Source organism: Cryptomeria japonica, chromosome 10 (assembly GCF_030272615.1).
Source record: "Cryptomeria japonica chromosome 10, Sugi_1.0, whole genome shotgun sequence".
NCBI lineage: Eukaryota > Viridiplantae > Streptophyta > Pinopsida > Cupressales > Cupressaceae > Cryptomeria > Cryptomeria japonica.
Genome location: NC_081414.1, coordinates 426,108,154 through 426,180,242, shown reverse-complemented (window position 1 = coordinate 426,180,242; position 72,089 = coordinate 426,108,154). Strand labels below are relative to the sequence as shown.

General features: G+C 37.7%; 3 protein-coding genes across 8 annotated transcripts; 1 reads left to right on the top strand and 2 right to left on the bottom strand.

Moving 5' to 3' along the window:
• Window positions 1–21,166: 21,166 nt before the first annotated feature.
• Window positions 21,167–64,636, bottom strand: LOC131034108 (thylakoid lumenal 17.9 kDa protein, chloroplastic). 4 transcript variants are annotated; one of them, XM_057965493.2, is made up of 4 exons: window positions 64,295–64,622; window positions 63,916–64,072; window positions 63,751–63,820; window positions 21,167–21,870 (listed from the first exon to the last, which is right to left on the bottom strand). In XM_057965493.2, exons 1-4 carry the CDS (start codon window positions 64,525–64,527, stop codon window positions 21,650–21,652), a joined length of 681 nt encoding a protein of 226 aa, XP_057821476.1. In that variant the 5' UTR covers window positions 64,528–64,622; the 3' UTR covers window positions 21,167–21,649. The 4 variants fall into 4 exon arrangements, with proteins under 4 accessions (XP_057821476.1, XP_057821479.1, XP_057821475.2 ...); XM_057965496.2 differs by having other exon boundaries at window positions 63,916–64,030; window positions 64,295–64,617; XM_057965492.2 differs by lacking the exon at window positions 21,167–21,870 and adding an exon at window positions 53,043–53,293 and having other exon boundaries at window positions 64,295–64,636.
• On the top strand, window positions 35,125–37,081 carry LOC131859407 (uncharacterized). The gene is made up of 2 exons (XM_059213110.1): window positions 35,125–35,255; window positions 35,379–37,081. The coding sequence occupies exon 2, from the start codon at window positions 35,387–35,389 to the stop codon at window positions 36,545–36,547; it is 1,161 nt and encodes a 386-aa protein (XP_059069093.1). The 5' UTR covers window positions 35,125–35,255; window positions 35,379–35,386; the 3' UTR covers window positions 36,548–37,081.
• On the bottom strand, window positions 38,640–41,486 carry LOC131859406 (uncharacterized). Of its 3 annotated transcripts, XR_009359125.1 has the most exons (3): window positions 41,356–41,486; window positions 39,241–41,232; window positions 38,640–39,110 (listed from the first exon to the last, which is right to left on the bottom strand). XR_009359125.1 is itself a non-coding variant. In XM_059213109.1 (2 exons), the coding sequence occupies exons 1-2, from the start codon at window positions 39,862–39,864 to the stop codon at window positions 38,742–38,744; spliced, it is 993 nt and encodes a 330-aa protein (XP_059069092.1). In that variant the 5' UTR covers window positions 39,865–41,356; the 3' UTR covers window positions 38,640–38,741. The 3 variants fall into 2 exon arrangements, 1 of the variants encoding a protein (XP_059069092.1); XR_009359124.1 differs by having other exon boundaries at window positions 39,241–41,356.
• Window positions 64,637–72,089: the final 7,453 nt, after the last annotated feature.

Sequence of the window (72,089 nt, the reverse complement as noted above, 5' to 3'; positions counted from 1 at the left end):
CATTCATCCACTTAGGGCTTGGAAGACATTGAAGAGCAATAGGGGATCACCGACTGAAGATTGGCTTGTACCCCTCCCTTGGGGTTGGGTATGATTTCATATTGTTTTCATGTCTTTGCATAAGCTTCATTATATCACTTGCGTACATGCTTTAGATCACTTTGCATCTTGATTTGGAGCATTTACATTATCATTTACAAGCAATTAGGGTTTACTTTCTAGGTTGCTCTAGTTTGCTTACTTGCATTTTAGGATCTTGCAAACACACAAGATCTGCACACACATTACTTTTACAATACAACTTGGCTATTCGTGGAGGTGGAAATCACCAAAGTGGGGGTTTGACTAAGGCAAAACCCTATATAGCCGCCCAAAACACCTTTTCAGATATAAGTGCAGATTTCGGGATTCAGACGACGCCGCAAGTTGCAGATCCGGGAGAAGCAGACGGAGACCGAACCATACACCAAGTTTCAGAACAGAAGACCAAGACAGGGGCGTGAGGTGCCCTGGTCCTACCAGGACAGGGACGATGAGTGCCCTGGTCCCTGGGACAAAGGCGCTGGGCGCCCTGGTCCCCCTGTCAGACAGCAAGTTTTTGGCAGTTCGGACGGCTTTCCAGGTTGCAAAACAGCAATTTCAGGAGCAGTTTCAGGGGCAGAATCAGGACAGTGGCGCCCGCACCCCCGTCCCAAACATTCTCACTCATATTTTGACTCCGGGTACGCATTTGCATTCTTGTCTTGTCCCTGTGTTTACAGCTTTCCATAGTTTAAGTTCAATTCTGCAATCTTGTTATTAGTTCATACTTGCACTTTGGGGTTAGGGATTGAACTTGCATCATTTTATCTTTCAATTACAACAAAGGAATAGAAATCCTAATAGGTAGCCCATGGCTCTCTCTTCCACAAAAAGAAGTAGCCAATTGTGTGATACCTCTAGGCTCTTTCGTATTCCACAATGTGTGTCAAAAGGTAGGATTAGGACATGTTAGCCTAGTCTCGCTTTTTCCCCTACACATTTTGGTGAACCCGACGTGAATCTTATTATTGCTTTCTCTTGCATTGCATTTGTTAGATCTAGATCTAGATTTAGGGTGTTTCATTTAAGTTTCATTTTCAAAAAAAAAAAGAAAGAAAAAAAAAAAGGAAAGGTGTGTTTCTTCGTTTCTTTGCATTGTATGTTTAAGTTTTATGCATTCGTTATTTCAAAATGTCAAATTTCTATTTACAAGATGTTCATATCCATGATGATGTATGCAATTATTTTGATTATGAGTATAGCCAAGATGAAATAGATGAAGCTTTAGATGAGTTTTTGAACCCTAAAGATACCAAACCTTCATTTTACCAAAGACTCATAAACCTTGTTACTATGCCATTTCGTTGTGATGAGAAAGATAAGTTGAATGATTCCTCTCAAGGGTACATTCCTATCAACTCTTCCACTGAATCTAGTAACATGGTTGTTTTCAATGAACCCCTCTATGAAGAGATGTCTCCTTTTGAATCAAAAGATAAACCTTTTAATCGATATGATCATGCTTTGTTGGATGATGCTCTTGATGACTTTGTGGCTTTATCGAATTCTTTAAACAAGAACAAAACTTCTAAATTAGTTAACATGATAAACCTGAATGAGCATAATAAGCCTCTCCTTGAAGTCCAAGGTGCTTATCCTTCTCCTAAATCACCTCTCCTTACTGTCCAAGGAGGGTATGGTCATGATTCCTTTCTTACTCCAAATAAACCTATCATCACTGTGCAAGAAGGAAACCTAAAGTCCTTATAGTTATGCCAAGCAATTAACCAGAGAGAGTTATCATGCGGTTGCCCATACTTATCATACTAGAAATAATAGGCAGCCTAATCCTCCTCATGTAACTCTGGTTTCTCTTCCTAATCCTCAACCAACCCTTCCGCAAGCTCCACGTATTTCACAAGTTCTTGGCAAGGAATATGATCTCATAGAACAACTTAAAGCTACCCCTGCTAAGATTTCCCTTTGGGATTTGATCCAAACTTCCTCTGCTTATCATGGAATGTTACAAGATGCCTTGAAAGATTTGAATGTTCCTCCACCTAATGCATCTAGTAATATAGTATCTTTAGTTAACTCTGTGATGAATCCTAAAGCTCAAATTGTGTTTACTCAAGACGAGTTGCCTACTAGTGAAATTCAACATCAATATGATCCCTTGATGATTGTGGTTATCATAAAAGACACTGCTATAAGACGAGCACTGGTAGATAATGGCTCTGGCCTTAATGTGTGTAGCATTAATCTATTGCATAAGATGAATGTGGATACATCCCTTATTGAGCCTGACTCTCGTCCCATTCGAGGCTTTGATAATGTGGCTAAGTCTTCATTAGGTATTATCACCTTACCCATCACGGTGGGACCTGTTACTTTGCCTACTCCTATCCATGTTATGTCGGGAAATCTAACATACAACTTGTTATTAGGGAGACCTTGGATTCACAGTATGCAAGTTGTCCCCTCTACATTGCATAGACAAGTTAAATTTATCTATAACAACAAGACATATACCTTGATAGGTGATACTAAGTTTCAAGTTGTTTGCAAACATCTACTTCCAAAGGGAGTTCTTCTAAGCCTTCCTCTTTTGGTGATGACTCTTTACCTATGGACGAATCATCACCCTCTGATAATCAAAGTTCTTTGGATGAGCCTGAAGTTCCTGAAAAAGATTCTTCTCAACTTGAATCGACACATGAAAAGGCTCTTGATCCTGAAAAGGTTCTCGTAGAAGACGACTGGGGATCTCTTGATTTTAATCCCACCTTTGTAGGTGAGTATAGGGTCCCTTCTAGAGAGCTTAAAGTTGAAAAGAAGGAATAGGCTAAAAATCAATCAATCTTACCTGAACCTATGAGCAATAATTTTGTGGCCGCCTCTCAAACTTCTTCTCCTCACACCTCTAATTCTGAAGGATTTGATTCTTTGTCTTATGAAAAACCACCTTCTCTTTCTAAAATGGCTGATCGTTATGGCTATGGTTTTCATATTCTAGCTAAGCATGGGTATCATGGAAATGGTTGTGGTGCTCACGAACAAGGGATAAAGGTTCCTCTAGAGAATAATCTTTATGATGTGACCTTTGGACTTGGTTTTAATCCTTACAAGTGCACTAAAGCTTCTAAGAGACCATGTATTAGTGTTAATACTATTTCTACATCTCTACCAATGAGACACCCTGAGTATATTGATGGGGATCCTTCATGTGCCTACGCTTTGGATGTCTTTCCTACCGACGATGCTTTAGCTGAGTTTTTAGGAGCATATGATACTCTCCCTCGTTATCATCACAATAGGGGACTTCCTTATTGTTTGAACACTGAAGCTTATTTTGGAAAAGAGATTGATAATGATGAGATTGTGAAAGAATTCCCTCAGTTAAAGGATACTCCTCAACAAAGTAATCTTCTTATAAGTGACACCATTGATGTTAAGATGGATCCTTGCAATGAAGAAAAAGTTATTAGAATTGGGAAATGTTTGGATGAAGAAGAACAAAAACAATATGCAGATTTATTGCATGAATTCCCTGAGATCTTTGCTTGGACATATTCTGACATGCCTGGTATAGATCCTAAGATTGTTACTCATAATATTGTCTTAGTTCCCGATGCTAAGCCTGTGAAACAAAAGATTCAAAAAATGAATCCTAAGGTAGCTTTGCTTGTTAAGGCTGAGATTGAAAAATTATTGGAGGCTGGATTTATCCGCCCTATTGATTATTCCCCGTGGATTTCGAATATTGTCGCTGTGGCTAAATCAGATAATAAGATAAGAATGTGTACCGACTTTCGAGATTTAAATAAGGCTTCTTTAAAAGATGATTTCCCTCTCCCAAATATTGACATGATAGTTGATTCTACAGCAGGACATGCTTTGTTATCCTTCATGGACGGTTTTTCAAGATACAATCAAATTTTCATTAATCCTCAAGATCAATTCAAAACTGCTTTCACCACTCCTTGGGGTACGTTTTGTTGGGTGATGATGCCTTTTGGACTTAAAAACGCAGGCGCAACTTATCACTGAGTGATGACCCTTATCTTTCATGATTATATGCATAAGATTTTAGAAGATTATGTTGATGATGTTTTAGCCAAATCCATTCTCCGTATAGACCATATTAAGATCCTTCGTCAAATCTTTGAAAGAATTAGTAAATATCACATGTGCTTGAATCCCCAAAAATGTGTTTTTGGTGTGGATAGTGGAAAACTATTAGGATTCATAGTTTCACATCGTGGGATTGAGGTGGACACTAAGAAAATAGATGCTATTGTCAACATGCCACCTCCTAGAAATGTTTCTCAACTCAAAAGCTTACAAGGAAAGATTCAGGCTATTTGTAGGTTCGTATCTCAACTTGCGGATCGTACTTTTCCTTTTACTCAACTTCTCAAAAAGAATATCACTTTTCAATGGAACGAAGATTGTCAGCAAGCATTTGAAGATTTAAAAGTATATTTGGCTAATCCTCCTATCCTTCAACCTGCCGAACCTTCTAAACCCTTCCTTCTTTATACAGTTGCTTCCTCTCATGCTCTCGCAGCATTATTGGCACAACATGATAAAGATGGTAAAGAATGTCCGGTTTATTATATAAGTCGAACCTTACTCGATTATGAGACTCGATATTCTATGATAGAAAGACAATGCTTGGCCTTGGTGTTTGCGACTCAGAAATTGAGACATTATCTTTTGAATTAAGAAGTCCACGTCATGGTAAAGTTTGATCCTCTGAAGCATCTTTTCTCTAAAACTGATTTATCAGGTTGCCTAGCTAAGTGGGTTATGATGTTAACTGAATTTGACCTTAAATTTGTTTCACAAAAAGCAATTAAAGGCCAAGCGTTGACCGATCACTTAGTTGAGGCCCCTTCACCTTTCTCCTTCCCTAACCCTGAGTCTTTTCCTGACGACTTCATTCTGTGTACAGAGAAAGATGAAACTTGGGAGCTGTACTTTGATGGCTCTAAGTGTCGTATGGGATCGGGGGCAGGTGTTGTTCTGATTTCTCCTACAAAGAAATCCATTCCCTTATCTTATCGTCTCAATTTCCTATGTACCAATAACATTGTCGAGTATGAGGCTCTTATAGCAGGAATAAAGGCAGCCTTGGCTCTGAATGTAAAGCACATACATATTTATGGAGATTCTCAATTAATTATAAGACAAGTAACAGGACTGTATCAAGCAAGACAAGACAAACTATCACAATATAAAGACCTTGCTATCTCTTTGTTACAAAAATTCGATTCTTATACCATGGAACCTGTTCCTCAAAAAGATAATCGACATGCGGACGCAATGGCGTGTGTGGCTTCTCTTGTATCTTTAGAGGACCCTATGGTGGATCTTAAATTTGTTATTCACAACCTTATTTCTCCAGCTATTGTAGATGATTCTAGCCTGGTGACATGTTGTGACTTTATAGACTCAGATGAATGGTATTCGCATATCGTAAGATACTTGACCGATGGTACCTTTCCTGATTCCGCCAATAGAAACACTAGGGCTAGAATCCGCAAGTTGTCTTCTAGATATATCATTCTTTCTAATGTTCTTTACCGAAGGGGTTATAACGGTCTTCTCCTTCGTTGTCTTAACAAATCGGAAATCCCTGTTGCTCTTGAAGAGGCACATTCAGGTGCCTGTGGGGGGCATTTTGGAGGCAAATTCTTGGTTCAAAGATTGCTTCGTATGGGATATTATTGGCAAACTATGCAGAAGGATTCTTTTTCATTTGTTAAGAAATGTCATCAATGTCAACAACACAATAATCTGATTCATGCTCCTGCCCAAGAACTCCGTTCTCAGGTAGCCTCTTGGCCTTTCTCTGCATGGGGGCTGGATCTCATCGGTAAAATCTCTCCTCCTTCATCTCAAGGACATACTTTCATTATAACCGCAACAGATTACTTTACAAAGTGGGTAGAAGTTGTTCCTCTTCGCTCTACTACTGCTGACGTGATTTGTCGATTTCTTCTAGAAAACATTATTTCTCGATTCGGGATACCTTCCACTATAATCTCAGATAATGGGAAATCATTTAAGAACAAAGACGTGAAGAAATTCCTCGAGAAATATCATATCAAACATCGATTTTCTACACCATACTATCCTCAATCAAATGGTCAAGCCGAATCATCCAATAAGATAATTGAACAAATTCTTCGCAAAATCGTGAATAAGCATGGTAAGGATTGGAGTACTCAGCTAATCTACGCTCTTTGGGCCTACCGAACGAGTGTACGAATTGCTACCGGAACTACCCCTTATAATCTTGTTTATGGTGCTGATGCTATTATGCCTTTAGAATTAGAGATTCCATCACTTAGAATTTCTCTCAAAGGTATAGTAGATGATGACTCTTATAGAGAGCAAAGACTTCAATAGCTTGAGATGCTTGATGAGCAACGTATAAATGCTCTTAAGCATATTCAAGCGTATCACAAAACTCTACAACGAAGCTATAATGATAAGGTTATTCAACGTTCCTTCTCGGTAGGTGACTTAGTTCTCTATGAGAATCAGCGCAATGTGAATGCCTTACTTGAAGAAAAGGGAAAATTTAGTCCTAATTGGCTCGGACCGTATATTGTTATTGAAGATTATGGATCAGGTGCTTACAAAATAGCGGATGTAGACGGTACGCTTCTTAAGGAACCTATAAACGCTATGCACTTACGTAGATACTATGCTTAATTCCTCATTCCTTATCATTCATCTATTTCCTTTTCACTTCTTCAAAATTGGATAATATGTTAGCATATCTTTGTTAGAGCAATTAGAATTAAATGATATGTTGTTTAATCTATATTGCTTTGTTCTTGACAAGCGTGTTTCTTTACTCTCTAGTTTGTCTTGAATTCATTTATGTAAATTGTAAAAGATTTACATTTTCATTATGTTGGCATATTATACAATGTCTTTATGTGTTAAGTAGAATTGTATCATGTTGTGTTTAAATTAAATCACATTACTTATATGATTCTTAGGCTTAACACATATTTCTTCTCTATCATCAATATAGTACTTGATCAAATATTTTATTTTAATTAAGTCACACATGTATCAATTTAATCATGGAGCATTGAGAAATCAATCACATGGAAATTAAATTCAGAACATACATGTACATCTACCAAATGTATTAACTTTAAGCAAAACATATGTTGTTTTAGGCATTAAAAGATAACACGTTTGAGACAAAGAGAAGCATGTGTGTGTATATATATATATATGTGTGTGTGTGTGTGTGTGTGTGTGTGTGTGTGTGTGTGACTCGTATGATACAAAAGTAGGTCACTATACATCCAAAATGTGACCTATCCTACATCATGAGATCATCTCCTATCCCTAGGGCTAGTGGCTGGAGAGTGACGACTAGACACTTCCTCCTGATCCGGCCGTGAAGGTGGACCCATAGGTGTATCGCGTGATATAGACCGTGAATGACTCCGAGAGGAACTCCTACGATCCCTATCCATAAGGATCGCGCGATACGAGGTAGTTTCGGCTTGAGCTGCTGCTAGGTCACGCTGTGCCTACTGAAGGTTCTCTGATAGAACTCTCTCTCTCTCTCCCTCCATATTTCCACCTGTACTCGAAATGGGGAAAATAAGTCCTCATGCCGACCCGCGTTCCCTTGAGGCCTATAAGCAACCTGTGAGGAACTAGGGATCTGTGCCCTCGTGGAAATATCTGTCACTGCTTGCTGGATCAAGGAGCGCCACTCCTGCACATTAGTTGTAGCAGTAGAAAAGATTTTGTATTAGTACCATTCTATATCATCAAAACATTAATCAATCAATATAAACCTACTATACCTGGATCTCCCTTGCGCCAGTAGGGATCGTGATATGGTAGCATCTGCGACTGGGAACTACTAGGCTCCCCGCGCTCGAATGATTTGTGCACGATGGGTGCAGGTCTTTGTATCGCCTCGTGAGGAATATGACAAGGATCCAAGGCTATGGTATCATCCCCTGAATGGTGGGGAGCTGCATCTGATTCCTCCTCGTCATCTCTATCCTCCTCCTCCTCGTCATCCTCCTCCTCATCTGCATCCTCGCTCACATCCTTGTCATCATCTCTATCTATGTCATCCTCCTCTCCTTCCTCCTCCTCCTCGGCACTGGGTTGATCTCCTATGGGTGGATCAGGATCTCCTGCCTCCTCATGGCCCTCCCCCTCCTCTGGCTCCTCCGATCTGGATCCCGGATTCTCATCTCGGTCTCCATGTCTCCATGGACCTGGATGGCCTGTCGGGTGATCCGGTGGAAAATAGGCCCTGGATATGTCCTCACAAACCATGATAGATACCTGCGCTGTGCTCTGGGATCTGCGGCATAATCAGTGACCACATCCTGATCGGACCCCTCTATATCTGTGATCTCGATATCATCTATCGTAGGTCTTGCTACTGCTCTGGGTCTGGGAAGTACTCGCGAGTGTCGAGTGTAGATGGGTACATCGGCTGGAACACACTGCTCTAGCCCAAACTGCCTCCGTACTCGGTCAAAGTAGAATGGGACTATGATATGTGGGTACCGTCCTCTCAATAGGCGATTCCTCTGTAAGCATGCTAGCTGCCTCTCCATCCCATCCCATCCCATCTGTGCATCCGCAGATATGGTCTCCATACTGTCACCTTAGCTGTCAATCTGTCAAATGTCACTCTCCAATGTAATAGATCCCCAAATCTCCACTCGCTGGTAAGTGGATAGGCAAACACCCTGGGTCGCTCACTAGCCGCACTCATCGGATAGCCGACGGGTCTGGTGCATGTGAAGTGCTCAAATATCCACACCTGAAGGAGTGTGCATGTCATCAAGCTGCAAACCTGTCTAAAAACACACTCCTCGAGGTCGTGATAGAGATGTGCAAGCATACTCCGACCCCAGGCGTATACTCTCCTATGTCTCTCCATAGCCCTAATGCACCATGTGAGACCCCCATGCATGTGCGTACCTCGCCCATTAGGGCAGACAGCTAGTGCAATGATGGCAATCATAAGACGTCTCATGAGGGGCACCTCTCCGGTAGGATGTAAGAGCTAGCTGACCATGATGCGACCTCTCGTCTCACTCGGCATGACTCTCCCTATACAGTATACCTGCTCCCTCTGATGATCCTCTGCTGACCGATCGATCGCATATGTCACGGTAGCTCCTCTGATCGGTAGGCGAAATATGCGGTACACATCGTCAAGTGTCACTGTCATCTCCCCTACTGGGAGCTGGAATGTACATGTGTCAGGATCCCATCACTCCATAAGCGACATCAGCATCGCAAGATGGAATCAAATGGCTGGCATAGGGATCATAGACCACAAACCTACTATAGACAATGTATCTCTCTCTGCCTGAGTCAGCCGGGGAATCTGATCTCACAGACTGCGAAGAATCTGCCCCGCAGTGTGCTCTCTCATGTACGGGAGACCCTGCGATACAAAAACATCAGTGTAATCAGTACTCAATCATCACAATCATCTATGCCAAAAACGAAAGCTGTCGAACATCGAAAGCTAACCCTAGCATCCCTCGCCAAGTCCTGATTGGGACCATGGCGCCCTGAGAGGACCATGGCGCCCCACAGGGACCATGGCGCCCTGATAGGACCATGGCGCCCTGGGTGGGACCCAGGGTCAGAATCTAGGGCCCGCATTCGATCACATAAACTCAAAGTCAATAGAAATGCAGAAAGTCAAAGTCAAAGTTCAGTCAACTCACCTCGTTTAGTGGCTCGTCACTGATCACGGCCTCTCGCATGATCTCCATCGTCGTGGGACACTCCGGTTGTCGTGAAGGCATGATGATGGCTATGTGGGCTCAGCTGCAATGAACAATACTCAGAAATCAACAAAGTGACAAATGCAATAGTCACTTTCAAGGTATATACTTTCATTCCTTTACCTTTACTTTCAAAACCCTAATTCTCCTCTATCACTCGTTTCATCATAACTTGAGTTTGGGAAATGCGATTTTCGAACCGCTTTTTGTGTAGGAATCATATTTTCGTTCCCTTACTCCCTTGATGTTCCAAAATGTGCTCTGATGAAGCCTCTTCAGTGAACATCTATCATCAATAATCTCTCACACAATTTGTCATCTGTAAACATGCTACCCTGTTTCACCTCCCTAATAAGCAAGCCGAAACAGGGGGGGCATATAGCTACTCGCAAATTTCATCACTTTCCTTAGTAAGCATTAGGTGATTTTGTGATCTAACGTGTGTTTTGTAGGGTGCGGTTTCTAACTGTGTACTGCAGATACCGCTGGGGGCTTCGTTCGACGGACTTATGGATATATCTTTTTTTTCAAATAATGTTTACTTTCCTGTACTTTAGCTTGCATATGCACGTAGTACTCATATGACCGCTAAAGTGGGGGCTAAATGTAACGTCATAAATTGTATGCACTTGCTAAAGCAGTACAATTTCACACCTAGTTTAGCACCCGCCTTGGCGCATTTGGCATTTTGCATTGCATTTCCCCTTTAGCACTTAATTAATCAAATTAATTAGGTCTGAGGTTCTATTTCATCATCTTCCACATCATAAAGTCGGGCCCTTTTCATTAAAGTGTGCCCCTTTCATTTTATTCCTCCAATACATCATTTAATCAAAAACCCTAATTAGGTCCTATTTTGAGCTTGGGGGCTTGATTTCAGGGGTCAAAACATCTCGAAATCACCTGTAACTTCGGGATTCGCTCTAAAATCATCATATCCGATGGCCCTGAAAGTTTGGTAAAAAGTTGTCGGGACCATAGCGCCCAGAGTGCACACGGTCCCGGACATTTTTCCCAAAATTTTAGGAGCGCGATCCAATCATAAAATAAAGCTTAACCCCAAGAAATTGGCGGGAGATTCAATCTCTAGGTCGGCCAAAAGTTGGAATTAAGACCTAGGGTTTCATACATAAGAGCTCTCTTTCTTCATTTGAAAGGATCCGAATTTTGTTTTCAGGAACCTCATATGCAGTAAAAAAGCAGATCTTTAAAGACTTCAACAACATTCAACATTCATCCATCAAGCATTCATCAATTTCATTCATCCACTTAGGGCTTGGAAGACATTGAAGAGCAATAGGGGATCATCGACTGAAGATTAGCTTGTACCCCTCCCTTGGGGTTGGGTATGATTTCATATTGTTTTCATGTCTTTGCATAAGCTTCATTATATCACTTGCGTACATGCTTTAGATCACTTTGCATCTTGATTTGGAGCATTTACATTATCATTTACAAGCAATTAGGGTTTACTTTCTAGGTTGCTCTAGTTTGCTTACTTGCATTTTAGGATCTTGCACACACACAAGATCTGCACACACATTACTTTTACAATACAACTTGGCTATTTGTGGAGGTGGAAATCACCAAAGCGGGGGTTTGACTAAGGCAAAACCCTATATAGCCGCCCAAAACACCTTTTCAGATATAAGTGCAGATTTCGGGATTCAGACGACGCCGCAAGTTGCAGATCCGTGAGAAGCAGACGGAGACCGAACCATACACCAAGTTTCAGAACAGAAGACCAGGACAGGGGCGTGAGGTGCCATGGTCCTGCCAGGACAGGGGCGATGAGCGCCCCGGTCCCTGGGACAAAGACGCTGGGCGCCCTAGTCCCCCTGTCAGACAGCAAGTTTTCGGCAGTTCGGACAGCTTTCCAGGTTGCAAAACAGTAGTTTCAGGAGCAGTTTCAGGGGCAGAATCAGGACAGTGGCGCCCGCGCCCCCGTCCCGAACATTCTCACTCAGATTTTGACTCCGGGTACGCATTTGCATTCTTGTCTTGTCCTTGTGTTTACAGCTTTCCATAGTTTAAGTTCAATTCTGCAATCTTGTTATTAGTTCATACTTGCACTTTGGGGTTAGGGATTGAACTTGCATCATTTTATCTTTCAATTACAACAAAGGAATAGAAATCCTAATAGGTAGCCCATGGCTCTCTCTTTCACAAAAAGAAGTAGCCAATTGTGTGATACCTCTAGGCTCTTTCGTATTCCACAATGTGTGTCAAAAGGTAGGATTAGGACATGTTAGCCTAGTCTCGCTTTTTCCCCTACACAATATATATATATATAGCAAATATTAAAACTTAACCAAAATATATATATATATATATTCAAAATAACGCGCAGCGTTATCGAAAATTATATTTATGGCGGTCAATGCATGGGAGGCGGGGATACGGTAACCACCAGGACAGCGGTACCGGTAACCGTCGAGGCAGTGGTACCCTCCACTACCCCTGCGATCACTGTCACGACAGTGGCTGCAGGGGGAGGGGGGGTGGGGGCCACGGGTCCCCTCAACCTTACAGGCCTGCACCTACAGGACCGCAGGGGTGATGGGACCCGTGGCCACCATCGCCCCCTCCACCCCCCCCTCTTAACTAACAAAAAAGCAAAGTTTGCTTATCTTTTTTTTATGTATTTAGATTTATATTTTATATTTTAAATTTGAAAATTGGAATTTGTTAGTAATTACTTTAGTTTAAATTTTTAGTTTAGTTGTTAATAATTGTTAAATTGGTAAATTAAACTTAGGGAAAATTTATAAATAATTAGGATTATTGTGTAATAGATTTGTCATTTTAAATTATTGTGAATAATTGGAATCTCTCAATCCATTTGAGGATTTATTGGATTACTCGGTCGGTAATTTTAGGCTCACTTAAAACAATTAAGTCTTATTATTATGATTTGATCCAAAATTGTCAAAAGTATAAACTAATTGCTCATTTTGAACTAGTAACTCTATAATTAATTATTCTCACAATAGAAGTAAACATTGCTTAATTTTGTATGTAAATGACACTATTTTTGCATCATACGCATTACTTATATATTAATTTGCATTCATTGATGAGCGAGTTACATTTCCATCATCTTCATGCAAGTTACACATTTTAATATGTGAGTTCATAATTGTCATTATCATACCATTATATATTAATTAGTTTAGTTGTAGAAGAATGGTATTTCTTTTTATCAAATGGTACTTGAATGCCATCGAAGTAGTTGTTCAATTAATTAAACTTCGCAATGTCTAATTATGTACATTCATTTCATGATTATTTTCAAGTATGATGTTTTCATAGCTTCTTAGTTAGAAAACTAAATAAAGGAAGTCGGAAAACCAAAACCTAGCAGCGTTCAGTATATACAGTGCCTTTGGGTCACGCTTACGGGTAATGTCGTCGTGTTGAACTATTGCACTTAACGCCTAATAAAGTTGCATCAACGACGTCTGTGGCATCGTCCCTATAAATCATCGGGGAGTAATAAGGGACACTTGGAAGTTAAAATCCAAGGGGCGGGTAATACCCCTTGGATCGATAATCTAATAAGATAATCCTTAAATGACTTTTACATCCGCTGAGTTAAACCATAGCAAACCCCCTTAAGGTTGATTGAGTGAAATACTTTTATGAAATTGATTTAATCTCGAAGAGTTGTTGATGATTGACAATTGGTCAAGGGTGACGATTATGATAGGTATTAGGATCTAGTTACTTTAGGCCACAAGCAATAGGTCATCTTGAGTCTTTGCTTAAGTTCTACCACCGTGGGTAGCAACCGCAGAAAAACTGTCTGGGACATTGACCCTAGAAAGGGTTGTGTACCCACTAATCAGTTTACATCAAACCATAGAGTAGAAAATAGAACTACATACTTTACGCCTTGATCCCATGCCGAAACGGGCATGTAGGCAGTCTAGGGACGGAGTTGTCCCTAGTACTCAGGCGTTCGTGGGTGGGGTCTAGGGTTGGTAAGTAGAAGGATTGAGTAGAATCCTAATTTGAAAGATAAGTATAATAAAAAGGAAAAAGTAATTCAATGCATACTCGGAAGGAATCCGGTATGGATTCGCTTGACTTCCCGAGGCTTTGAGCCAAATTCCGAGGCGGAATTCAAGCTTGTATTATGTTATTTAATTACTCCTAAAGACGGCGACCTCGGTGCACTCCTATTAGAAGAGTGTAGTACTTAGTGAGTGGCTCAGGACCCGAATGGTCCCGATGAGTCTAAGTCTCTGGCCAGAGCATCCCTTGGGCCCTATCCTAATTGGATAGATGCCTACCCCGTATGGGCAGATGCCTATCTCGTATTGGATAGATAAAACCTTCTGCCTCGTATGGACAGATGCCTAACCTGTATGGTTAGATGCTCATCCCGGATGAATGAATGCCTAATCCTAATGGATGGATGCCCAGAGTATGTGATTGAATCAAACACAAATGATTAAATTAAAAAAAAAAAAGAAAAAAAAAAGAATGGTCAAGTTTTGTTGGGTTAAACAAGGTGGGTTATTACAATCCTGAAAGAAAGAATGTTTGAGCAATCAATTGAAGAAAAAGGCCTAGATATGAAAAGTCTACTAAATGAATGTACTATTGCTAAAAATAACTTGTCAAACTGCATAAAGGAATTGAGAGATTGTATCCGCAGTGCTAGCATAATCTATAGATATTGTATCTCTTGGCCCACAGCAGATGTAAAGCACAAAGGTAAAATTGATGCTATTGAAACCGAACTAACAAGTCTAGGTAAATCTTTTGATTTTCTGAATGATAAGGATGGTGAGCAGAGGAAAAGAGTTAATTCTCTTTAGGCTAAGTTTCTTCTATTGCAAAGGCAGGAAGAAGACTTTATGAGCATGTTTTGGAAAGTTAAGGAGATTGTGGAAGCCAAGCTAGAACACTTCTCAGTTTTGTTTGAGGAGGCAGTAGAGTATGAGCAGAATCCAACTGCTCCGGATAACCTTTCAAATTCAGTTGATTTGTTGGTTGAGTGCAGAAGCCTTTCAATAAGTATCAAATTGGCTATACATTCTTCGGAAGTTCTTCTTCTAGAACTAGAGGAAAAGTACAAGCTTATAATTCCGAAGAAGAGCAACTGAAAGTTTCGTTGTGTAAGATTCAGATTCTTGGTTGTATATCTGTTCTTTCTTTTTTCATCAGAGACATCCTTTGTCCTTGATGTCAAAAGGAGGAGAAAGGAATATGAGTTCAAGGAATGTGGTTTTGAGGAATTACATGAGAAAGAGGGAGTTGGTGCAGTCATGTTTTGAATATATTTTGCCATCAATGACAAAGGGGGAGATTGCTAGATTTGTGTGAATAATGTTGTCATTGATGTCAAACCAATCATTTGGTTCTTTACCTAACAGTGTATGCAGGCCCGAATATCAGTCTGGACGTCTTGGATGTTATGGATGTTATATGGATATAGTTATGCAAGGATTGTATGCGGTCAATATGTATGTGTAGTTCAAGTATTGCAATTTTTGGTTAGAAGTTATTATGCATCATGGATAGCTTTGGATAATGACCTTTTTGAGGTCCCATTGAGTTCTCATTGACCCTGGTATCCCGATGTTAGGAATTCTTGTTGATCCCGATATCAGTTATGTATCTCGGGTTTGCGTTTTTTATGGCTATCAGGAGTATCTCTTCGAGTTTTGTGATTGTGGTTTCCTTGGTACGTGTAGAGTCTACATTTTGGAGATATCAGGCTTGATCTTGTGACGATAGGTCCATTCTCTTGGATCTGGATGACCCTTGCACTTTTTCTAGTAATCTTGGTATATGCATTGGTAATTGGAAGTATGTAAAGGAATTATGTAGAAGTATTGTGGAAGCAGACATGAGCTTATTGATAATGTGTTGGGCTTGGCCAACACACTATTCTATAATTGTACCCTTTGGTATATGTACATGTACATGAGTGGTGAATTAGATACATCGATCAAGAGAGAGTGTGTGAGATGTGCGGAAGATAGTTGGCGGCAAAAGAAGCAATGTATGTGAGAGTTGCAGACAACGAAGGTAATCAGTGTCACAGTAGTGCAGTAGTCCTTTACCAGACCTGCTGCGGAACAGTGGTGCAGAGATATCTAGCCGGATCTTTTGTAAAGTCTAAGATTTGTAATTTAAGCTTAAACTTGGAACTGATCTCATCCATTTGGAGATGCAAACCTTCTCAGTTCAACCTTTTCAATTTCAATGAGCATTCCGACAGTTAGCCATTTCTTTTGTATCTGCAATGAGCAGTCCAGCAATGACCCATTTTTGTAATCTAGCAGTGAGCCACCTATTTGTAAACACGACTATAACTAGTTATATTTTCCTAAGAGTTAACACTCTCCGTGGTTTTTCCCATTTGGATTTTCCACATACAAAATTTCAGTGTTTATCTTGTGGTTGTGTTCTTGTTTATTCTACATTAACTATTTTACTTTAGTCAAGTTTGTTTGATATTTTTTAGGACATATTCAATTGTTAAAAAGTTTATTGTTTTAAATAAGTGGGAATACTAATTCACCCCCCCTCCCTCTCAATATTCTAGTGCTTTGAACCTGATCAACATACTTCATAGTTGATCTTCGTATCTGTAGTGGCTATCTTGAAGACATTCTAAACCTCAATATTATGATGCAAGTTAAATTTGTGGTGTTCATGTAGACATGTTTTCTTGGTGCCTCTAGATCATATATAAATATAGAAGACAAATCGCATCCACACGGGTAGGAGATTTATGTAAAGTTAGAGAAATTGGCTTAGCAAGTGTTGTTATAAGGAATTGAAATATCAAATCTTTATTTCTCTACGACTTCCCAATTTTCTTCTCTTGGAGGTCTCAACATTGATGATGACATTAGAAGAATGCAAAGGATAGTTCATCTTGTTAACTTGTTTGTTCTTTTGTCCTGTGGGCAATGTAATAATGAATGGTCTAATATGAAAACCCGAAGATCGTCGTCATTTGGTAGATCATGGGAATAGAAATCTATGATTTCTTAAAAGGTACTCATTTATATTGACATCAATGACCAAAAAGGAAGTTTGCAAGTTGAATAGAAATTATGACATTTATAAAGGGAATATTGAATGTGAGGACATAAAAATGGTATTTTGAGAAAATAATGTGGGAATGGACACCTATCATTCAAACAAAGAAAGAAATTTAATCAAATGTTATGGTTGTAACAACCTTGATAGACAAATTCATTTCTTTAGAGGCAAATGATTTCATGAAGCGACTCGCATCTATAAAATTTGAAGGATATCACTTTCAAAATCATCAAGATTGGTAATGGCTTTATCATTTCTAGTTCAAGCATGATTGAAAAGTCTTAGCAATATTACAATCACGATAAGTATAATATCTAACATAAGTGCATGGAGACTTTCAAGATCATTCTTGCCATTGGCGTTTCCAAAAACAAAAAGAATAGAATCATGTCATTGTAAGTTCATGAAAGAAAAGGATGTCTAGTAGGTGTTGTTGGAATCCATATCTTAAAAATCCATTGTGATTAATAAATTGGAAGAAAACAAAAGGGGCATACATAACAATGAAGGACTCATCATAGAGGATGGTTGAAACTAGAACAAGAGCTTTGATAAAACACAACTTAGCAAAGCAGAATACATAGACACAATCACTAACATCATTGAGAAGAGGTTTCAACGCATCTTTGAGAATGCCATGGATAGGCAAAGCATTGATAATGCAAACTCTAGTTTTAGTTCTTACATCAATCCTTCAAACCTTTGCTTAGAGACATAATGATCATTACATGAAGAAGAATATTAATATCACTTAGAATATTCTTATAGAGACATAGTTGGAGTAAGTTTCCTCAAAGACCAATTTGTTTGTGAAGGCAAGAAGATACATTGCCACTTCGACAAGGCTAATATCTTATTCTCTTCTTAATGTTATGCGTTTCAAATTATCTTTTTGTAAAAGTGACTTATATCACTTATTATAACTAAAATTAAATTTTGGGCTTAATCTTTGTAAAAATTAGGTAAATCCTTACTTTTAAAAGGTGATTATTAGATGGGATCACTTAGGTAGTTATGCTAAGTGGTTATGCTTAGTAGCCTAGGTGGTTATGCTAAGTAGCCTAGGTGGTTACCCTAGGTGGGTATACTAAGTGGTACTAGTTATTAGGGAAAGCCTATAAATACAAGGCTATTTTGTAATGTAGGGGACTCTTAGAGAGAGGAAACTCTAAAGAAATTCTCAAATAAACTTTTAATCACTTTTAGCTTTTCACTATGTACAAATAGGTTTTTGGAATTTTAACATTTCAAGAAGATAACGAAGAATGCATTTTGGTTCGTGTGATCATTTTTTATTATTGTTGATTTCTCGTATGTTAAATTGGTAATCCCTTTATGTATGTGTGCAAACCATTGGCAATCTATGTAATTGATATGATAAAATGCACCCATTTCCTGGTATCTTGATTTGGATGTGTTAATATAGCCTATTTCTTTGTATGTCGAGGTTTATTGTCCTCCTTTTATCATCATTGCATATCCCAAACATATTTGTAGGTCTATATTTGTCTTTTTCTATGTTATCATGCCTATTTTATTGTCCTCCTTTTATCATCATGTCATTTAAGTTCATGAAAGAAACATATTTGTAGGTCTATCATTGAGGTTTTCATCATTCACCTTTCTTTAGTTTATTTTTCTCTATTTTTTTGTACTTCGAGGTTAAAAGTACACAAAAATCTCAAATAACTCCATCATATGAGGAAGTTGCCCCTATCAAATGTAGAGGAAGATTGTGGCTTTCCCACAATTACTCCAACTGTTGGCACAATTGTCACTGCTCTTCAATTGAACAAGATAAGATTTGAAAAAAACAAGCATAATGACAAATTTGTTTGCCAACAAAAATAAATGTATTTAGTTTATATATAATTTTATTTATACTTAAGTGTGCAGTAGTATTTTGAGGACACCTTAAATAGATAACTGTCATAAAAAAATTACTTGACAAGCAGCTTGTCAACTGTCAAATTGAGGTCTTTAATTATGAGAAAAAACAAATTCAAAATCATTCTCGAATACATAGAAAAGTGCACACTTGTACAAGGGAAATTGAGGTCAAACAATTTGCATTGTCACACCTGCATTTTTTATACATCTTACGAATTTTCAATGGTTTGTGTGTGCACCTAGTTAAAGGGACTTTTTGTTCTGAGAAGAAAACTATGAATGCACGGAGGCGTGCACCCATGTAATGCAAGGTGTGCTTGACATTTCCAAGGCCTAGGTTTGCATGTATAGGCATGCCCCTAGCTAAAGGATTACCTATTTGAAGATCAAGTGTGAGTTTATGTATATTGGTGTGCACTACTAAAAGTAACATCTGGTCAAAGGTGCAAATATCAAACTTGATTGTTAAAATTGTTGTTCACCAAGTTATTAATTTTTTATTTAATTGTCTTGTGAATTGGATAAACTATAGTAATTACTGTAAGCTTTGTACTTAAATTGTGGCTTTATATATAGATAAACCTTTGTGTTTGTGTTCATTTCAATCTGATCAGGTTTTACTTGTAATTTCAATTTCTTATGTCTAATTGAAAGTTGCAAGCATTCATTATAGTGTTAAATGTTTTTCTACAATAGTTAATTATAAAGTATAAAATATCTAATCTAGTGCAAAAGAACATATTAGCCTTTTGCCCTAGGTGAATCCAAAGACACTTTTAATTTTGTTCAGCATGAACATGAACAATCCAATAAACACTATACAAATTGTAAATAGTAAGTACCCAGTTTTAAGATTAATTATTTTTTCATTTAGCGGTAGCTTCATCTAATTCAAAGAGTAGTTCTATCACATTGTTGTTACATTTTGTGTCGATCTGAAAATGCAAATTAAAATGCTAACAATGTGCAAGTGCTAATACAACAGCAAATGCTCACATCTGCTACTTGAATGATGCAACGAGTGATGAGTGAAACTTAAATGAATCTCTAATATCTCAACTCTAAATTATATTTCATGCTTGAAGTCAACATGTAAGGGTTAGCTGAAGAGGGGCAACCTGGGCCCAAATTGAATTTTGAATTTAAAAAGGTAGCGCTTCATTTCACAATGTGGAATTGAACTAAGATTAATTTTGAGTCTCAAATTCAAACCAAGTAAGCAAATGGGTAAAATGAGGATTGAAACCAGTTGTTGGGGATGTTTGGAGGCAGAATCAAGCTAAGTTCAAGTATATGCCAGCTCTCAATGCAGAAACATGACACGTATATACTAATTATTGCATAAAAGCTAACCCAATCAAAGTGAATCCAAAACCAAGGGGAAAAATGCAAGATATGCAGTTTTCATCAGTACACCTACTGTATCAATTACTCATCAAAGGTAATGATGACTGCACAAATCTCTTTAATAAATTAATTAAATGTAACCTTTTACTTCCTTGAATTCTTAAAATATTTCAACTTAATAATTAATCAAAATATTGCATAGAAGTTTTTTCTCAAGATCAAGATACTCTTTCTAATTTTGAAGAAGAATCGTCAGTCTTATACCAAACTTAATAACGTGGAATATCTATCTTCTCAAACTTACAAACAGAGCATAGGTGTTCCTTTACAATCTGCAAGTCAAATCCAAGATCTTGGGGTGGGTTTTGGCCAGAAATTCAACTAAAGAATTCTCAAAAGAAATCGTGAGTATCTTCTAAATCATCTACTTGGAAGTTGATTGAAGCTTTATGATTTTATGTTGTAAAATCAAGTTTTTAATGAAAATTTAACAACTGTGCTTTTACACAGGCATAATACCTTCTATTGTGAATGACAATTATAAGAATAAGGCATGTATACTAGTGATTTTATGTCTTACAACTTGGCAAAAGAAAGCCTCCAATATCACTCTGTGGGCGGATTAACATTGCAAACATAAAAATTCCATATATGTTTTTTCATAAATAAATGCTGTTACCGAACTACTTTATGGGTTTATTGAAATCAAATAAAGAAGTTGTTCATTCATTCAGCTTTGAAGTGGAAATATAGGAAGCTCTAATTTACTTAAAAGGATGTGCAAGAAGTGGAAAGCGGTTCCCCTCACATCAATCAAACAGACTGAAATGTAAGGCTGCCCTGACCAACTCAAGCAATAGCATTGTGAACTGCAATTCAAGAGCAGCTAATTTGTCTAGTTCCTAAAAGCATCAACATTCGATTAAAGTTAGTTCAAATAAACTGCTTAATCTTCTTTGAAATTAAAGAAAAACTTAATGCATGCAATGACATTTACTGAGAACATACAGGGAAGGTTCCAATGCTGAACAATAAAAAGGCATTGACCATTTATATTTAAAATGAAAGATTACATAAATACAAATTTAAATAAACAGATGTGTTAACAATGTTCTGTTTGTAAAATTTCAAACCGTTCACTGATCACTCCATAAATCAGGCAACTCTAAGCAAATGCAAAGAAACCAACGTGGTAACTGTGCACACGCATTTCCCTAAATGAATCTACTTTAATAGAGTTGGCTCACTTTCCATTTACAACATTTTCAATCATGCTAGTAAATAAGCTAAGAAATATTCTCTCATGCAATCCATGCAGTAGAATCCTCTCGTTTGTAGATACTTTCTTCAATTTTAACATACATGAACTTGAGCACATATGGACTGCAATATATGAAAGTTGCCAGGGAAAGATAGCAAACACAAAAGATCTCAAATCTTATCTATAGAATCATACCAGAAGATCTAATCCCAAGGGCTGCCTAAGATTAAAATGAAAAGGAATGGGCTTAATACATGGATTCATAACTGGGAACATACCAACCTAATTCTTCAACTATCTTCTCCATTCTTTCCTCCTGACCTTTAGAATTTCCAAAAGCAGTTGTAAATGGATAGACATATACAACCTTCTTTGCCATAGATCTGTATGTCACTAAATCACTTTTCACCAAAAATTCCAAAACATCACGGCCAAATACACCATCCACCTCTGCCTGCAGATATTGACCTGAAAAAATAACAAACAAAATTATTTTGAAAAAACCATATTTTTGGGTTATGTGACATGTACAGGTTATATTTTTTCCATTGTCAAGTGCTCAATGAATGAAAAGAGGGATCTGAGATTTACATGTTTCATTGAGAGAAAATAAATGACTTCTAAATCTATGATTTGGGATGCATGGAACAATACAATGCTACCTACCAATCACAATATTTTAACTTTTTTACTTTTCCAGATTGAAATTGCCATTTAAATTTTTCAAAACAATGCTTGTTTTTCTTACTAAACGAATGTTTCTTATATTAGATAAGCAAACAAATATGTTGCAAATGACAACCACATGGATTTTTTATTTTGAGCTGGTGAAGCCAACCCTAAGGGTTCTCCAAAACATTTTGACCTACTAAGACCAGCAAGGCTAACACTTGAGCCTTTAGTCACAAAGCAAAGTTTCTTCATTACTTTGGAATAAATTCATTCAGATTTTGAAGTGACAAAAAGTTCACAACATATCTCTTCTGATAATTTAAGTGCGTCCAATCACAAGCAAGGGATCTCCTCCTAGAAAACTATCCAACAAGATTTCCGAAGGAAGGAAATTGCCACCAATATTAATGTACAACAAAAAAGAGGGTCTAAAAAGATCACAATTGGCGTACTCCTTTCTTAAGGTATGACTTTAATTGCCTTAAAAAGTATCTTCAAAGTCTAAGAATAAATAGAGAGTGAGAGACATTAGTAATGAGATGAGCTGCATCAGTCGCCTCTATTTAAACAAATTAAAGTTGGAAGCAGACAACTAAGACCTCTGCCCCCTACTAGTGTGGGTTGGTATCAAAGATGGAAATGGGCCACTAAAATGCCATAGTTAAATGCAAGGATTTCTCCCGTAGAAATTCTTTAATGGAATATAAAACATCCAAGCTTATTTTGAGGATAACTTAGTGGAATTCCCCCTTTTTGGAATTTTGTCCAAATCTTGGGATTAATCATGTGTACTGATATACACTTTTCCCATTATCTTGTAATCTGCCCTTTTTACCTCCACATCAGCTCATCTTACATACCACCCATGAAACGGGGGGCAGTTTAAACACAAGTAACTATTATCATGATTGGGAGCACACTTGCCATTTAAACTTCATGCCATAATGTTGGACACAGCTTTTTAAGTACTTGACGAGTAGTAGCTTTAAATGATCTGTCTGTAAACTGGTTTTGAACAGTTCAAGGCCAAAATCCCTTGATAAACAGATTCTTTTCCACACCTTGCTGGCCGCAAGTTCTATGCTACAGTGTTGGATAAATATCTTTTTAAGTACTTGAAGAGTAGTAGCCTTGAATGATCTGTAAACTAGTTTTCAACAACTCACAACTGAAATCCCTTGACAAACAGATTAATTTTGATACTTAGTAGACCACAAGTCCATGCTACTCTAGACAACTTTCAGGCTGTGGAATATGATGTCTCTATTGCTCTATGGCTGGTTTCTAATACCATGCATTCAGTATCCAGGGTTAAACATGCTCACATTCATGCAACATCAATAGCATCATTATGCAAGGTTAAACATTCTCCCATTCATGCAACATTAATAGCATCATTTACATCATACTCAAAATCATGCTATTACACATATGAATATTTAACCAATCCACAAAACCATAATGATACCATGAGTGTGGTTATGTCAGATTAAATTCAACAAATATATTGTGAAGAAGAACCATGCTTGTAAATCAAACATACAGTTGCTCAACCATGTTATCGGTGCATAGTTTTTTTCCTGCATTTAGTTTGTTACACTGACATTAGTGCGCATTCCAGGTGAGCTTACTTAGGTAGGTATCTATTTAGGTGTGTTCTCTACCTTGAACATAGGTAGGCATCTCCTTAGGGACGTAATATGCATTTAATAAAGGTGGTTGTACTTTCCTAGTTTGGTGGAGACTTGTACTACGCATGTCCCATCTCCTTTATTCCAGACTGATTATACATTCACATCTCTTGGTGGCATATCCTATATATACCCACCACCTCTAGCTTACTCTTGAGCATCTCATTATATTGATTTCTCCACTTGGACAATAGTGTATATTGGAGTAATCTCTTTCTAGTTGTATCCTCTTCCTAATGGAATAGTCACATGTTGCATCTACAATCTTCAATTGTCATGTGCAATTTGGCTTTGTGACTTGTTCTTGTCATCTAGGTCTTCAATGTGCATAGACATCTTTGCAAATCTCGCATCGTATCAAAGCATTTTATACTAAATTTTACATATCAAAGCATTTTGTACTAGGTTTTACATGGTATCAAAGCAAGTTGGTGATTCAAGGCTCAGCCATCTTCATTGGGGGTCATGGGTCTCATGTGTGGTATTGTTTTGCAGGCTCGTCTAGTGAATGGTGGAGCACCTCTTGAGCATATCATTGTGTTAGAGGATCTGATATTGTCGGCTTTGCCTCATTTTGTTTGAATTGGGCTTCAAAGGAGAGATTTGCAAGGGTTTGAAGGAAGAAATTACTTGTGGGCATCAACAAAGCAATCAATTTTAGATGCATTTTGGGTTAGATCTGACCCTACCATTGCATCCATAGTGCCCCAAAACCCTAAGATACCCTATTTTTCAACAACATTGTCCAAAGGTCTCTATAAATTTTACTTTTCTACCATACAAACTAGCATAATTTAAAGGCATCTTGTAATGTCCCCTTCTCAATGATGTGCTTTCAGTGATCCATTGGCCTATTCTGGAGACCCGTAGGCTATGTGGAAAGGAGAATTAGGGTTTCCAACTTTGGTGGAGTTCTGCACGATCTTTTTAGGGTTTACCAGGAGGGAATTCTTCAATTCTGTCTATGGTTTCCTTCTGGGTTTTTTATGAACTCTTGGGTGGCATAACATGCATTGGATTCTTTGACGAAGTAAGAACTTACTATTTTTAGTAAGTTAGGGTTTGGCTGATTGGATGATGCTATCTTACTGAGCTTTCCAAGCTCTTTCTCTGGGTGCGAAGACCGTGCTTTTCGGAGGAGTATTTCAGGACTTACTATTTTTAGTAAGTGGTAGTATGGAGCATTTCTATTTTTGGCAATTTGGACAGGGTCCTGATCCTGCATCAATTCAGTGGTCTTCTTTGCTTAGCTTCATCCTAGTTTTGTTGATAATCAGTATTGGAGTCATAAGTGATTTAATTAAATATTGTTGGTGTTGGGAATAAGCCACACCCGGACCGACGATGGACTGGTCCAAAAGGGGCCAGTAGCTTAGTGGTAGAGCACTCCAACAGCGTATGGAAGGTCCTAGGTTCGAGTCCTAGCTGGTCCATGCCTCAACATGGTACCAGAGCCAGGTCCAGGCTAGGAGCCCCAAGCACACGAGACGTGTGGCTTAAGAGGGGGTGTTGGTGTTGGAAATAAGCCACACCCGGACCGATGATGGACTGGTCCAAGAGGGGCCAATAGCTCAGTGGTAGAGCACTCTAGCAGCGTATGGAAGGTCCTAGGTTCGATTCCTAGCTGGTCCATGTCTCAACAAATATTATTTCCTTGTCCTAAGGTTTAATATTTAAATATTTGTATTTACTGATTAAGTGTATTGAGGACGACTTAAGGAAAAATAATTATCTGATATCAATATTGTTATTGTCCTAAGTCAATGGCGTTAATTTGGTGACGATTGGGGATGATAAAACATCTCATGTTATATTATTTTAATGTTGCAGAATTGTCACCAAAGGTAAAGTTCGAACTTTGCCTATGAAGAAGGGAAGTGGGCGCCATGTTAGGTGAAGACATGAAATGAAATGAAAAGAGTTTGAGTTGAGTTTGGGCGCCATTTGCATTTGAATTTGGTGGAGCATGAAGTTATAAATAAGAGCCTTGGGCTCTTATTTTGAGCATCTTGAAAAAATTGCATCGTTATGCTGTCGGTTTGGCGACTGAACTTGAAGCTGCGGAGTGTGGCTCCCTAGTATTGCCAGTTTCGTACTTGAGACATAGTACCTAGCTGAGTCGTGTATTCTTGTGACATTTTCAGTACGTATTTTCAATATTTTCAAAGCGTGATGTGTTTTCTGGAGTTGCTGGTTTGGTGTGGCTGAAGCGAAGAATTGCGCGTATCTCCCTGCCTGTGCGACCCATCATTTTGGGTATCGGCTCTTTGGAAGCATACTAGGAAGGCGATCATTCTTCCAACTTGGCATGGTTTTTGGTGTGGATTCTGATTTTTAGGGGTAGATCGAACTTTCTACTGTGCCGCCCCCTTTTCTGGCCGTCTTGGGATGTGTGCAGCTGCTTCCCAGTCTCCAGTGTTGCAAGTTTGAGTTTCTATGTTGGACGCCTATGTTATATCTATCGTTTGCTTTTAATTTGATGCGATTCTGGATAGTTTTGAGAAAGTTATGAGTGTTTTGGTGTTTCCGGTAGTGGCTAGACAGTGTTTTTCTAGCTTGCAAAATTAGAACAGCAGTAGTGCTTATATTGTGTGATTTTGGAAGTATTTTTCTTGGGATCAGCATTAAACATCTTCTCTATTCTTTTTTCTCTATTTTGTAAGATTGTTTCAGTAGTACTACTGATCAATCATTCTTGCTGCAACTTATCTGTATTTCCCATTGCATAAGTGGAAGAGGCTGGCCATGCCGCCTATCTTTGTTTGTAATAATATCCTCCCGCTGAATAAGCGGTGGAGTTGATAGTAATCTTCATTTTAGTCCTCCCGCTGCATAAGCGGTGGAGTTGATAGTAATCTTCATTTTAGTCCTCCCGCTGCATAAGCGGTAGAGTGATTGTTCATTCCAATTGTTTGTATTAGGATTTTTCATTACCCGTTGTATAAGCAGAAGGGGTTGGCTTGCCGCCCAGTATTGTAATCAGCATCTCAGATTTGCATCTAACGATCCCCTATCGCTATATGCTCTCACCCTCCCAGTTTGGGCTCTTGGTGATCAGAAAGTGGAGGGTTCCCTTCAGTTCTTTGGATTTCTTTATTCTTACCATAACGGGTTACTGTGATTGTTTGTAAATCTCATTGGAAAATCAAAAAAAAAAATTAAAGGGAATATTACACATCTTGAAATAGTCTTCGCTAGCATGAGCAGTGTACCAAGTGAATCTACAATCTACGCATGTGTATGAAGGAAGAATCCCACATTCATTGTATTCTACATAGGTTTTACTACCTACAGTAACTTTGTGATCATTGACTTGTTGAAAGACCCTATATATGGGGTGGTATAGGTGAGCGGCTTTGTACTACCTATTGCCCCAATTCCTTCCATGTTGCCCAATGGCCTCTCCATGCACCAACAACTCTTTATTTTATGGTTGACAACATCTCTAAGAAAATATTGCTCTAAACAATCCGACACCACTCCAAACCTCCAACAAAAGGATCATGGTGAAGTGCCATTAAAAAGCATAAAATTATTGATATACAACAATCAACTTTACATATTAATTGTGGAGCCTAGTGAGCTCAATCATATTTGAGGTACTACTCAATAAAGACTGCATATTCCCATGGCATCCAGCTCATGACAAGCAAAAAGCTAATCTTTCCCTTTTCAATTGATGAGACTAAAACCTAATTATAGTAATTCTTCATGACCTTGCAATTTACAAGAAATAATTTTTTCTTTGAGTGAATGATATACCTATAAAAGATCAATGCCATTGAATAAGTAATTAAGAGATATGTATAAAAAGGATAGCCATGAAGATAAAACTAAACCTTACCTTAAATTTTAGCAAACGTGATTCCAAAACAAGCATTGACAAAATCGTCATCTATGAAATCACAAGACATAATTTGCAAATAATCACCATAGCCTTTCTTAAATGCTTGAGAAATGAGCAATCTAGCATATCCTCTAATATGATTTGTCATAGGCTTGATGCACACACCAAGGTCATTTGCTTGTAAAGGGACCATATTTTCAACCCAATAAAAATACTTACGTGATGAAATGGGCAGATGGCTCACCAAGTGGCTCAAATTGTTCTCAAATTTGGTCAATGGGCCAATAAGGGTCTTGAGGTGCCTAAGTATAAGCCTCAACAAACCTAGTGCCATCTCGATCTTGTATCCGAACCGAAGCAAGACCTAACAAATACAAAAAGAGAAAGTGCCAAACTCGATAGCTACAAAGTTACAAACTAAGGCTTTGATTATTCAACCAGCTAGGATTTAGTGAAATGAATATAGCACATGTCAAGATTGATTTGTCGAGTGTTGTGTGAATTGGACAGGTTGTGTTAAATCAAACAGTTCATAGTTTATCATGGAAAATTATAATATCCCTTATATTATGTTCATTTCAGTACATTAATTATCCACAATTTTGTTGTCCTCATTTTTTGTTTTAAAAAATGATGGACCATTACATGAATTTTTTGTCAAAAAATGAAAATTTTACTCTATGGCATGCTTCCCGAGGCATAATTTTGCTTCACCCCTGGACTGGCTTAATCCTTAGTCCATCCTTGAACCACGTTTCAAATTTCATCGCATTCTAGGTTCGTTTGCTATGTTTTTCCTTCAATTTCAGGTTTTTTCTCCCTAACAGAAGGTGGGAAATTTTCCTTAAGTTGCAAGTTTTAATGTTTTCCTTTGTTTTAGTCTTTGTAGGGAAATTTTTAGCTAATTACAAGTGCACTTACTTTTTATTTCCCCCTTGATGCTTTTTGGCTTTTTAAGTCATAATAGGAATTTTTTGGATAAGTTACATGTTAATTTAAAGTTGCAAATTTAAAAAGTCACTTGTAATTCTTTTATAAAGTTCCTATTTTAGTGTTTTTACTTGTAATGGGGATTTTATTCCCCTATTACATGTGTTAAGTTATTAAAACTTGTTGAGGGGATTTTATTTTCCCTTTACAAGTTATTATCACTTGTATTTCTCTCTCAAAAACCCGATTTTGCCTAGAATGGAGAAAGTGACATTTTGAACTTGCAATTGAGTTTTAAAAACCCGATTTGCTCCATGAATGAAAATAAAGGCATTTTAAACTTGCTATTGAGTTTTAAAAACCCAATTTTGCCTTGTGGAATGAAAAGTGACATTTTAAACTTGCAATATGAAAAGAGAAACCCAATTTTCATTATTGCATGTAAAAAAGAAACTTGTTGCATCTCTCCAAGAACCCGACCAGCCAAGAAGGCGAATTTGTTGAAGTTTTCAAGCAAATTTTGTGGAGGAATTTTAGGAGGTAAGAGGCGTTTTGGATTGTCTCCTATTTTTATGCATTTATGAACACGTCCCACGCCATTTGGAGGTTCAAATCGTTAGGTTTTAATGATATATAAACAGCAAAAAACATGTTTATTAATGCCATGATTTTCTTTGAAATTTGTCACAATTTCAACTCTCCTAAATCGTTTTTGCTTCCTTCACCTAGGCGTGGGGTTTGGATAGAGATTCGACCCATTTTCTTGCATCTTGAAACACGTTTTTGTTGTTATTCTCCAAATCTGAGTTTGGAAAAACGTGGCAAGGGTTTTGGAATCTTTTTCTATTTAAAGGATTGTCTTCTTCATTCAAAGATAGTTTCATCTTTTGAAGAGGCATTTTGGATTGAAGCAAGGTATGTTTTCTTTTCTTCTTGTTCCATTTTATTGTCTTCTTGTTTTTTCCATTCTAGTTGTAAATTTGTATATATGTTGGTTTTGCCCTAAAATTGGTTTTGTGAGAGATTTTCCCCTTTGCAAAGCAATTTGTGAATTGCATTGTTCTTCCCCATTTTCCCTCTTTACTTGTATTCGGGATTTTAAATCCCGATTACAAGTTGGATGAAAATAATTGATCTTCCCTTATGGTTATAAGATTTTAACCATCTTTTGTTGAAATTCCAAGTTGCAAAGATGAAAAATACCCATTCTTCCAAAATCAGGTTTTTTGATCCGGATTGTATGTTGAAAGTTCTTCCCATTTTCTTGAAAATGACATTCCCAAAATCTTTCCATTTTTGTTCATACTCATTGCCTATATCCGTACTTTCCATTCACGTCATTTCCCACATGTCCAAAACTCATTTTTCACTCATTTCTCCATTTTTTGTTTTACAAGTATACTTGCATTCAAGTTTTAAAAATCTGATTGCATGTTCGTTCTTCCCCATTTGTATACTTGTAAAACTTTCCCCAAGATCTGAAATTGGTCAAAGTCGAGTTTCCAGCATTCCCATTTATTTCCCATCTTTCTCTCACAAAGTTGTGAAGTGCAAGGGTTGGAGTTCTTCCCATTTGAAGAAGGAAAAATGTTAGTTGCAGCTGATTATGATGTTGCTTTAACATTTTTAAGTCTTCATCACAGCATACCAGGTTGTTCTTCGATGTCAGATTTATCATCATCTCCCATTCCAAAGAAGATGAAGTATAAATATGACAAGTACTAGAATGAAGTTTCACCTTCACAAGTTTCCTCTCCTTTGGATCATATCAAGGATACGGAGATAGGGCATGTTGACATGTCAGAATTCATTAAGAGGGTGGAGGATCCGCAAGATAGTAATATGCAGCAATTGTTGGACAGCCACATTCATCATGCATCCTCTTTTCCAGTGGCTGCCCTAGAACCTGAATTTGTTCTCGCTTGCGCCCATCACTTTGACGAGGAGACGAGAACCATTAGAAATGATGCTGGTGAGGCAATAATCCACCTTGATGTGGATACTATTGAGAAAGTCTTCAGAATACCACCAGCACTTGCTTATATGAAAATTTCAAAGGATAGTGCAGCTGAGTATTATGTCAAGAGGGAAAAGGACAAAAAACGCCACATTAACAAGTGGATGCATGAGCCACGAGCCGCCTTCACGAGGGGGGCTAAGTTGTACCGTTGTGACTTCAAGTGGGAAATTGGAGACATCATCACTCTCCTCAGCAGGATGATGGGTCATGAGCACTCTAATGTGTTTGAGCCCTGGATGTATCAGTTTACCATGTTCATAAGGCAATCCCATCATATATCATGGGGAGAGATTATCAGTGATGCTTTGTGCGAACAACTTGTAGCAGTCCCTACTACAATGACTTTCTACATGAATTCATACTTAGAGTATTTGGCAGCATCACTCAGACATTTCCCTGGTCTTTCTTACAAGGGTGATCGCTCGCTTATACCTGTGTGGGAATATTATGACCAGTTGTCTTTGAGACGCAACGGATTACATTTCAGAAGGGTTCAAGACACATTCTTTGGTTACTTCATGTGCCAATTTGACAAGACTCTAAAGAACAAAAGGGTGTCAGATGAAGCATGGGAAAGAGTGAATGAGTATGGGTGCTTGTTTCTTCAATTCCCGACTTTCACTTATGTAAGAGTCGGATGCTACAGTGGGCAGCCATACATGCTTCCTAGATACTCGACCGATAAGATCATTCTTATGGAATTGGGAAGACAGATCATGGTTGTGCACACTCATCAATCTGTTAAACATAAGGTTGGAATGGGGATTTCTACAACTAACCCATTGAAGATTGGTCGGTATTCTCTTGTCACATCCGTCAAAGCCAAAGCTATGGAGACTGAGATGCAGGAGATTAAACTCAAAAGGTTTAAGTCGAGGGCAGATTTTGACTACCGGGGTATGAAGGAAAAGATCAAAAAGTCCTTCGTACATGTGCATCATATTGAGGATATCTAGGTAGATCTCCGTACAGAATGGAGGTTCTCAAGATGGACTACTGCAGGCTTACTGTTGAGCAAGTTATTGATCTAAACCTAGTGGACATTCTGCAAGAAATGATTGATGATGGTAATGTGCTTGATCTAGAGTTTGTCTCACGTAGGGTTGAGGAAGCCCCACTTCCTTTAATCCAATGGTCACATAAAGAATGCACTTCCATTCTTGAAAGATTTCAACCTATCTTAACTAACACCAACACTTGACTCAAAGGTAATGGTGTTAGACTCATCAAAATCAAGGTTGGAAAAGAAAATGACTCTGCAGGGCCTCTTGGACGTAAGTCTGAGATTCAGATTGACAACAAGGAAGGTGCATCATTTTCAGGCACTAGGATCAAATTGCGGGTTAGTCGAGCAATAGTGCTTCCTCCTGAGGAGGCGACAGATCATGGAAAAGAAAAATCCCAGATTCACATTCATGTGATTGATCCTGATAATCCGAAGGAAGGACAACAATCTGATGATGCTCCTAAGTCACTGGCTTCGGAGTCACCTCATGAGATTCCCTCCTCAGTTTCCATGGAGCTGCCTCTATCTCCTCCTGCCATAATAGTGGAGGAGTCTCCTCAGAATGTCGTTCCTATTTCAGTAGTTGAGCCACCTCTTGATCATCAACAAGAGAGTTTGTTGGAAATCCCCGAGGATACTCCTGCATGTATCCATTTGTCAGAGATTGATACCTCTACTACTGGCTTTGAAGAATTTATGAGGCAATCTTCATGCCCTTTGGTTACCAAGCAAACTATGGTTGTCATTCAAACAAATACTCCTCCCAAGGTGACTACGGATGTTCAAACAGAAACTACTTCCCCTTCGCCTTCAGTAGCTACTAGAGGAGAACTAGTCATTTTACCTCCATGGCTTAGTTCTTTTACCCCAAAGAGGAAGAAGCGGGAAATCTCTCCTGATGTCTTTGATTATCAACAACTCAAGCAGTCTAGGCCCAAAGTTGCTAAAAAAGCCAAGACGATCTCAAGAGTAACTGTTGACAGCAACAAGATGAAAGTGGCAAAAATTGTTGAGCCCCTTCTGGATAAGCCACATGAGGAAATGCAAGCTACTGATTACAGAGTTACAAGGATAGAATTGGGTAGACAAACGCATGAAGTGGTCAAGCATGATGCCCAACAATCTGTAGCTTCACTAGTCCAGTGGTATGATGAACTTCTAACAAAGAAAGACAAGCTAGAAGAGGAGAATAGGCAATTTGTTGTAGTTGTTCATAAAATTACAAAACCTGTTGGTGAAGGGAGTAATCCTACAAGTTCTTCCGGTTCACAAGAATCAATTCGGGGAGTTGAAAGAGCTGCTCAGAAAGTACAAGTGTTGGATTCTTGGGTGGATCAACTTCATAATCTGTGTGCACAAGTGCTGAAATACATTTTCCAAATGATGTCTAAGTTGGAGACCATTGAAGAAAAATTGAATCATACTTCCAAGACTTTCAAATAGAATTTGGAAAGGGTTGAAGGTAGCTTGACAATTTGGCACACAATGTCTCGACAACAGTTGAGTGTTCTTCAGGAGCATGCCATTAGTCCTTCCAGGGTCATGTATTTGGAATTTGAAGAACTTCTAGAGAACAAAGCCCTTGTTCTCAAATCCCTCATTGAGGAGATTGATGATGCAATGAGATTGCGAGTTGAAGTATTCCAAGGTGTTGTTTCTCATTGTGAGAAGGCCTCTTGCAATATAATGAGTCAGAATGGAGAGTTGATACCAAAAAAAGAAGTGCTCGTAGATCTATAGATGAGGATTCATAATGAGTGGAGGAGCGAACAATTTTCAGCTGCCTCAATTCAGGTTTTGATGAAATATCAAATCTTTTTGCACGAAATCCAGTCCACTTTGGAGAAGAACAACTCTATGCTTCTTCAATGCCATGACACCATCGTGAAGACCATGGTTGTTGCCAAGAACACCCACGAACCGAATCTTGCTGAGCTACAAATGATCATCCAGAAGTTCGAAGGATTCATGTCTTCACATGCTGCAACTTAAGTGTTTTTCAACACTTAGTTGCATTTTTAAAAAATTGTAATCTCTTAGTTGTAGTTTTTCTTTTGACAAGTCACATGTAAAAACATTTTGTAAATTGAAAGTCAAGTCTTTACTTGCACTTTTGTAATTACATGTAAAGCAACTACAAGTTGTGTTCAATTAGGACTGTAGTTGGAATAAGTCATAGTTAGTTATTGAATAGATCTTGGTGGTTGAGAGAATCTCTCAAGTTAGTTAGGATCCTCCCACCTTTTTCTCAAGACTCCTCTTCTATAAATACTTGAGAGGTCTATTGTAATCTTTATCTTTTAGAAAAGCAAGCAAAAACTCTGCCAAATTTACAGCAAAGAAGTCTTTGAGCTTTCATGTGTGAATTTAAGAATTGAAAGAAATAGAAGAAAATTGCTCAAGCTTTGAATCTTTGTGCTACATTCTTGGGTTTGTGTTTCATATTATCTTTCTTGCAAGTGTTTCATTTAGAACTTAATCGAATTTGATTTGCAGTCTTTGAACTGCAAGTATTGGAGGTTAAAATAAGTTAGAGTAAATATTCTTTTGAGAGGAGCTGCAAGACTTTGTGCTTGCACTTGTTCTTAAGAGAGTCTAGAAGTAGATTTTGTAAGAAATAAGTTGTGAGTCTTTGAGCTTGTACTAGTTCTTACTGTTTTACGTAGAAGAGAATAAAGTATTTCAGTCTTTGTGCTGATATAATTTGTTCTGAATATCATTAATATAGAAAAAAGGGTAGATAGGACTTCACATAATCAAGACTTTGACCTTGATATTGCTGTCCCGTCCCGAAGGAAGTGACGGAAGTCTTTGAGCTTTCAGGAAACTTCATTTCCTTTCTCTCATTTCATTTCAAAAAGTTGTTATTGCTGTTTTATGTTAAATTGCTATCACTTTTCTGTGAAGAGAAAAGGATATTGGCTTTCTTGAAAGAAGAAGAAAGACTGATGTCCCATCTTATTTTAGTTTTAAGTTGTAGATAGATGGGGGGATCCTTCCCTTAATTAGGAGAGTTTTACTCACACACTGTGGTTGAAACCACTATTTTGTAGATTTCCCCAAGTGTACAAAATTTTCAACCAACAAATTTATTATTAACTAAATATATATTATTCATTTACAAAGTTATCCACAGTTAATATTAAAAGAGTTATCCACAATTTACAATTAACTAAATATTGTATTACTTACAATCTAAGTTGCAGGGTTCGCCCCTGGGAAGCCCTGGTACGGGTCCGGGTTCGACCGGGTCCGTGGTATGGGTCCGGTTCGACCCGGGTTCGACCAAGGTTCGTAAAACCCAGGGTGGGTTCGACCCGGGTCGAACCCAGTCGAACCCGGGGTCGAACCCAGTCGAACCCGGGCGGACCCAGTCGAACCCGCGTGGCTGGGCGGCCCAATAAGTTAAAAAACAAACCAAATTTTTTTTTTTTTTCAATTCCGCCTTTAAAAAAGCGAAAATTATAACCTAAAAAACACTTCTAAAACATCTTATTGACACATTTCACCTCATTTGTGTTGCAAACAAATTTTTTATGAGAGCAGGTTGAAGAGAGGTTGAAGAGAGGTTGAACAAAATTTGGCTTCCAAGATCAAAGAGGAGGAGTTGAAGACTGATTTTAGAAGCTTCAACAAGTGTTGCAGCATCATTTCCATACATTTTCAAGCTTCCATTGGCAGCAAGAGGTAGGTTTTTAAACATTTTTTTCCAACTATTTTTGTTTCACAAATTGTCAAACATGAAACTTGAATTTTTTTTCATTATTTAGTTTTTGTTTTTGAATATGTTTATTTTATTTCTTGCCATAGGAACTAGAATGGCATCTACATCTTCCTCCATTGGCAATGAACAAGTAATTGCAAAACAAAGAAATGATCCAAATTCTCCCTTATGGAAATATGTGGACATTATAAAACAACTTCCGGGAGGTGGGGGATTCCGTTGGAAATGCCATGGATGTGATATTGAACGTAATAGTTCATATTATCGAGTGGTAGGCCATTTGTGTGGAATAAAAGGAAGAGGCATCAAAAAATGCCCTGGCAAAAATGGTAAACCTATACCAGATGAGATAGTGATGAAATATATTAGGGAGCATGAGGCAGCAGAAGAGAGGGAAGCCCGTAGATTGAACCAAACCGCATCAAAGAAAACAAGGGGAATGCAAGGCCCTTCTAATCCCAGTATTGTAGTAGAAGACCACCCCTTCTTTGCCACAAATGAACCTCAAAGTGAACCACCCTTGACACGTAAAAGAACAAAAGGGCCTTTAGAAACCGCATTCCAAAATGAGAGTAGAGACAATGCTGATCAAGATATAGTAAGGTGCATTTATGCAAATGGTTTGTCATTCAATGTTGTTCGCTCCCCATATTGGAAGCAAATGATAAAAAGTGTTAATGAGGCACCAAGAGGGTATAAGGGCCCCGGTTATGAGAAGGTACGTGGAACATTATTGGAGAAAGAGGTGAAGAGGGTTGAAGATGCATTGAAACCCATAAGGGATTCGTGGGTTGAGACAGGTGTAACAATTGTTTCAGATGGGTGGAAAGATGCTAAAAACTGTCCCTTGATCAATGTCATAGCGGTGTCCCCTAAAGGGGCAATGTTTTTGAGAGCTGTGGATTGTGAGGGCCAAATAAAAGATGGCGAATTTATTGCAGAAATTCTCATCTCTGCCATTGAGTCTGTGGGACCCCGCAATGTTGTCCAAGTCATAACGGACAATGCAAAAAATTGTAGAGCTGCTGGTTTGTTGGTTGAGCAACGCTATGATCACATCTTTTGGACACCTTGTGCGGTACATTCGCTCAATCTTATGCTACAAAGGATTGGGCAAAAAATAAAATGGATCAGAGATGTGTATGCAGAGGCTGAGGACATCCAGATGTTCATCACAAACCACCACATGTCTCAAGGGATTTTTAGAACCTATTCGAATTTGGAGCTATTGAAGGTAAGTGAAATAGTAATTTAATTTTACATTTTCTGATTTTTTTGAATTTTCAATGTTAATAATATCATTGTGTAAGCTATATTGTGTATTCTTCTTTAAAGTTTGGCTTTATTTTTTAATAATTTGGCATTAATTTGTGTTATAGGTTGCTGAGACCCGTTTTGCATCAAACACAATCGTCTTAAGACGACTTGTGAAAGTTAGAGTGGCACTATGCAATATGGTGATCAGCACCAATTGGACTGTATGGAAGCAAAGTAGCACTGAGAGGGCAGGAAAAATTAGGGATAGAATATTGGATGAGAAATGGTGGGATCTTGTTACATATCTCCTAAGTATCACTGAGCCCATCATGAGCATGATTCGCTATACAGACATGGATAGGCCTTGCATAGGTGAGATTTATGATGGCATTGATTCAATGCTTGAAAAAATAAAGTTCACTATAAATGAAAAAGAGAATGATCCTCAGGAGAAATTCTTCAAAGAACTGGAATTAATTATTGTAGAGAGGTGGAATAAGATGACCACTCCTTTGCACCTTCTTGCCTATGCCTTGACACCTAAGTACTATAGCAATCAGTTTCTTGATAAACCAGGAAGGATTCCACCATGGAGAGATCTAGAAGTATCTGATGGGTATAAGGCAGCATTTCTTAGACTATATCCCGATGATGATTTGCGAGATGTTGTTACAAATGAGTTCATAGAATTCGCAAATGGGAATGGTCTAAGTGTTGATGCACTTCGTCATAGATCCAAGAAAGATGCTCATAGCTGGTGGTACTTCCATGGCACATGCTTCCAACACCTACAACCCCTCGCTATAAAAGTTTTATCACAAGTAAGTTTAATTAATTAAAATTTTTAATTTACAAGTTTTAGTTTATTTATAGTTTACTTTGTCTTCATAGGTTGCTAGTAATTTTATTTTTATTAATGTATAACTTTAATTGTTTACTTTGTCTTCATAGGTTGCTAGTTCATCTGCTTCAGAAAGAAATTGGAGCACATACTCTTTCATCCACTCAGTAAAGCGCAATAGGCTGCTATCAAAAAGAGCGGAGAATTTAGTATATGTGCATTCCAACCTACGTCTTCTTTCACACAAACAACATGACTACACACAAGGGGAAACAAAGATGTGGGATATAGAGCCAGAGCATACTGATTTGGATGCTCCTGGTTCTCAGCTTCTTGCATTGACACTTGATGACTCGGAAATTGAGCCAACTTATAGTGCAAGTGCAAGTGGCATTGGCTCATGTAATGTCAATGTCAATGAGGATGAGGAGGAGGAGGAGGAGGAGGAGGATGAAGAATTAGATGATCCATTTGATGATTAAACTTTTAAGTTTATATTTTTGAAAGTTGAAACAATGATACTTGAATATTTTGTCATTTTGATATTAAACTTGATGTATATGATGCTATTATCAATTATGGTATGATCATGATGCTATGATTACAAGTTTATGTTTGTTTTGTTGTTCATATGATGCTATGTGACATGCATATTTTAATTCATGCTTATAGGCTTTGATATATATATATATATAATATATATATATATATATAAATTTACATGTTTTTGTACTAACGAACCCAAACGAACCCAAACCCCTTTTCAAAATTTTGCCGTACCGGCGTACCGGGTTCTTCGAACCCGAACCCGAACCCGAACCCGAACCGGCAACTTAGCTTACAATTAATAAAACTATCCATTTTTTATATCCTTATTATGTACATTACATAAACCAAAAGAAATCTTTTATTATGTTGACTGATTCATAAATAAATAATTGATAAACAAGCACAATTTGTATAGAGTAACGAATGTCATGAATAATGGAAGTGTGCGATTAAGAACTAAGTTGCCGGTTCGGGTTCGGGTTCCGGTTCGGGTTCGAAGAACCCGGTACGCCGGTACGGCAAAATTTTGAAAAGGGGTTTGGGTTCGTTTGGGTTCGTTAGTACAAAAACATGTAAATTTATATATATATATATATATATATATATCAAAGCCTATAAGCATGAATTAAAATATGCATGTCACATAGCATCATATGAACAACAAAACAAACATAAACTTGTAATCATAGCATCATGATCATACCATAATTGATAATAGCATCATATACATCAAGTTTAATATCAAAATGACAAAATATTCAAGTATCATTGTTTCAACTTTCAAAAATATAAACTTAAAAGTTTAATCATCAAATGGATCATCTAATTCTTCATCCTCCTCCTCCTCCTCCTCCTCATCCTCATTGACATTGACATTACATGAGCCAATGCCACTTGCACTTGCACTATAAGTTGGCTCAATTTCCGAGTCATCAAGTGTCAATGCAAGAAGCTGAGAACCAGGAGCATCCAAATCAGTATGCTCTGGCTCTATATCCCACATCTTTGTTTCCCCTTGTGTGTAGTCATGTTGTTTGTGTGAAAGAAGACGTAGGTTGGAATGCACATATACTAAATTCTCCGCTCTTTTTGATAGCAGCCTATTGCGCTTTACTGAGTGGATGAAAGAGTATGTGCTCCAATTTCTTTCTGAAGCAGATGAACTAGCAACCTATGAAGACAAAGTAAACAATTAAAGTTATACATTAATAAAAATAAAATTACTAGCAACCTATGAAGACAAAGTAAACTATAAATAAACTAAAACTTGTAAATTAAAAATTTTAATTAATTAAACTTACTTGTGATAAAACTTTTATAGCGAGGGGTTGTAGGTGTTGGAAGCATGTGCCATGGAAGTACCACCAGCTATGAGCATCTTTCTTGGATCTATGACGAAGTGCATCAACACTTAGACCATTCCCATTTGCGAATTCTATGAACTCATTTGTAACAACATCTCGCAAATCATCATCGGGATATAGTCTAAGAAATGCTGCCTTATACCCATCAGATACTTCTAGATCTCTCCATGGTGGAATCCTTCCTGGTTTATCAAGAAACTGATTGCTATAGTACTTAGGTGTCAAGGCATAGGCAAGAAGGTGCAAAGGAGTGGTCATCTTATTCCACCTCTCTACAATAATTAATTCCAGTTCTTTGAAGAATTTCTCCTGAGGATCATTCTCTTTTTCATTTATAGTGAACTTTATTTTTTCAAGCATTGAATCAATGCCATCATAAATCTCACCTATGCAAGGCCTATCCATGTCTGTATAGCGAATCATGCTCATGATGGGCTCAGTGATACTTAGGAGATATGTAACAAGATCCCACCATTTCTCATCCAATATTCTATCCCTAATTTTTCCTGCCCTCTCAGTGCTACTTTGCTTCCATACAGTCCAATTGGTGCTGATCACCATATTGCATAGTGCCACTCTAACTTTCACAAGTCGTCTTAAGACGATTGTGTTTGATGCAAAACGGGTCTCAGCAACCTATAACACAAATTAATGCCAAATTATTAAAAAATAAAGCCAAACTTTAAAGAAGAATACACAATATAGCTTACACAATGATATTATTAACATTGAAAATTCAAAAAAATCAGAAAATGTAAAATTAAATTACTATTTCACTTACCTTCAATAGCTCCAAATTCGAATAGGTTCTAAAAATCCCTTGAGACATGTGGTGGTTTGTGATGAACATCTGGATGTCCTCAGCCTCTGCATACACATCTCTGATCCATTTTATTTTTTGCCCAATCCTTTGTAGCATAAGATTGAGCGAATGTACCGCACAAGGTGTCCAAAAGATGTGATCATAGCGTTGCTCAACCAACAAACCAGCAGCTCTACAATTTTTTGCATTGTCCGTTATGACTTGGACAACATTGCGGGGTCCCACAGACTCAATGGCAGAGATGAGAATTTCTGCAATAAATTCGCCATCTTTTATTTGGCCCTCACAATCCACAGCTCTCAAAAACATTGCCCCTTTAGGGGACACCGCTATGACATTGATCAAGGGACAGTTTTTAGCATCTTTCCACCCATCTGAAACAATTGTTACACCTGTCTCAACCCACGAATCCCTTATGGGTTTCAATGCATCTTCAACCCTCTTCACCTCTTTCTCCAATAATGTTCCACGTACCTTCTCATAACCGGGGCCCTTATACCCTCTTGGTGCCTCATTAACACTTTTTATCATTTGCTTCCAATATGGGGAGCGAACAACATTGAATGACAAACCATTTGCATAAATGCACCTTACTATATCTTGATCAGCATTGTCTCTACTCTCATTTTGGAATGCGGTTTCTAAAGGCCCTTTTGTTCTTTTACGTGTCAAGGGTGGTTCACTTTGAAGTTCATTTGTGGCAAAGAAGGGGTGGTCTTCTACTACAATACTGGGATTAGAAGGGCCTTGCATTCCCCTTGTTTTCTTTGATGCGGTTTGGTTCAATCTACGGGCTTCCCTCTCTTCTGCTGCCTCATGCTCCCTAATATATTTCATCACTATCTCATCTGGTATAGGTTTACCATTTTTGCCAGGGCATTTTTTGATGCCTCTTCCTTTTATTCCACACAAATGGCCTACCACTCGATAATATGAACTATTACGTTCAATATCACATCCATGGCATTTCCAACGGAATCCCCCACCTCCCGGAAGTTGTTTTATAATGTCCACATATTTCCATAAGGGAGAATTTGGATCATTTCTTTGTTTTGCAATTACTTGTTCATTGCCAATGGAGGAAGATGTAGATGCCATTCTAGTTCCTATGGCAAGAAATAAAATAAACATATTCAAAAACAAAAACTAAATAATGAAAAAAAATTCAAGTTTCATGTTTGACAATTTGTGAAACAAAAATAGTTGGAAAAAAATGTTTAAAAACCTACCTCTTGCTGCCAATGGAAGCTTGAAAATGTATGGAAATGATGCTGCAACACTTGTTGAAGCTTCTAAAATCAGTCTTCAACTCCTCCTCTTTGATCTTGGAAGCCAAATTTTGTTCAACCTCTCTTCAACCTCTCTTCAACCTGCTCTCATAAAAAATTTGTTTGCAACACAAATGAGGTGAAATGTGTCAATAAGATGTTTTAGAAGTGTTTTTTAGGTTATAATTTTCGCTTTTTTAAAGGCGGAATTGAAAAAAAAAAAAAATTTGGTTTGTTTTTTAACTTATTGGGCCGCCCAGCCACGCGGGTTCGACTGGGTCCGCCCGGGTTCGACTGGGTTCGACCCCGGGTTCGACTGGGTTCGACCCGGGTCGAACCCACCCTGGGTTTTACGAACCCTGGTCGAACCCGGGTCGAACCGGACCCGTACCACGGACCCGGTCGAACCCGGACCCGTACCAGGGCTTCCCAGGGGCGAACCCTGCAACTTAGATTAAGAAGGATAATGATGTGTCCATTTACTAGCAAGAGATGCAACTATTCAGCCTTAAGGCCTATTAAAGAGGCAGCGGTAATCACTTCCAAAGGAATAAGGAGAATAGAAAAAGACAAGAAATGTGTCAGCACATTGTCTGCAAATACTTACGGATATGAGAAGAAGAATATAAGGTTGCTAATCGCATATCGTATGATGCTGGTAATATAACTTATACTGCTAAAATGATACAGGAGACCAAAGGAGGAAACAAGGAAATAATGAAAGAAAGAGGGTGGCAGTAATTATATTGCTTGGGAATCACCTACGGGTATAGATATGAGATATAAAAACTGCTAATAATATATAGTATAATGCTGTGAGTGCAAATTAATACTGTTAATATGATAAATGAAGAAAACATTAACATAATAATACTGCTAATATAGTGTAACAATATAATATAATGTTAATATAATATAATATTGTTAATACAATAGGATGCTGTTAATATAATATAATATTGTTAATACACTAAGATGCCGATCATATAGTATGATATTGTCAGTTCAATACAATTAATATGACATAAGAGGGGAATGTTAAATACTATTAATATAATAAAACATAATGGTGTAAATATAACATAATGTTAATAATGTAATTTGAGGCTAGTGCTGAGAATAGAAATCTGATATAATATTGCCAAGATAGTACAATAATATTAACATAATATGATGAGTTCAATAGTAGCTAATTACTGTTTTAATGAACATGAATATTAGTTCTTCATCACTTGTGATATATCAAAGTCATGATGGAGGGTGTGAGAGGATTACAGGAGGGGTATAGCATATGAGCATTCTTCTAGATAAGCCACCTCGAAGTGGGACAAGATGAGCCCATAGAGGCCAAAGGAGTACAAATGGTACGGTCTTTGGGTCTAGGAAGAGATGGTTTCTGGGGCACTCTCCACAATCTCTCCCCTCTTCTCCACCATGGCTCACAAATACAAGAAGTAAAATCGTTAAGGTATTAAGGCAACTTATTGTAGCTTCCCTACTATCTCCACATGGATCAATTGTTGAAGTGAATCAATCGTAAGAGGTGAGAGGTTGATATGATGGAGAGAAACGGTGCAAAGCCCTCACTAGGTACGCCACCTCATGATGATGGTTGAGGACCATCAGTTGAGGACCACATGAGGCCACAAAGGATAAGGTCTTGTTGTTGGGCCTAGGGTAGAGGATACTTGGAGCACCTCATCATGTCTTCCAACGCAACCCTCGTTATGATTGAGTTTCCATGTAATTGTTGATATTGGTTGTGTAGATCAATATATACATACCCTAACCCTAGAATTGGATGTATTTCATGAGTTATATCTACATTGTTGTCTAATCTCATTGTGGATTTCGAAATATGGGCTTATCTCGTCTTATTCTTAAATGAAGATTATATCCCTTACTATGTTTGCCCTTGTTTCATTCTGGATTTGTGATTTTTGGGTAAAAACTAGGGCATTTACAAAAAGGGACATTACAGAAATGTGCTTTTATGGTATTTAACTCAATTAGAATTACATTTTTGGTACTAAATTTAAGTGTTTTATAGGTCCATTAGAGTACCATCGTATGGTCAGCTTCTGTTTTCACCTCGAGATGTGTGCCAAGGATGCAACTGAAAACTTTTTTTATTAATTCCCAATTCGTTAGAGATCAAGTTCAAATTATGTGTTGACCAAAGGCTAGTTTGAAGACTAATTCTAAGAATCTAGGCAATCAGTTTGTGAAAACAATGATTCTGCAAGTTTTGTCTAAAAATTCTTATTTTGAGGTCCTTAATGTCTGAAGTCTAATACAACTATCATACAACACTAAACACCTATCCTATGGAATCAACCTGAAAATTAGATAGGCTTATAGCTTAGAATTTTTTTAATTTTCCATTAAGACAGAATTTGGAATTTGTCAATCAATAGTTCAATAATTAACTTTCTCTAAACATAAGGCCTACTATGAGCAAATCGATAGAAAAATGGAATTGATGAACACAACCCTTGAATGCTTCTTGGAAGCTATAATCACATATTATATAAAATAATGAACATGTAAACATTATGTGAGACCTACATGTGATTTTGATTCCATGGACATGAATACGTAGGCAAGCCCTTGGACAAAGGATATCTAGAGGAGTCAGATCAACACACACTTGTAGCTTATGGTTCTTCATCTTAATTCTACAGTTTGACAATCGTGTGTAAGTAAGAATGATTGTATATGCCATAATTTAGAAATAGAAAACAGACTTCTAAATTATGATAAGTCATAGAAAAACAAAGATCATGAAAAAAGATAGAACTAAAGTTGAAAAGATAGATGAAACCTTACTATAGATAGAGTGGAAACTATGCAATGCAATAAATATACGTGTTCTCTTGAAAAAATGAGTTTCTTTAGTCGATGTTATAATGATTATCATACAGCTGATCAAGAATTGAAATTATGTGTATGATTATTTACTTTGAAGTTGTGGAAGTGAAATTTTATGTTGATAACTGCATAATGACAAAGACCGGGTAGTCAGTCTATTATAGGAGTGCATCCTATCACATTTCCTCTAGTAATGGAAGGAACATCTGAGGTAGGAAATGCATAGTTATTTAGCCCGAAGTGCTAAGACTTTAGCATTATTTCCCTCGCATTTAGCTATAGTAGCCTTTTCTCTTCAGTAACAAACTTGGGCACAGAATATAGTTTGTAATCTGGCCAAAGCATTCTGGTCCTAACCCACTAGTAGTTGGGGGAAATCCTACAGAGGAATATGTAGTCTTAACCCACCAATAGTTAGGGTGTGGCCAACACCATTGTTGTTAGCCTATGTACACAAAAGTCTTAGGATTGCATGCTTAGACATGGTTACATATATTTATATATGAGTATATGAGTATATCGATGGACAATATTGCTTAGAATTGCACTTTATTTGAAAATATGTATTTAAACATTTCAGCAGATGAAACTTGTATGCTACTATTTATCTTCAAATTTGCACTAAAGAAGATTAGGTGGATTATTTTGTATGAACCAGTGAATGGCATTATTTGATACATTGTGTGTGCTATGCTCTTTTATGATTGAATGATTAGCTTGGTTAAGTCTTTAATGATTTTATAGGTAGGCAATGTAAACCTATTTGAGCATAGGTGATGTGATATTGTATCATGAGGATGCATCTGTGTACACATCAATTGAAATGCTCTAAAAAGTTTAGAAATAGCATGTATTTTTGGGTTATCTGTGTTTGTTCTAATAGCCAAGTCGAGGAGTCATTACACAGCTTAAATATTATTTGATATTACAGTATTGAGCTGGATCATTATTATGGATAAATGTTACTGATGTTTCATTAAATCAGATTGGTTAAATGCAAGTGGTATCTGATTACCATTTATCATATCTTGATTTAATTATGATTGCATATCCTTGATTAGTGATAATAGTAATATCACTCTACATCTTATTGACTCCGATTCACTTCATGTTGTTTGGCTGAGATGGATGCAGAACAACCCCCTCACATTGGTGAGACCCAAAGGGAGAGTATCATCAGGAGAGAGGCAGCAGATTTGACAAGGCATCCCTAAATAGAGACAATGAGAACCATTGCACATATCACTTGTTGGATTTACTGATTTATAATTATCTGACTGACTTGCTTGGTCTTGTTAACTGCATTATGATAACTTGTGATCAAGGTTGTTTAAAGTTGCATAAGCCTACTTTAGGGTATCCCAGTGTATTTGTTTAACTTTGAAATAGATTACCTTTCCTGTGAGCTTGGTTTTACCTTGATTTACAATATATGAAAGTCTTTAATCAAAAACAATACTCTTGATTGTTACCATGATGGAGACATGACCTTGGTACAGTTTAGACATGTAAATACAATCTTTGAGATTTTGGACAAGTCAAAGGAATAATTGGTTTATCCTTTTGTTTGAAACTCTGCCCACAGATGGCTTACGCCTGGATCATGGGCTGTTATGTAATTGTTGTCTTTTGTTCTTTTGCTCATGGTACAGTTCCAAGTTAAACAAGGGTGTTGGGTTGTTAAGAAACTCTAACCCTAACTTTATTGTTAAAGATAAATTGTTCTCTTCAGTTTTAAATGCTATTTTTCATTGTGATTGTTGCTTGGATGGTGTTAATGGGGAATCCGTGCGATGAATGAATATGTTGTGCATGCATTAGCATGATAGGCATGCACTAACTGGACCTTAAATCATCGTTTGGATTTACAGCTTCGTGGAAAAAGCTATCTTTAGGGATTTTATCAAATGTTTACGGGTAGAGTTTTTGAAAACTGTCACCAAGTTTTGAGATCTGCTTTTTGGGGCTTTTGAGTATTTATTAACCGATCGAGCTTGTGGGAGGTCAATGCACTCATTTAAGAAGGGTTTGGTTCTGTGATGGGGTTTTTTTCATGAAGGAAGATGGGCACAGTTCTGTGTGTTGGGTTGCATAGGTGAGAATGTTGGGTGGTCTAAAAACAGCAGCTGCTATTGGTTTACAGAGAACTGAATTATCATTACATCTTGAAATGAGAAAAAGTTAAGGCTTTGAAGCAATGCTCATATCATTTGTATCAATTGAGAAGCTTCATTCTTCCACGCATGTCAAGATGCATTCCTTCTGCAAGATTTAAATCGTATTGGTTTGGCAAACTATTATTTATGTTTAAACCTAATTGAATCCTTTTCAAAAACTTGTAGCCCTGTATGAGGGTGATAATGAATATACAAATTTATGCCTGTTAACATGGAAAACGTATCAGGGAATTTGATTGCCCTAATACTGTAGTTTTAAAACCAATGTTAAAAGTAAAATGTAGGGTTATGTTGTGATTTTCTAGCTTAGAAACTTGTTGGGATCATTTGAATAAAAAGTGTACCCGTGCCCCCCATCAGTTATACTTAACTAAGCTATCTTAGATTTGTGGGATGTATTCCTGATAAATATAATTCTTTTTGATGATGCCTGTAGGTTTTGAAAAAAATTGAAATTTTACAGAATGATCTAGGTTTCACTTTTTGTACTGTCAACCTTTTTTTATGTATTAAAAATCCACTTGCAGCAGATGTCAAACTTGTTTCTCACATTATTTCTTAAAGAAACACTCAACTAAGCAGGATACTTCAGGGTAAGCTGTAGCATAAGGCCAGCACTTATCCTTAAGGAGTGTGCCACCTAGCAAGGGTTGTTTGAGCCGTGTCTAGCTCACTGGCTGTCAAAATCTTGAAAAGTCAAGTTTTGGCGAATATGTTTTTAGAATTGCATAATGTTATTGTTTAGCAGCTCTAGCTAGTCTGTTGAGAGAATGCCGAATGGCGAAAACCAATAAAAACTTCTATTTCACTCATAGTTTGCACTTTGCAATTGTGTTTGTGTGCAGCTTTGAATATATTTTAAGTACATTCATTCATTTTGAATCACTGCAATGATTATGATAAATCATTATACAGTCAATACCTCATATTCATACTTCTGGTGCATGATGGCATAACCCATCTATACACCTTGGATATATTGTTGAATTGGATTGATAATGATTATGACTTAAAACTATAGTAGTTTGGATGGGATAACCTTGTCATTAATTCTTGATAGCTTGAATTATTATATAGAATGGATAATAAGTTTCTAGAATACTAAACCAGTTAGCCAAGTTTCTTCTATACCATTGGAATACTACTTGGATTCATGTGCAGTAATCCTTTTCCAATTTGTGGAGGTGGCTGTAATGTCCCCTTCTCAATGATGTGCTTTCAAAGGTTTATTGGCCTATTCTGGAGACCCGTAGGCTATGTGGAATGGAGAATTAGGGTTTCAAACGTTGGTGAAGCGAGAACTTGCTATTTTTAGTAAGTTAGGGTTTGGCTGTTTGGATGATGTTGTCTTATTGAGCTTTCCAAGCTCCATCTCTAAGTGCGAAGATCATGCTTTTCGGAGGAGTAATTCATGACTTACTATTTTTAGTAAGTGGCAGTATGGAGCATTTCTATTTTTGGCAGTGGACAGGGTCCCGATCCTGCAGCAGTTCTATGGTCTTCTTTACTCTGTTTCATCCTGGTTTTGTTGATGATCAGTATGGGAGTCATAAGTGATTTAATTAAATATTATTTCCTTGTTCTAAGGTTTAATATTTAAATATTTGTATTTACTGATCAAATGTATTGAGGATCACTTAGGGAGAAATAATTATCTGATATCAATGTGTTATTTTCCTAAGTCAATGGCGTAATTTTTGGTGGCGATTGTGGATGATAAACATCTCATGTTATATTAATTTATGTTGTAAAATTGTCACCAAAGGTAAAGTTCGAACTTTGCCTAGGAAGAAGGGAAGTGGGCACCATGTTGGGTGAAGACTTGAAATGAAATGAAAGGAGTTTGAGTTGAGCTTGGGCGCCATTTGCATTTGAATTTGGGGAAGCTTGAAGTTATAAATATGAGCCTTGGGCTTTCATTTTAGGCATCTTGAAAAATTGCATCATTATGTTGTCGGATTGGCGTATGAACTTGAAGCTTCGGAGTGTGGCTCCCTAGTATGAATAGTTTCGTCCTTGAGATATAGTACCTAGTTGAGTGGTGTATTCTTGTGATATTTTCAATGCTTATTTCAGTATTTTCGAAGTGTGGTGTGTTTTTTGGAGTTGCTAGTTTGTTGTGGCTGAAGCAAGTTTTCGATCATACCTCCCTGCCTGAGCAACGGGTCATTCTAGGTACTGGCTCAAACCTTCTTTATGCTATTGGCGATATATATTGTAAGTTTGCAGCCCTTTATTTTGAGTCTTAGATTTTATTTTGCAAATCGAAATTTCTAGCTTAGGCGTGGTTCCTGGGAAGTGCATTGGGATGCATGCAAGGTGTTTGCGGGGTGTTTAGTAGCTCTTTTTGGTGTGTTCTTGGTCGCTGCTTGTCTAGTGATTGTTTGGGAGTGATTTGCGGTGAATTGAAGGAGATATGAGTGAGCTATGGGCAATTTAGTGAGTTTATGTGTTGCTGGTTATGCATTTCCAGCCTGCTGTTTTATGGCGTGTAGTTAGTTTGATGATAATTATCTCATGTGTTCAGCATTATACTTCTACTCTATCTTTCCTCTCTATTGTAAGGTTAAGTAGTAGTACTACTAACCGTTTCTGGATTGTATTCTTCATATCCCACTAAAAAATGGAAGAGGCTGCCTTGCCGCCTATATCTGATATTTTGTAACTCAGTCCTCCTGCTGCATAGTTGAGTGATATTGGTTGTAATGATCCTCCCGCTGCATAAGCGGTCGAGTTGAGTTTGTTCGATGTATTCAGTCCTCCCACTGAAATATTGCAGTAGAGTGATTTGCGTTTGAAGTATTGTTCTCTTGGCTGGTTTACCGCCAAGTTCCTTGCTTTCCCGCTAGATAAGCAGAAGGGGCTGGCTTGTCGCCCGTTATTGTATTTCAGCAATTCAGCAGATTATCTCTAACGATCCCCTGCTACTGTATGCTCTCACCCTCCCAGTCTGGGCTCTCAGTGATCAGAAAGTGTAGGGTTCCTTCCAATTGTTTGGATTTCATTATTCTAACCCTAATAGGTGATTGGTGTAATTGTGATATTGCTTTGAAAAATAAAATAAAAATAGTGGGAATATTACAGTGGTATCAGAACTGGTTTTCCTGCCAGCTTGTGAGTTTCAAAGTGGTCAGAGTTCTCCATGAGTGACAAATACCTCCGTTACTACAACAGAGAACATAAGAGATAGCACTTTCAGATTCCTTTAGTGTCGAAAGAAGATACCTTTTTAGAGGTATTGAGAAACAGAGGGAAAGAAGTGGATTTTGCAGATTCAGTAGATTCGATGGCAGATAAGGCTACAGAACAAAATGAGGCACCTGACAAAAAGGCTGAGAGACAATTCAATGCCATGATGGATATGATGTCTCAATTGTTGGCCAAACTTAACCAGAATGTTGTCGGGACCCCTAATCGACCCAACAATGGACCGGAAGCTAGTACTTCTAATGCTCCTGTAGGAAATGGGAATGGAAGTAATAATGGGAGCAACAGTGGAGGTTCAACCCCAAGATCTCTGCAACCTGTCTTCCTACCAAGAGAAGCACAGCAAGCTGAAATTGAGATACCTACAGCTGATGAAATAAGGAACAGCTATATGGAGTATACTTCCCTCCCTGGAGAGATCCGAGATATCCTCACCCTGGATCAGTTCATGAATCTAGAAAATGAAGCGAGGAAGGAGGAATGACAACAAATTTTCTACCCCAAGAGATTATCAACAAGCTCTTGGAAGGGTGACTCTAGCACATTTTGAGGGAAGCACTAAGAGCATAGCTAGAGCGTGGGTGCGGAAGTTGGACAATTATTTGTCCTTGAGGCCTATGCCTGAAGAAGACGCCATCAAGTTTGCTACTTTGCACTTGGATGGAGTGGCCCACGAATGGTGGTACCATGGGTTGGTCACCCTTGGTCATAACTTGATCACCACATATGCTGATTTCACCAACAAGCTCATTGAAAGGTTTGATACCAAGGACCCGAAGGTGAAATTTAGAGAACTTGCTCAACTCAAACAGCAAGGTTCTTTGGACACTTTCATAACTGAGTTTCAGAGTCTTTCAATTATGGTTAGCAGCATCTCGAAGAAGAGGTTGGTGGTCCTATTTACTAAGGGACTTGAAGAATCATTGAAAGGTTGGGTAAAAGCCTTTGACCCGCCCACCTTGGTTGATGCAATCAAGAAAGCTCAAAGCATGGAGTTGGCTGCCCCAAAGAACAAATTTCAGTCCAAGACTTTTCCTTTCTGAAAGGATAAGAAAAAATTTACAAATTAGACCAAGAAGTTTCCTTTGCGAATGAATGATGAGCTCCGTCAAGAGCTTCGAGGGAAGAATCTTTGCCATTCTTGCAGAGAACCTTGGGCCTCGGGGCATAAGTGTCATGGGAAGGGCAATTTGCATCAAATGGAGTGCTATTCTGCAAATGGATCAGACTCTGAAATGTCAGAACAGCAGACTAAATTTGAGGACAGCGAGTATGAAGAGGCTCCTGAAGGGCCTGAAATTGAGTCAAAAGACAGAGGAGTGGTTGCTCAACTTTCGAGCATTCACAAGAATGAGTCATTCAGAGTTCGGGGTGTGATAGGAGAGAATTGTGTCATTGCTCTCCTTGACACAGGAGCAACTCAAAAATTTCATTGATAAGAGGATTGTTGCAAAGAGGGGGATAGTGGCAGAAGAAGTTGAAGGCTTCAAAGTCATGGTAGCTAATGGCTCCACTATATCTTGCAATCGGATGATTTCTAACATGTCTTTGAAGTTGGGAAATCATGAAATTAGAGATGACTTTTTTGTGGTTAGCATTGGTGGGACTGATGATGCAGTCCTTGGGATTCAGTGGTTGAGATCTCTTGGTGAGATCACATTAAATTTGCAAACCATGGAGCTGAAATTCATGTCTAATGGGAAGAAGGTGGTATTGAGAGGAATGTCAAATAGCGGTCTCAGAGTTGTTTCATTGAAGAGGATGGAGAGGCCGATCCGCCATAACCAAGTGGAGTGGGCAGCAGAGTGTTTGATAATGCCGTCAAATCCATTGGAAGACAAGGGCAATTACTCAGCAGACATTCAAGCATTGATCACAGACAAAAGTAAGGTCCTTGGGAAGCCATATCTTGGTAGACTTCCTGAGATTATGGTCATGCCTTCCAAATCACTAGAGGAGAATAAGAGCTATCCCGAAGACATTCAAGCTTTGATAACCAAGAGAAGTAAAGTGTTTGAGAATCCACCTCCTGGTAGACCTCCTGAAAGAGGTGCAAAACACATCATTGAGCTTGAAGAAGGAGCTAAGTCGGTTATGACTACTCAAAATCAGTACCCCAAGAAGCAGAAGGATGAGATCAAGAAAGCAATCCAGGAGTTGCTTGACATGGGTTACTGTTGACGTGTATTTTGTACACAATCAAACACAGAATAAAATACCTAAAGGTACCTTATCCTCTCTTGAGTAAAGCCTCTGATTGCTGAAGATATCGCGAAAAAGGATCAATCAGGATGACTCCAAGGTTCTTGTATGTAGGGTCTCTACGTGTGGATAAGCTCTTTGTGGTATGATGTGATTTGCTGGAATCACAAGGGGACTTACATTTGATGATTGAACGTCTGGTCTGCTTTGAATATTACTGGAACACAGGCTCTTACTAGCTTTGATTTGAAAAAGGAAAAAAAGACGAGGGTGAGGAGAGGATCTAATCCTAATACTAAGGAATGTAGGAGCAATGATTGATCTTCTATGAAATTCTAACTAAGTCTTGTTTTGACATCGCTGGACCATCTCCACAAGGCTAGTGCGATCTTCGAAGGAAAGCTTTATGATGTTCAAATCATCACTGCAGGCATAGACACCATCAGGTTGATGCATATCAATGAAGAAGCGATAATTGAAGTTAGGCTTAAGCTGAACGATTCCAGTTGACTACGCAAGGCAAGTCTGCAATCAACAAACTGCTAGTAGTATGGATATACGAATTTCACCATCAATCAAGCACATTTCTTCCACTCATCTAATAACATGAAATCAAATATGAGAAGTATAAAGACCATGCAAATTGTCGAATCGACCCATAAATTTCACCATTTCTTCAATGAAGTTACAAGTCTTTTACAACAACATCTTGGCAACAATCTTTGCCTTCTCTCTCTACTCTACTCTAATTGCTATTCTAATACTTCCAACTGCTTACTAATTCCCTCTAACTATTCTCTAATTGCAAAATGAAATGCCAGGGCTTATATAGTGCCCTCAATACAATTCGATGGCTTAGATCAATTCGAGATCAATGGCCAAGATTCAACAATGAAAACCCTAATTAGGGTTTGTTACAACCATTACATAACATTTAATGCTTGACCAATGATAAAATTGTATTGCTTGGACACATGTCCTCTCTGGAAAATTCCACCAATGAATAACCGGGGTAGGTACATAGAAGTTTGTGCCACCTTCCATGAGTTAGGTACATTGAATTTGGACATGCGGAGGTGGACCACACTGACTGGATGAGCGATGACTAGGATGCCACCTCGTCCGACACTTGTAACTTGGTAGATATTCAACTTGATGTTGTTGAGAAGCTAGCTTTAATTAATTCATCTGGAACTATCTGCTTCTTCAACGAACCCTTTGCTCTGACTTCTTGTGTCCTTGATTTGCAGGATGATTGATGTACCTCGCCTTGGAATACTGGATTGGAGAAGTCGCCCTTGATGACGTTAGTCCAAAGAAGGCCGTCCTTGTCGATGCTAGACTGGAGGAGGTCGCCCTTGTCCTTGCTTGATCGTCCTTGATGAGACCGTCCTTGATCTGGCTTGTAGATCTTTCGAGCTTGGGAGTCGCCATCTTGATACCTACACAACATTTCACAATTAATGATATATCTTGAAATCTAAAAATTAAACTTTAAAAGGAAGATTCAAGATTCTAATTTAGGAAACTTCATGATAAATCTTGAGTTATCATTTCCTAATTAACCATGTAATACTTAGATTTTTCCAAAAAATGTCTAAAAAATCAAACCTTGAATAAGGGTGTCAAGATGATTTCGCCATACCTCCTCTTGAGTTTTAAACTCTAAGAAATGATGTAAAAATAGATGAATTTTGCTAGGCAAAGTGTAGATCAAAGCTCTCCCTTGGATAAAATGCACCTCCTTTAGCTTGGAAAAGAACTCCACCTTCCTCTTCAAAAAATCTGGAAATTGGCCTTCAAATGTCTTCAAAATCTGGAAATTATCCTCCAAACTAGCAAGAAATACGCCTCTCCAATAGCCTTCAAGATGAATTTCGCCCTCCACTAGCTTCTCCACACTTAGTAGAAATTCGCTCCACTCCTCTGGATTTCGCTCCTCAAATTGCTCTCCAATTTCGCACTTGAAAGGATGATTGAATGATTTGAATTGTGAAACAACACCTCCAATATATAGAGCGCTCACCTTCTACATCTCTCCATAGGCCGACTTGGTGGAAAAAATAAACAAAGATTAATAAAAGGAGAAGGTCGACTTAATTAAGCAATAAAAAATGATACCTCAAGCGCTCCCTTTTTAAATTTTAATTTAATAATAATTAATTTCGAAATGCCTCAATTAATTAAAAAAAACGATTTTCCAAGGCTCAAAATTAATTATTAAATGCTATGCGCTTTTTAAAAAAAAAAATTTAAAAAAAAAAATTTTAAAATATTTCGAAGTTTTGGGCGAACTTGGCATCTAGTGCGATTTGCTAAAATAAGGCAAAAAAATAATGAATTTTGATAACTTCGCTCTGGTCCCTTGGAGAGGGACAGGAGCATTTTGCCTTGGTCCCTTGGAGAGGGACAGGAGCGATTTTGCAAATCCAAGCTTATCTGTCCTTTGTTAGCCTTCCAAATTATATTCAATGGATAAATCATGTTTTCTTTGGTCTCTTCAAATCATAAAATTGTCTTGATCCTGCAAGAACAGTGCAAATTTGAAATTCAAGCTCCGGTCCTTCAGTGAGGGACAGGAGCGAATTTTGTCCTCTAGGCCAAATTTTTCACTTTTTATCTCGAAATTCCTTGCTAGGGAAGATTTCACCTTACTTCATGCTATGAATAAAAGTTAATGTCCGAGAAAGGTCTTAAAAGGTGTGTATAAAGAAAATCACTCTGGTCCTTCAGGGAGGGACAAGGGCGAATTATCAAAAGCTTCATCATTTCATTGTCTTTGATCAAGTCTGGATGCTCTATAATGTTCATTTCGTCCTTCACCATGCCTTTGATGTTTCAATCTGACCAAACAAGGCCAGGAATGACTCAAATAAGCCTTTTCGCCCTGGACCCTTGGTGAGGGACAGGAGCGCTTTGCCTTGGTCCCTTGGAGAGGGACAGGAGCGAATTTCACCCTGGATCCTCAGTGAAGGACAGGAGCGAAATTTGACTTTTTGAACTCTCTATCAGGATAATTTTTATGGAATATAACATTTAAGTATTATATACTTTCAGGATGTTTGAGAGTGGTTTCAGACCTCCAGGAGTTATATTGCAAAATCTTGTTTTTTGAGGTTTTTCAGTTTCCAGACTTAGTCAAATTTCAGGATCAGGACATTCCAAACTTAGCCAAATTTCAGGATCAGGACTTTCAGACTTAGCCAAATTTTCAGGATCAGGACTTCACTCCAGCAGGACCTGCTATCCTATTGATCTCCCCGACAGCACTCAAAAATGCAAAAGCCAACTTACAAAACCCTAAAAGACCTAAAAAACAAACCCTAAAAAGCAAAAAACATGGGTCCCCATTTGCAATGGGGCGATGTGTGAAAATGTCACAACAGTTACATACGGCCAAGCTAAAGCCCATTTGCTTCGTTGTTGTCTTGGTGAAAAAGAAGGATGGACCATGCGCATGTGCGTGGATTACCGGGCCCTGAATCAGAAAACTATAAAGAATCGGTATCCTATTCCGAGAATTGATGAGCTACATGGTGCAATGTTCTTCTCAAAGATTGATCTCAGGTCGGGGTATCATCAAATTAGGATGAGAGCTTCAGAAGTGGAGAAGACTGCTTTCAGATGCCAATTTGGACATTTTGAGTTCCTAGTCATGCCCTTTGGCTTGACTAATTCCCCTGCCACATTCCAATCATGCATGAACAAAATCTTCCAGAAACAGTTGAGGAAGTTTGTGCTCATATTCTTTGATGACATACTCATATTCAGCAAATCTTGGAAGGAACACTTACAATATTTGGATGAAGTGTTGAGCATACTGGAATCCGAGTCCCTATTTGCAAAGGAGTCCAAATGTGAATTTGGAATGGAAGAATTGCTCTACCTTGGTCACATTATCAATGCAGGAGGTGTGAAGGTAGACCCTGAAAAGATTAGAGCTATCATTGATTGGCCTCCTCTTGAGAATATAACACACTTAAAGGGATTCTTGGGTCTTTGTGGTTTTTATCGTAGGTTTGTGAAGGGATACTCTCATTTGGCTGCTTCCCTCACAGATCTTACAAGGAAATGAGCTTTTGAAAGGTCAGAAAAGGCACAGAGAGTATTTGATCAGTTTAAGGGGATCATGAGCTCTTGCCCTGTTTTGGCTCTACCTGATTTCACCAAGCCTTTTGAACTACAATGTGATGCATCTGGAGAAGGTGTTGGTACAGTCCTCATGCAAGACAAGCATCCTATAGTCTTTGAAAGCAGGAAGTTGAGAGGGCCTGAAAGGCTATATTCGATATATGACAAGGAGGGCTATATTCGATATATGACAAGGAGATGCTTGCCATAATGCATGCCCTTGCAAAGTTCAGGCAGTATCTTGTGGGGAGTAAGTTCGTTGTTAAGACTGATCATAGCAGTCTTAAACACTTCATGCATCAAAAAGACTTGAAAGAAAGGCAGCAGAAGTGGGTGAGTAAGCTGCAGGCTTGCGACTTTGATATCAAGTATGTCAAAGGAAAAAAAAACATTGTGGCTGATGCCTTGTCTAGAATGTCCCATTTGAGTTCACTGTGTGAGCTTACTGCTGATTGGAGGGAGTTGTTGCTTGCTGATTATGCCAAAAAACAGTTTGCAACCAGCATCATAGAGGGCACTTTTCATGATGAAAAGTACAGATTGGTTGAGGGATTGATTCTATACAAAGGAAGGATCTTCATTGTGGCTGAATCTAAGCTGAAGGAGAAAATTTTGAAGACCTTCCATGACATTCCCCTTGCTGGTCACCAAGGTTACTTCAAGACATACAGGGAGACCTGAGAGAGGTTCTCTTGGAAGGGACTAAAAAATGATGTTTTGAGGTACATCAAGGAGTGTCATACATGCCAGAGAAACAAAGATGAGCACACTCTGTCAGCTGGTCTGTTACAACCCTTGCCCATTCCCAATCAAAAATGGGAAAGTATATCCATGGACTTCATCACTGGGTTGCCACGGGCTCAAGGGAAGGACAGTATTTATGTGGTGGTGGATAGACTAACTAAGTTTGCTCACTTTTTCGCCATCACCAGCTCATTTACAGCAGCTCAGGTTGCTGAAGTGTTCTTTCGGGAGGTGTTCAAGTTACATGGGTTACCAAAGAACATTGTGAGTGATAGGGACAGCAAGTTCCTAAGTGCTTTTTGGCAGGAGATTTTCAGATTATGTGGTACTGTGCTCACTCCAAGCACAAGTTATCACCCACAAACAGATGGGCAAACCGAGATAGTGAATAAGTGGTTGGAAAGATACCTTAGAAACAATGTCTCGGAGCAGCAGAATACATGGGTGAGATGGCTTCACCTAGGAGAGTATTGCTACAACTCCTATCACATGTCCATCCGAATGTCACCATTCATGGCACTCTATGGTTATGAAGCTCCTAGCTTTACTGACTTGATATTTGGTGATAGCAGAGCCCCTCAGGCGAAGGATATGATGCAACAAAGTCAAGATATTTTGAGGACGTTGAGGGACAATCTCCAACATGCGCAGAATCAGCAAAAGTTGTATGCTGATCAGCAGGGAATTTAGCGCACCTTTGAGGTGGGCGACATGGTTTATTTGAGGCTCCAACCCTACAGACAGTCTACTCTCAAGAAGAGTGGAGTTGAGAAATTGAAACCACGATTCTATGGGCCTTTCAGAGTCAACAGGAGGATTGGAGAAGTGGCATATGAGTTGGAACTACTGGCGAGCAGCAGGATTCATAATGTATTTCATGTGTCTCGCCTTAAGAAGGCTCTTGGACATAATGTTGTGGCTTCAACAGAGTTACCTCCACTTGATGAGGAGGGAGAGTTAGTTTTGATTCCTGAAGCTATCCTTGATTTCAGGGAGCGTTTTTTGAGGAGAAGGGTGATCAAGGAATACTTGATCAAGTGGAAAAATTTGCCAGCAGAGGATGCTACGTGGGAAAATGAAGAGATTTTATTGCATCCAACCTTACAGTTGCTTGAGGACAAGCAATTTTGGGGAGGGCGGATTGTAATGTCCCCTTCTCAATGATGTGCTTTCAGAGGTCCATTGGCCTATTCCGGAGACCCATAGGCTATGTGGAATGGAGAATTAGGGTTTCAAACGTTGGTGAAGTGAGAACTTACTATTTTTAGTAAGTTAGGGTTTGGTTGTTTGGATGATGTTGTCTTACTGAGCTTTCCAAGCTCTGTCTCTGGGTGCGAAGATCATGCTTTTCGGAGGAGTAATTCATGACTTACTATTTTTAGTAAGTGGCAGTATGGAGCATTTCTATTTTTGGCAGTAGACAGGATCCTGATCCTGCAGCAATTCTATGGTCTTCTTTACTCCGCTTCATCTTGGTTTTGTTGATAATCAGTATGGGAGTCATAAGTGATTTAATTAAATATTATTTCCTTGTTCTAATGTTTAATATTTAAATATTTGTATTTACCGATTAAATGTATTGAGGATGACTTAGGGAAAAATAATTATCTGATATCAATGTGTTGTTTTCCTAAGTCAATGGTGTAATTTTTGGTGGCGATTGGGGATGATAAAACATCTCGTGTTATATTATTTTATGTTGCAAAATTGTCACCAAAGGTAAACTTCGAACTTTGCCTAGGAAGAAGGGAAGTGGGCGCCATGTTGGGTGAAGACTTGAAATGAAATGAAAGGAGTTTGAGTTGAGTCTGGGCACCATTTGCATTTGAATTTGGGGGAGCTTGAAGTTATAAATATGAGCCTTGGGCTTTCATTTTAGGCATCTTGAAAAATTGCATCGTTATGCTGCCGGATTGGCGTATGAACTTGAAGCTTCAGAGTGTGGCTCCCTAGTATGACAAGTTTCGTACTTGAGATATAGTACCTAGCTGAGTGGTGTATTCTTGTGACATTTTCAGTGCTTATTTCAGTATTTTCGAAGTGTGGTGTGTTTTCTGGAGTTGCTGGTTTGATGTGGCTAAAGCAAGTTTCGATCATACCACCCTGCCTGAGCAATTGGTCATTCTGGGTACTGGCTCAAACCTTCTTTATGTTATTGGCGATATATCTTGTAAGTTTGCAGCCCCTTATTTGGGGTCTTAGATTTTATTTTGCAAATCGAAATTTCTAGCTTAGGCGTGGTTCCTAGGAAGTGCATTGGGATGCGTGCAAGGTGTTTGCGAGGTGTTTAGTAGCTCTTTTTGGTGTGTTCTTAGTCGCTGCTTGTCTAGTGATTGTTTGGGAGTGATTTGGGGTGAATTGAAGGAGATATGAGATATGGGCAATTTAGCGAGTTTATGTGTTGCTGGTTATGCATTTCCAGCCTGTTGTTTTATGGTGTTGAGTTAGTTTGATGATAATTATCTCATGTGTTCAGCATTATACTTCTACTCTATCTTTCCTCTCTATTGTAAGCTTTAGTAGTACTACTACTAAACGTTTCTGGATTGTATTCTTCATATCCCGCTGAAAAGTGGAAGAGGCTGCCTTGTCGCCTATATCTGATATTTTGTAACTCAGTCCTCCCGCTGCATAAGTGGTTGAGTGATATTGGTTGTAATGATCCACCCGCTGCATAAGCGGTTGAGTTGAGTTTGTTCGGTGTATTCAATCCTCCCGGTGAAATATTGCGGTAGAGTGATTTGTGTTTGAAGTATTGTTCTCTTGGCTGGTTTACCGCCAAGTTCCTTGCTTTCCCACTAGATAAGCGGAAGGGGCTGGCTTGCCGCCCGTTATTGTATTTCATCAATTCAGCAGATTATTTCTAACGATCCCCTGCTACCATATGCTCTCACCCTCCCAGTCTGAGCTCTCGGTGATCAGAAAGTCTAGGGTTCCTTCCAGTTGTTTGGATTTCATTATTCTAACCCTAACGGGTGATTGGTGTGATTGTGATATTGCTTTGAAAAATAAATAAAAAATAGTGGGAATTTACAGTGGCTGAGCTGTTTTGGTTCAGTCAAGGAAAGCTTGACTCTCCTTAGATGAACCACCACACTCCAAGGCACCCAAAACATTGTAGTGTCATTAGAAATTTAGATAGCTTTATTGAGTGATGCTTTGATATATACTTGTCTTAACTATATTAAGTTGTTATTAAACTAAACTGTAGTTCGTGAGATGGTTGATTTTTGTATTAACGCTAGCTGCTGGTATGTGTATGTGCTAATAAGTGTTGGGTAAATCAATGGGAGTTTGGAGCCTATTATCTTTTCCAACACTCTCAGCATGGGGTGACAAGTGATTGGATAAGCCAATGAAGTTTTTGCCCTCATTTTCTTTTCCAACACTCTCAACTCTCTTGAATTTGGAAATCTTTATATAGATACATATGGTACAGTGATATTTGTTATGGTTTGCTAAGAATTCTCATCTGCTGTCCTCGTTGAAGGATAGGGCCACTCCCATTTGGGGGTTTGCAGAGGAACCGTAAGGCTCTATGGTTAGAGAAAAAGTGCTCCAATGATGCCCCTTCTCCTTACTCTTATGTGTTAGGATTTTGATTTGTTAGTTTTTTGACAACACAAAATGAAATGTGAGGAAATCCTCTCTTCAAATTTGCAAGGGAATCCCCCTAATCTAATCTACTCCTAAAATTGAAAACAAATGTACTAGATTGCTACTTATGTACACGATACAATTTATCTTCTAGGGGGTTTGCATGTAAACAAAATAGGCCCATCTTTTTGATCCCAGAAGTGGGAGCACAAAATTGAAAGTACTTTATCTCACCACAAGTTTTTTAAGTTTATGCAGCCAAACAACAATACTGTCTATTGATTAAAGCGGTGATCAGAAAATTATTATTAACAAAAAATTTGGGCTTGACGAAAGGAAACAATATCAGTGACAACAAAGAATGAAGTATGAGATTGAAAAGTAACAATAACCTAGAAGCATACAAAGCTAATTTGAAGGATAGAAGACAAATGCCACCAAAGTTAAACAATGATATTCTTTATTAATAACTTTACAAACTATCACACTTGCAACACAATAGTCTAACTCTTCAACTTGAATGAAAACTTCTAAAGCCTAACACAAACTCCCATTACATTCAATGTGCTCAAGGTACTTATTTATAAGCACCCTAAGAGAAGCGTCTAAGGAAAATAATAATACACAGCAACTCAAATCCATGTCCTTTGTAAAAGAGGCAATAGACATTTCAATATAGCCTAACATAGTCTTTCTCCGCTTTAAAATATGCATTCTTCCTTGAATAGGTTGCCTATGTCAATAAATGGCCATGATTCAATGCTTTTACTTTATGATCTTCTAACTTGGTAATGAAACTATGTTCATGCAACACAACCTCTTAGTCACAGTTTTTAGGCAGCACTGCCATATTGGCCACCATTTTACATTGGTTTTGCCATAAGGAAAGTGTGAAATGACTTAAGTATTTATGTGCCTATTTACTTGTGGTTGTGCTTTTCCACCTCCATTACCAGTAGAGTCCCATTTCTAGAATGGCAATGCTAAGGAAAAAGTGTGACATTTCACTTGAACTTGCATTGATACATGCTGATTGTGATTTTACGTCTACTCAACCACTTATATTGTGATTTGTCTATGGCATTGCCAATGTAAAAGTGTGATTTCCATTTTTTGTCTTTGAATTCTCCTTCACTGGTCATGGATTTCCAACCACCTAGCCACTTAAGTCGCCATTTCTTATTGGCATCACTATATAAAATATTCATCAAGATTCACGGTTAAAGTGTGTAGGAACAATCATGAAGTGAGAAATCCAACACACACTAAGTGATGTGCATGGTTCCAGATTGTCTTCTTCCATAAGGAAAAACCTTTTGAGCAAATGAAGATATTGTGCCTCCTTCTCAAGGTATCAGGCAACGTCTTGTGGTTGTAGCACATTCAAAGGAATAGTGATCTTTACATCTCTAATTCGATCCCCTTCACCTCTCACTTTGACATATTCAACCATGAATTCAATCTACTCATCATCTTCCAAAAAAGATTGAAGATGTTGAAGAAAAATTTCAATCTACTTCTCTTGACATTCTAGATCCACAATTGGTTTCAATTGTATAGCTCTTGCTTGCAATTCTTCTACCGCTTTTTCATTATTTGAATCTCTTTCTAACAATCCATCCAAGTCTAATTCTTTAAGCATCATATCATTATCAAAGCATGTGTAGAAGAAAAACATCACCCTCTAGTGCCAAACTTAGTCACCTATCATCCCATAGTGGCAAACCTTCAACAACCTAGGTCTTTTTAGTTTTATAAGTGCAATCGGATTCAAAGAATATATATCCTAAAGAGAGAAGTAATTGCACTTTTCATCATTAATTTTGCAATTGATATCCATTAATGAGAAGTAATTGGGACTAACAATGAGGCCAAAGTCCAGGCAGCATGGATGGCCTTAAGGCTTTGCAAAAGACTAAATTTCAGGAGAATCCATTTGGAGGGGAATTAGCAAATCATCCTCAACGCTATTTGATGCTAGAGAAAGCCAAATTGGCATTTGAATAATTTTTTGGGGCCAATATAGAGCATATTGGGGGGCATGGAGCCACATGTATAGGGAGGGGAACACAATAGTGGATTGCCTCTCCAAATGGGTAATTAATTTGACAATGGACCGAAAAGTTGGATTTGGTGAACTTGGAGGATGAGTTGGAGGACTGGCAAGAGGATTTGTGGCGGTGGCACTGATAAGGAGTTAAAGTTCGCACGAGGGAAGCATTTATGTCAAGGGCGCCAAGATTGCATTGGGCACAATGTTTGTAGGTTTGGGTATGGGAAAGCTTTTTATAGCAGAAGAGAGTGCCGTTGATTGCAGAAGGATGGAGACAACCATTTGCCTGTGGTCCTATGCCAAGCAGATGGCAATCTAGGGTAAATTTTGAACGGGCTACTAAAACGGATTTTTCTGGTGCCATTCAAGCATGATTATGCAAGCCATTAAGATGATACTAGGTGACAAATTCCTTGAACTGGAGTAGATACAAGACAAACTCTGAGGTGGCCTCCTTCTTGGCATCGCTCTTGGAGATAGAGGATAATGAAAAGGCTCGGGGACTAATGGTGGCAACTGTTCGGTCAAAGTGGTTAGGGGGCCTAAGCCAATGGTTGGAGAGAGTAGTGATATGTGCGGGTTTAAGGCCTCAAGGGAGACGATGACTGAGGCCATACTACCACTTTGACAGCCCTTATGTCCCCTTCCTCATTTGGGGGACATGAATGGATGAGGCGACACGACAAGGGCAAGTGCTGGCTGGCATTGAACACCTGAAATGCAAGTTAGGTCTGCTGCCAGACAAAGGGGGGGAATTGAAGCATGGTGTGCCAGGGGAGCCGAGGGAACTGTCGAGTAGTGGTGGAGCCAGGTAAAATCGTAGAAGTTAACAGCCCTGTTTTGTGAAGACATAGGTCTTTTGTTGCTGGTTTTTGGCACTTTTTTGCTGTTAAAAACTGTGGAGATACTGTAAATCTCTGCATTAAGGCAACTTGCATTGTAACCGGGTGTGACCCTGTTTTGCCACTTTTATAAATCAAGAAAAAAGAATCCAAATATCATCACCTGGACAGTTAGGCACTATGATGAAAAGCTCAAAACAGTGAAGAACTAAGGAGGGATGGTGATGTTGGATTTGAATGAACCTATTATTAGAGAGACCCTTGGTTCGAAGGATAATTTGAACAAGATGCAGCAGAACCTCTTGAAATTGAGAATTGAGATACAAACAGAATATGCATTTATACAGAAATGTGGAACTGCAATGACACGTCCACTAAACAGCCAATGTACCTTACAATCAAAGGAGCGTGGCAGATAATGTGGTAGAACTTAATAATGCTAGTACGTTCAATAACTATTCTCAGAGGACATATAGTCCAAAGGCCAGTACAATTATGGATATTCATGAGAAAAGAAGACTTCAGATCTTACCACTTGGGGTCGCTTCCTTCTTTTGAATCTTTGGATTTCTCTGGGTTTTCAAAATTGCGTCCTCGATTTTCTACACCCAAAATAAAAGGAAGCACAACAATAAATACATTATTTCATTCATTACTTAATCCAAAAAAGTATAACAAAAAAATTATAAATACATACTTGGACAGCATTATCAGGGTAGTCTTCGGGAATTCCCCACGGCATTGCGAAGGAAGCAGATCTTGATGTGGTAGAAATGCAATTCGGATTAGACGAGGGACAGGATCGAATTCGCCTGTTAAACACTTGAAAACAATTATCAAGTATGTGATGTTTTCTGCAATGTTTCAAATTATGCGATGTTTAATGGGGATTCAAGTGTCTAGTTGAACTATGTAATGTGTCAAATTAAATTATGTGATGTTTTCTGGATATTCAATTTTCTAGTTGAACTCAAAAACTAAACAGTCGAATCCTCATAGAACATGACATCACTTCAAAACAATATAAAAAAATCGAGTTTAATGACAGGGAAAAAACTTAAAAGAGAAATTCTGACCCATTTTCTAATCCAAGCTGCAAACTTTGAGACTCAGAAAATGGCGTCGTTGGATTGGAGGGCAGTGGCAATGCGGGCAAAGGAGCAAGTAAAGCGATGCTGATGCCCACAGAAAGCAGGGCCCCGCCCACCGCATTGTTTTCTCTCAATCTCTGACGGCAATAGACACAACCCCCTCGTTTCAAAGAATTTATGGGCAGAAAACTGCGGTATGTCAGTGTCGAGGCAGACATGGTTGTGGATTATAATTACAATGCCATTGCTTACATGGCGAGACGATCTTCAATTTCAATCCATGGTTACGTCTCCACCACCATAGAAATTTAACCGATAACATTACGCAATTGAATACAATTTTTTTATTTCTATTTTTCTTGGGCAAATTTCAATATATTTTTAATTTTAACATACGAGGGCAAACTTATGTCGAAACTTTTTGTGTTGAAATAATTAAGTCGTTGGATTTTTATTGTGGAGAATAAATTTAAATCGTAATGTTCAAAATGACTGTGCTATCTCATGTTCCAATGCGTTATGATTAAATTTAAGAACTGGAGCTCCCCTTCATGGGACCCCAACCTTATTGAAATAAATGACATGTGGCTTCACCAGTTTTTTTTCATCTCCTTCTTATTTGCCTACAATTTTGTCTACAAATTTTATTTGCAAGAAATACTAATAATAATTTCATTTATAAAATTATTTAAGAGGTTTTTTTTATATTAAATATAAGGTGTAAACATTACATAAGAGTACTTATGAGGTCAAATCCTTGCTACATTAAGAAATGAGGATCACTATTCAGAGAGTTTGGCCAGAAAACATAGCTTGTCAAAAATTGTGATATGAAAAGTCTCATACTATCCTAAATCTATGCATCGTGGGTTTTGTCCATTATGAGGTAAAACATATAGCAAAACGTTGCCTCAGCTGATAGTCCTCAATTGTCAACCTAGGATGTCCTGCTACTATGGAAAATGGCAGGCGTGGGTTGCACTGGGTGTTGTTGGGGCATCCCTCCATGATTATAGACTTCTCTAATTATGGTTCCAAGTGTTGTGGTGAAGGGGGCTTGCTCAGCAGTGATACTGAACCATCCATAACCCCAGGTGAGCTCATTGATATAAACTCGGACCGATCCATTGTTCAGGAGTCTGCCAAATTTTTCCTCTGAGATCTTCATAATAAGGGTCACCTACAAAGCGACATTGTAATAGATGAATCTCCTAAGCGACTCAGTAAGCAACCTCTCACTATTCTGATACTTATCCTCATTATAATATTTCCAAATAATCCATAAAATTTCACAAGTTAATATTGACCAGAAACTATTAGTATCTTTTTTCAATCCTTTAATGTAACCATTAATAAAATCAAGGTGAGAAATACCATTGTGAAAGTTAATACCAAACATACTCCAACTTTCTTTGGTAAATATACAACTGAAAAAGATATGCATGATGTTCTCAGGAGTCCTGCATATAGAGCAATTTAGAGAGTTATTTTGTAGATCCTTTATAGGGAGCCTTTGTAGAATGAGTAGCCACTTGAAGTATTTAAGCTTCAGTGAAATATAGGAGTGCTAGTGAGTAGAGAGTAACTTCTGCCATTCTTCCTTGGTGTATTGCACATGCCATACAGAGTTAAGGTGTAATATAATATCCTCATTGGTCAGCAAAGCCTCATAAATAGCTTTAGCATTAATAGTGTGTAGAGGGGGCCCATTCATCCATGTATAGGAGGAAGGACGATCCTTCTTCACTAAACATGGAATGGATAGGTCCAATCTTCTCAGAGCAGATTTAAACATCGAGTATGTTCTCCAATTAGATTTAGGAATGCAATACTTATCCTATAGAATATCCCATGAAATGAGTGTACCATTAGCAATAATATCATTGAAATAATTAATGCCTTTTTGGACCCAATTTTTAGCAAAACACCCTTAGATAAGAGCCAAGGGTTTGTCCTTGTGCATTAAATTCCACCATATTGATTTTTCTCCAACAATGGTGTTACTATTATCCACCACCCCATTGTTAGCAATCAAGTGTTTGACACAATCCCACGCCTTCCAAATGGTTTTGAAAATTGAGAATCCTATTGGGGATATGGGGAATCTACCAATGATCAAGTCAACAAAGGGAAGATTTTTCCACCCCTTAGATTGTTTAGGAACTGCGCTGCTAATGGTGTATCTCACTAGGATTTTCCAGGGGTCCTCCCCTTCTAAGGCATGAAAGATCCATCTAGCTGCCAGTGAAATGCCTTGAAGCCTTAACTCTTTGAGGCCTAAACCACCCATACACTTATCCAAACAGCACCACCTCTATTTAACCGAGTGCCACTTACTGTCACCTCTACCATCAGACCAGAGAAACCTCCTGATAGACTTCTGAATTTCATTGATTTGGTAGTTACTAAACATCCAAACAAAGGAGTAATATAGGGTATTTAAGAGGTTTTCATAAAAATAAGCAATCATTTTACCATCCATGGGGCCATCTGCTCCACAAATTGCTCCTCAAAAATTTGAGCAGTTGTTGCTAGCCAAAATAAACTAAGCAACCGCATGGGGACCTACCCTGTTAGATATTTGATGCAGGAGCATCTTGCTTGCTCCTACCAAAATAGGAGCATCCAAAATAGGATATGGACATCCATCGATTAATAAAGAAGTTTGTCAATTAGTGGAAGCTAAAGATAGTGAGAGAATTTAAGAGACGACAAGTTGTGAAAGAGAGTGGAGGATATTCATTATGTTCCACGTTAAGCATGATGGGGAGTTTTTGGGGGATTCAGATAAAGATATTCCTTGGGAGAATCCTTGGTCAGAGGAAGATTAATATGCAATAAAAGCTGATAGGGGCATCAGTTATTTTAGAAATGACCAAATACAAAATTATGACGGGCATTGGCATTAATTAAGGGAGTGGAATGAAGGAGGGTAGAAGGTTCGAAGGAAGGAAAGAGAAGGGGTGACACAACATAAGGATTGGTTTCATCCATAGAAGGAAGAGATGGAAAGCTGCAATGAAAAATATATATAGTGATCATCGTCCTTGAATGGGAGGGGAAGGTGAAAAAGAGGGGGTTGATGGAGATGTGTGGGCAGCAACCAATGTGCCATCATAGGTAGTGAATGGCAGCACAAGAAAGAAAATAGTGGGTTGTGCAAAGAATAGAATGTGGGTGTGAAGTTGCATAGAAAGGTGTGTGTTGTCACTACCAAGAGGAAAGGAAGCAACCTTAAGAGAGTTAAGGCATAGTATTGCATGTATAATTTGTGGATTGTATTTGAGCTTTGCGAGGCAAGAAGTTTGAAATTGCATCAATGGTATTAGTGGTATTAGACCAAAGTGGCCACTAATCTTGTTGGCAAAACATTATGTATTTATTGAATGAAATGAAGAAAATTGATTTGAGTCTTGTTTGTGGTTATTTTGTTTTCAATGTGTGATATTCAAATTTATGTTATTGAGATTGTGTGTGTGAATAGCATCAATATTTTTTATGGTTCAAATTTTCACGTGACATTTTAACATTAATGTGTATGGCGGAGTAATATTTTTATGTGGGATGTGTCGGTCCATGTTAATCTTTAGTGGATAATTTGGACAAGTTGTGGGTCTCAAAATTAAAAATTTATTGATTAACCTTTAAAAAATATAATTATATTTTATTGAGTCTAGAATAATTTACATAATATAAAAGTATATTTTATATTTTCTTTTTTCAATTTTGAACTCATTTTAATCATGTTTATTAATATGTTAATTTAACACTTGATTTGGGTTGTATATGTTTAAAAGTTGGCTAAACCCATAAATCTACCCATTCATCCATACACCACACTCATCATCCCGTCACATTTCTTGGATTCAATCATTAGTGTATTATTCTTGTCAAATTCTCATGCATAAAGTATATTTTATATTTTCATTTTTCAATTTTGAACTCATTTTAATCATGTTTATTAATATGTTAATTTAACACTTGATTTGGGTTGTATATGTTTAAAAGTTGGCTAAACCTATAAATCTACCCATTCATCCATACACCACACTCATCATCCCGTCACATTTCTTGGATTCAATCATTGGTGTATTATTCTTGTCGAATTCTCATGCATCCTCTACGGCAACCTAATAAAAATTTATGACCATTATTTATTTGATTGTGTGTTAATTTACTTGAATTGAAGTTTAGGTTGACACGTTTAAAAGTGTGCCTTAGAATAAGTGAGGATCATCATAAAAGGAGATCAAAGCTTCGTAATGCATCATTATTGGAGAATAAAATCCATACATAAAAAAGGCAAAGAACAAGGAGCATTTGAATGGAGAAATGTTGCATGTCTTCATCATTAAATATTTAATCAAAGGGGCTTGACTAAGGTGAGAGGAAGTGAAGTACTTCAATCCTAACTTAGCGAGCTCCTAAAGATGTTCATCAAAACCACTTTATATCATATTAGCTAACAAGTGAAGGCAAACAAATCTATCGAGTTTGCATGTGTACAAGACAAGATCACACATATGAGACAACATTACAAATGCTAGATGGAATCACAATTTTTGGAAGATAATTACAGCAGTGGTTCCATCTAGTTGATTCATAGGGTTGAAAAGCACATGTGCTTAAGATTATCTAATGACTACATATGGAAACTAGCTTTAGAAGCAAAACATATGGACACAACAACCCCATTGGGGGAGCTAAGAATTTCCCAACCATTATTTTTAAAATTTGTATTGTGTGCCTTGCACATGACTTGGCTCATGTTTGTTGTCCTATATCTTTTTTATTTATTTAATCATTTATTTTAAATTAGAATAAATTTCAAAAGTGGATAGTAAATCTCTTCCTCTTCATTTGATTAATGTGTGCCTTACATGCCTAGCCCTTATGATTATATAATAATAAGATCTTTTGAGTTTTAGATATTATTAATTTGATTTTCACAATAATTTTAAAATTTAGCTATTTATAAGAACCACTTAGGTTTTGGGTCTTTATTAAATGTTTCCCCTTGGATTTCCACACAACAATATCTTGATTTATGCTTCATTTTTAGATTTTTCATTATGAATTGTAACCAAACCCTATCCTTAGCATATGTGCATTCATGCATCAAAGTTTTCAATGTGATCTTATAATTTGTTAAATCACATCCTTCAATCCTTAGTGACATTGTATCTCACCATGCAAATGGTGTGCATTATCTATAAAGGTTTTATTTTTTGAATATATAACATTGCATCCTTCATGGATCTTGTTAACACTTTTTCCTCCACTTTAGAATGCTTGTCTTTATTTTGATGATGGTTTACCTCTAAACTACAATACATCTAGTGATTATTCTTCATGTAATATTTCTTGACTAGTGATGCTATTATTTTTATTTCTCGTGATATTTATAGAATTAATGTACATGATCTCTATATTTTCCTTAATGTACAAGTTATGATCTATCATTCCTTAAGGATCGTGGTGATGAAAGCTTTATTTATACCCACATTTCAGCTTTACTTTCACATGGTGTTGATGTATCTCATCATATGACTAGTGATAAGCATTGTCATGGTTGTGCAAATTATATCATCAATGATGTGCTCCTAAGTGATATACTTTTTTGTGACGCTAAAAATTCAATCCTCAACATTTTTTATAATTTATTTTAAACTTTTTTGAACCCTTGGTCTCTAATGCAATAACATAGTGTGAAAATAATATATTTCTATTTGAAAGTTTATGTTTTAGTTATGCCTTGATAGAATACACATCCCATGAATCTATATTTGATCTTCCTCGAATCTAACATATGATTGTCATTTTAAAGTTAGTTCAAAACCACATGTTTGGATTTGACCCTTATACTTTTAAAACTAACCTTAATTTCAGTGGGCTCAAGTTAACCTAACTCCAACTAGTCATTACTCACTAATGTGAGCACAAATATATTCAAAATTGCACACTAGCACATTGTATAGAAGGATTTAAGTCCCTAATTCATTACACATCGTGATATCATCTACTATCACACGTTACTAATATATATATATATATATATATATATATATATATATATATATATATATATATATATATATATATATATATATATATATATATATATATATATATATTGTTTGACATGTCTTCAAACTTATTCAAAATAATTAAATTGTTCCAAGAGTTTATAAAAGAAAAAGATGGGAAGCAAGTCCCCTTCCTCTCCTAAAACAACAAACTCTATCAGTTCTCATTAGTGCCACCATATCTAGATTGTCAAAGGCAAACACATTTCTAAAGAAAACAAACAACAAGATCAAAACCAAAAATATTAGGTAAAAACTATAGGGTATGTTCATAACCATAAATATGCACAAATTGAAACTATAGGTGTAATTTTTAACTACAAAAGAGAATAACCATAATTGTAATCTACAACTTAAATGATGTAAGGTTGATTGCTTAAAACTAAGATGAATCATGAAACACAATCACCAATAAAATAGTCCTTGAATTGATCTTAGATCTAAGTACCTTTACATTACTTTGTTGATTTTTAGAGTGCATATTTACATAATGCTTTGAGATTTAACTAAATAAGTTAGGGCAACTTAATTGTTATGCTTTATTCCATTTATTGATTGTAACTTATGTAGTCTTTTTATTTTAGAAAGTGTGTTTGATCTTATAATGTTTTCCACTAAGGTTTTTTTTTTCATTTTCCTTTTCAAATATCATCATTTTTTACTTTATATTATATTGAAGGTCCATAATGAATCCCTCTGTACACCCAAGTGATGATTTATCTATCTAATGATTATACTATAAGCATTGATTGCATTTCAATGATGTCCCCTCACATGGTATATTACTTTTGTCTCCTTTTTACGTGTTCGATGCTTATGATACATATATGTCTTAGAACCATAACTAGGAAAAGCTTTATGATGTTTACACATGCATGCACTTTGATGATTTAATTTTTCTTGCATATAGTTAGTTTTAGATCATATACAATACATGTGGTATCACATTATTTACAATGTCATTGCATGTTGTTAAATGCTTGTTATTAATTATATAATTATGGCCTAAAATGGTGTATTTTTGCACTTCAATGCATTATCTTTCTAGTAATCATTACTTATGAAACCATAGAAATCCATCCATCGATTTTAACGATACCAATTTTCTTGATGCTACTCCCTCCTCCCTTAACATTCATATAACCTTTGGTTCTAGAGCTAAGCCATTTATTTTTCACGTTGTGCAACTTATAGGAGGTGTTATTCCTTCCATGAATTCATCTAGTGACCCTCTCGTAGTGCATGGGTAGCTAATTAACCTAACTTAATATTCTTAATTTTCATGTGGCATTTACTTGTCAAGGTTATCATCTAGTCGGGAATACCTAAATCAAAGAATGAATAGAGGAATAAAAGTTGAATAAGTAAGCCAACTTTGTGATCTACTAATCTAACATTACTTCTCTACCCAAGTTGAAAATATAAAACATGTAAAGATCATGATTTATTTAATTAACTTAAGAACGTGCAAACAAATATTTATCTTTGGAACCTCATTCATACATTTAATACTTAAATTGAGATGTTTTAAATAAGTCTATAGAAGAGATCATCATACTAGATAATATTTTTTTTATATAAAAGTAGCGTTGATTAGGGCGCTGACCTTTAACATAACAAAAAGCTATCAACAACACATTAACAACCAAATATCAAACTGTAAATGAAAGTCTAATAGCAGAGAGTAAAAATAT

Coding starts and splice junctions, on each gene's coding strand:
- LOC131859407 (XM_059213110.1), top strand. CDS start 35,387: ATGGCATCTACATCTTCCTCCATTGGCAATGAACAAGTAATTGCAAAA.
- LOC131859406 (XM_059213109.1), bottom strand. CDS start 39,864: ATGGTGATCAGCACCAATTGGACTGTATGGAAGCAAAGTAGCACTGAG. Junction 39,111..39,240: donor CTATAAAAGTTTTATCACAA/GTAAGTTTAATT, acceptor TTGTCTTCATAG/GTTGCTAGTTCATCTGCTTC.
- LOC131034108 (XM_057965492.2), bottom strand. CDS start 64,527: ATGTCTGCCTCGACACTGACATACCGCAGTTTTCTGCCCATAAATTCT. Junction 64,073..64,294: donor CAGCTTGGATTAGAAAATGG/GTCAGAATTTCT, acceptor GAAACATTGCAG/AAAACATCACATACTTGATA. Junction 53,294..63,750: donor GAAGGAAGCGACCCCAAGTG/GTAAGATCTGAA, acceptor AATGTTGTGTAG/GTATCAAGATGGCGACTCCC.